The sequence below is a fragment of the Lycium ferocissimum genome, chromosome 1, assembly GCF_029784015.1.
Source record: "Lycium ferocissimum isolate CSIRO_LF1 chromosome 1, AGI_CSIRO_Lferr_CH_V1, whole genome shotgun sequence".
Lineage (NCBI taxonomy): Eukaryota > Viridiplantae > Streptophyta > Magnoliopsida > Solanales > Solanaceae > Lycium > Lycium ferocissimum.
Genome location: NC_081342.1, coordinates 13,528,566 through 13,600,654, shown reverse-complemented (window position 1 = coordinate 13,600,654; position 72,089 = coordinate 13,528,566). Strand labels below are relative to the sequence as shown.

At 35.8% G+C, this 72,089-nt stretch overlaps 2 protein-coding genes across 5 annotated transcripts; one reads left to right on the top strand and one right to left on the bottom strand.

Annotated features, from left to right (window-relative positions):
* Window positions 1-13: 13 nt before the first annotated feature.
* On the bottom strand, window positions 14-7,030 carry LOC132048986 (uncharacterized). Its single transcript, XM_059439669.1, has 11 exons — window positions 6,922-7,030; window positions 5,022-5,438; window positions 4,198-4,272; window positions 3,649-3,702; window positions 3,367-3,445; window positions 3,164-3,291; window positions 2,684-2,767; window positions 2,420-2,503; window positions 1,698-1,849; window positions 960-1,110; window positions 14-639 (listed from the first exon to the last, which is right to left on the bottom strand). The coding sequence occupies exons 2-11, from the start codon at window positions 5,364-5,366 to the stop codon at window positions 340-342; spliced, it is 1,452 nt and encodes a 483-aa protein (XP_059295652.1). The 5' UTR covers window positions 5,367-5,438; window positions 6,922-7,030; the 3' UTR covers window positions 14-339.
* An 18,809-nt stretch (window positions 7,031-25,839) lies between these two features.
* Window positions 25,840-58,925, top strand: LOC132048961 (piezo-type mechanosensitive ion channel homolog). Of its 4 annotated transcripts, none has more exons than XM_059439657.1 (21): window positions 25,840-26,201; window positions 30,583-30,663; window positions 31,087-31,243; window positions 31,383-31,540; window positions 32,433-32,589; window positions 32,946-33,132; window positions 38,071-38,186; window positions 38,709-38,793; window positions 43,441-43,656; window positions 43,748-43,925; window positions 45,244-45,372; window positions 45,492-45,665; window positions 45,913-46,041; window positions 48,986-50,527; window positions 51,304-53,783; window positions 54,165-54,557; window positions 54,925-55,083; window positions 57,326-57,829; window positions 58,054-58,195; window positions 58,276-58,420; window positions 58,515-58,925. In XM_059439657.1, the coding sequence occupies exons 1-21, from the start codon at window positions 26,153-26,155 to the stop codon at window positions 58,648-58,650; spliced, it is 7,317 nt and encodes a 2,438-aa protein (XP_059295640.1). In that variant the 5' UTR covers window positions 25,840-26,152; the 3' UTR covers window positions 58,651-58,925. The 4 variants fall into 4 exon arrangements, with proteins under 4 accessions (XP_059295640.1, XP_059295627.1, XP_059295633.1 ...); XM_059439644.1 differs by having other exon boundaries at window positions 45,808-46,041; XM_059439650.1 differs by lacking the exon at window positions 30,583-30,663 and having other exon boundaries at window positions 45,808-46,041.
* The last annotated feature ends 13,164 nt before the right edge of the window (window positions 58,926-72,089 follow it).

Here is a 72,089-nt window from a genome sequence, read left to right as displayed (position 1 = left end):
TGGTCTATCTATTATGAAAAATGAAGCTGCTTCATTTAACCAATGCCTCTCAAGCTCCCACTAAATCTTGGGAAATAGATAACACCAAAGATCAACACTAGTTCCTCTACAACTGAAGATCAACCAACCAGTCCAATCCCAGGTGCGTAACTCACTAGCCCTCCTGATAAATCTTGATAAATTTCGAGTGTCCACATGTATAAAGCCTAGAACACTTTGTAACTGCTTTTCTTCAAACTATTGCAGCCAATTTAATGGATACCAAATCAGGCGAAATTTCATGTTGAAAACAGTTCCAGATTTAGCAGTTCCACAAAAAGCTTTGCCTGGTAGTCATAATCAGATTGCAATAACACTAGGCTCTGGTTTTACCATTATCTTGACTGGTTTACCGAGCTTGGATTTATCTTCCGTTCGAGCAATTTCAAGAGCCCTCTCACAAATAGGATATCCCTGATCATCCCATGACTCCAGTATTACGCCAGAACCAATACAAGTCCTTCCATCATAAAAGGCCGCAAACTGTCCAGCTGCTAAACCCTGATCATCTTCAGATAACCGGACAACTGCAACTTCCTGGCCATGTTCATCAACTTCCATGACCAAGCTGCAGTTGTAAAAACCGGGACCATGACGAACCTACAGAATAATTGTAAATGAGCATTTGCTTGTACAAAAACACCGAATCACTCTGAAATTCTAGTGTTACCAAGCTCACAATGCGAAACCTAAAATATGACAAAGCGCTCCCAAAATAAAATAATCATGCAAGAGAACAACAAAAATCCAAGAAAGTCAACTCTTATTTCACCTGTGTCCTATGTTATGTACATCTTAACGTTTGTTCTTTACAACCTAAGCTCATGTTGGACATTCTTAGATATGTATAAAGGTGTCATTGAACTTATGCAAAAAAAAAAAAAAAAAGAGTTAAAATGAGGCGAAAAGGAAAGATTTACCTTGCATTGAAGCTCATTGATTTGTCTAGGAAGTGATCCACTGAGCCATTTGAAGGATCCAGCGCGAAATAACCGTCTTTTCTTGTCAACAGAGAAATAGTTTCTTGATACATAGACAACATTGTTTCTAATATCCTTCTCTACAACATACCTACAAAGTAACAAAATATCTATTTAGTATATTTAAAGACAAATGGAAAAGATTGACACATTTGGATTGATGACTATAATTGCTCAAGAACAGGGGCGAATTTATAGCCTTAATTATAGGGCATGTGAACCCATGGTCTCTCCGCAAAATTAGGTATTTTATTTATATATTTTCTGAAATAATCTAATATTAGATGTTAGACACCCATGTTCCAAAAAGACTGAATGGTGTACTTGGTGGAAAGCTTAGTTATTTACACAGAGAAATGGGGATCAATTCCCACTTAATGCTTTCTATTTTTCCTTTTTTAATGGTGCACCCATGTTTAAGAAATCCTAAACCCGCCTCTACTCAAGAACTCCTAAATGATAGGAAGGCCAGGACCATAAGATGACAATATGCAATCATTTTGTTATCTGTTTAGTGTGGATTATGGCAACCATCATCTGGCTGAAGATCAAGTAGCCATGCGCGATAGGGGTTTAATAACACCATAAAAAACAGTTAAATATAAGATAATCAAATTGCTTAACTATTTTGAGACCACAACTAGTACATATATTAAGAACGAGCTCGTAGCCGCATACCAGGGCCCTCCAGGAAGACGTAAACCTTGGCGTTGCCCAATAGTATAGAACCAAAAGCCACGGTGGTTTCCAAGATAATCTCCACTCTCTGCTTCCAATATAACACCTTCTGATTCTCCAATGTGTCTAGCAACAAATTCACTGAATTTTATCTGAAATTCCAAATGGAACTGACACTAAGATCTCCGGAGGTCAACTGAACTTTTAAAACAAAATAGAACAAATCTTAAGCTTTTTGGAGAAATGTGCAAAATCTAACAGAATTAAGAAAGTGTATAGCTACAAAATTAGTCTATGACTAAAACATTTGATGTGTAGACCGTCTATGCAGAAGATGAATATACTATACTTATATTACTTATACTGATGGATGGAAAATATGAACCTCCACAGCATTTATACAACATTGGCACTTGGACTGGCAGCTTGATATAAAATGGTCTTAAATATAGCAAAAACATTGTAAGTCCCACTGACTTTGCATAGACAAGTTTAGACAATTACTGTCCGCCGCAACTAATCCAGAAAGCTCATACATTGATTTTTAGCAAATGCTGCTCACAGAGCTAATTAACTGATTACAACTTACCAGCAGAATAGTTGAACGAGTTGGTAACTTATTTGAGTTACTCCATGAGAATGACATAAGATTGACAAAACAGCACCTTATACCAAAAAATAAAAAAAATCATGTAGCTGATGAATGTGCTGGTAAAACAAACCTTGCCAAGAAAACATATTCCTTGTGAATCCTTCCTGTCTTGGTTTGGTAGATTAAATGACTTAGCAAGCATGCGAACTTCATCCTGCAGATATGTGATGAAAGATTAAGAGCAATTCAGCCTCAATGAAGACTTGAACTTTTCCAAATGATCAAGTCCCAGAAGGAGGGAGGGTTAAGACAGATTCACTCTCAACGACTTAATTGATTATTATAAACATATTGTAATTAAGTGATAAGTGCAAAGACAATAGTCTCACCTCACCTTTTGGATACATCCAAGCGGGAAAATAAGTCGTTTAAGCTGAGCCTGTGAGAGATGAGAAAGGAAGTACGTTTGGTCCTTGACCTGAAACAGCACCACTGCAGACATAAGAACTATAAAGACAGTCATGAAAATGTCGGCGAAAAGATCAAAGAAATTTTTTTGGTTAAAAGCACCGGGGGTTGGGTGGGTTTTGAAGGTGTTAAATCAAACTTCTTATCCTCAACTGCTAAATGCCTATGTCTCTTCCAAAAAGAACTTCTTTTGATGGGGACCATAATGTTTAATTCCCAACCATGCATATCTGCCTAAGTCTATTCAATTTCCTATATGTTCATCCTTTTACCTACAATGAAGCAAGATTCTTTCCCACCACTCTCATCTTCGAGATTTCCCCTTCTCAAGTAAACATATCAAAACTTCACAAAAGAAAATATGGTAAGAGGCTCTAAGAAACATATATGAATATTAAATACACACCATATCTTTTGACAATTCCAAGACAGAAGGTTCGTCCAGCTGCTCAGTAGATGCGTGGACAATCTTTGCATAATGTCCCGAAGCAACAAAGTCAAATTCCATTCCACTAATGGCATCCATAAAAGCACCTGAAAATAAATTTGCCACTTTCAGGCAAACGAAACTAAAGAATAGTGGATTGCTTTTCGTATAAGATGACTGACCAAATTTTATTCTAGTATTACAAAGGACATCTGGATTTGGAGTCCTGCCACATTTGTACTCCTCAATGATATATGACACCTAAACATGGAAAACTTACTAATCAAAAAACGAACTAATATTATGACCAAGCTTTCATCAATATCCCCCTGCTTATCTTTATATAGCACCACATAAAGAAACCTTTGTATAAAAACCCAATCTACGGTAAATAAAGTTTCATTCATGAGACAAGGCTGGAAAAATGTGTAATTAAAGCAGCTGAAGAGTAACCAGAAACATACCACATTATTCCAATATTCATCAGTCAAATGGACAACTTCCAATGGTACATCAACCTGAGAAGTTCGAAAATAAGATGTTGTGGAAACTTAATTGGAAATATCAAACTAACTAATGCAAGAAAAAGAAAATCCCCTCCCTCCCTCCATAACAGGAACCATCAATGTGAAAAGAGCTTATGGAAACATAGTGGGAAATATCAAATTAGTAATGCACGACCAGGAAAAAGAACAATCACCCACAATCTGGACTATGTGCAAGTGTGTCATGTCTGAAAACACTCGATTGAATGTTAATTTAAACTATTTGGTATGGTTATCCTTTTTCCACAGCCAGGCCAGGAAGTTGTATAATCTTGTCCATTGACAATAGATTTTAATTCTTCACTGGTCTCTAATGTAATTAACAAGTTTAGCAACCAACAAATAATGCAGTAACTAGCATTTAGAAGAAAGTTACATAAATCAGTCGCAGCTATCACTACAGAGATGACACTGTGTCTACCATGTATCAAAATTCTGTTCCAAACCAATACATAAAAAGAGACTGACCTGGTCACAAACAGCCTTCGCATATTTCAAGTCATCCTCCCATGGGCATTCAGACCAAAAGTTCTCAAAGTCTTCCTACAAAAGAAAATGCAATACACTTGATAATTGTTTAATACTGCTTGAAACTGAAAAGATTAAGGGATCATTTTGTTTAAGGTATAAGGAAAACTAACACCGGTATAAAAATCACATAGTTAAAATAGTGTTGGTCTGCAACATAAAATTCTCATTACGAATTTAATCTTTCATAACTGCTACAGCGTTTGATTCTTAATTAATAATAAGTACATCATTTGATTTTTGGTATTAAATTATGTAGTATTACGGATTGACATAATTTATCTGAGAATCGAGGTACTATTTTGTTTATGAAAGGTAGTCTTAAGAAAAATCTAACACTACCGCTAACAAGATAGAGTTAATGGTCAAAAACACACCTGAACTATCACTATTTCGTGAGCTTCACACCTCAACTATCGGTTGTTCCTTTTCCTAGCTAAACTATCACCATCTATGTATTAAAACACACCTAGTTGAGTAGAGGGTGATAGTCCAGCCAGCTTCGAGGTATGTTTTAACGCATAGATGGTGATAGTTCAGGTAGAAAAAGGGAACAATTAATAGTTGGGATATGAAACTATGCAAAGGTGACAGTTCAGGTGTGTTTTTGACCATTAACTCTATAAGATGGTACTCCACTTATTTGATCTATCAAAAGGGATAGGAAAAGAGGGAACAATAGTAAACAACCAATATTCTTCAACTCTGCCTAGCAACTTAAATGAAGACTAATTAACTTGGGCTAGAAGTAGTAAAATATATACCTGAAACCAAATCTTGAGATAGAAAGCGGTGCAGGAATGTCCAGCAGCATGAAGTAGCCGAAGAGCCACGCTGCTATCGACACCGCCACTAACTAAAACCGCCACTTTGAGAGGATTCTTGTGAGGCATTGAGCAAGATAAGTATGTGGGATCGATTTTTTCATCCACATAGTTCCTAATTGGAGATGAAACTGCAAGAGGTTTCAGCGAAAACAGTCTTGCAGTAGTTGTAATCTTTCTTGGCTGAGAGAAAAACTGGATAAGGGGTTTTTGGAAGAACAAGTGCTTGAGAGAATGTGAAGATTGAAGGGGAAGAAGGATTGTTGACATGGCTGCCCTTAGCATTTCTGTCTCTGAAATTCTGGCTATGGCATGTACTACCTTCGTCCCATATTAGTAACTTCTCTTTTGTATGCCCTGAAGAAATCATAAATAAGAATTATTTACTCTTAGCTTTCTTCATGAATAAGGGTAAACTAATCTCACTGGTATTTAAACAATAACAATATCAACCAATAATCACTTGTTTAAACTCCTCAAACTTATAATTTTTATATCATGCAATCAATATTGTATATTTTCAAAAACAACTAATATTAAGGGGAAAATGTAACAAAATAATTAATTTTATCTTGATTTTGTAACTGACAAATATTCGGGGGCAACTATTTTAAATAATCTTGATTACCGCCGGCATTGGTTGGTCCAGTTCAGTTTTTAGAAATTTCGATTTGATTTAACCGGTTTTCAGTTTTTTATTTGGTGCACTAATAACCGAAGATATCACTTTTGTTTTTTTGATTTTTGCTAATTCGGTTTGTTCAGTTATCAGTTTGGTTCGGTCACTTTGGACCCTGCCATATTAGGCTTTTTATTTGGACTTTTTTTTTTTTAAAACTAAAAAGTAGGTATTTAAAAGATTAATTGATTGCAACAGCCAAGGACATAGCAGTTGGTGCAAAACCATGCAATTACCAATATGCAGCAAGTAGTAAATACTCCTACTTGACAATCAAGCTTGAAAGAACCAAAAAGGTGCATACCACAACTCCAAAGAACTCTAGCAGTAGCTAAACAAAAGAGAAGCTGCATACACAAATGTACATAAAAAGCTAAACTTTGAAAGGTTTAAAGACTATATCTTATAGCAAATGGTTCTAAATGTGAGTACTTCTAATAAATACACGACATCGACAAGCAGAAATCAATAAATACAAAGTACACAAAAACACAGAATAATAGTAATCGATAACTGAACAGAATCTCAACTCAACCATACAAAATTTTTAAATCATAGAACTTACGACATCGACAAGCAGAAATCAAATTCATAGCTTCAAGCCTTCAACAAGCAAAATATTTCAACAGATTTACAGTCTATTTAGCCAAGCTTCTAAAATCAACTTATTTTGAAAAGTGCTTTTCAAAAAAGTTCTTTTGGTTATAAGCAAATTGTATTTGACCAATTAATTAAAAAACACTTTTTAGCAGCAATTAATGTTTGGCACTTTTAAAAAGTGCTTCTAAATGTATTTTCTTAAAAGTGTTTTGGAGAAAAACTACTTTTTTTTCTTTTTTGCCAAACTTTGAAAAAGTGCTTCTAAATATATTTTCTCAAATGTGCTTTCGGAGAAAAACTACTTTTGTAGCTTCTGCAAAACAGTTTGTGCTACTCCCCCATAAACACTTATTTTCTTCCAAAAAAAACTTGTTCAAACAGGCTATTAACATGGAGTTCAAAAACTTCAAATAGAGAGAATAATAATTGAAATCACGTCTTCAACAAGCAGAAATCAAGCTTCGAACAGTCTCAATTCAATTATGGTGCGTATAGTTGAGTTCTTTCAAGAAATTTAAGATTTTTCTTTTCAAAAAAAAAAAAAACAATGGTGGGACTTACCTGACGCTTCGGTCGGTCTGTTTGGAATCTTTGTAATGTCCGGTCGACTATCTGAGGCTTCGCTCTTTTCATGTCACCTCTTTATTATCTTTATAAGATTTTCGAGAAAGTGATAAAATAATCCCTTAAGTATGCATTTAATATTTTTGGTCCCTTAAGTCTGCAAAAAGTTGACACTTTTAGTCTCCATTAAATATTTACTGAACTCTGTTTGTTAGAGACGGAACTAACAGTTAGAGGTACAATTAGTTTCTACTATTTTGATTTATTTGTAGGGTATAGTGTTACAGGTGTAGTTTCTGCAAAAAAAAATCTTTTTAGTGTATGCTGCAATTTTTTTTGTTGTTGCATATTTTAGTTTTGATATGATTTTCTTGGCAGTATGGTTAAATAAATTTTTCCCACTATTTTTGTCAAATCGAACGAACATAAATTGTTAAATATTTGACGGATACTATAAGTGTTAACTTGGTGAACTTAAGAAACCAAAATTATTAGTGCATACAAAGGGACTTTTTGAACCTATCCTCAAACATAAGGGACCATTTTTAACATTTTCTCTAAGATTTTCAATTAAATAAATTTTGATTGGAATTAAAAGAAAAAAAACAGTCTCGACTTTCTGTCTCTCAGTCTCAGTGAACAAATAAGACTACTAATTTGAACCCTATACCCCTAAAAAACACGAGTGAGATTAGGAATAATGATATATGGGGCTAGCTGGGATTAGCTTCCATGGTGGACAAGATGCGGAAAGCGAGGTTGAGATAATTCAGTATGTGAAGAGAAGAAGCACATATGCTCCAGTGAGGAGGTGCCAAAGGTTGACAATGATAGGTCTGGAAAGAGGTTAAGGTAGATCAAGAAAGAATTAGGAGAGGTGATTAGACTACATGTGTCTCTCATGTGACCACTAACACGTGCCTCTCATGTGACCGTTAATCAGGTTATGACAATGGCTTAAGTCATCCACAACCCCTTAAAGTTGTCCACAGAATCCACTTAAACACCTTAACCCAGGCTTGTACCTGTTGAACACCTTTAATTTTCGAAAGTTGATCTTATTAGACACTTTTTGCAAACATGGCGTGGTGAGTGTAATACACTTATCAGAGGCGTGTGAACGATGTTTTTTAATATAATTTTTTTCTCTTCTTGTCCGTTCTTAACCCTACCACCATCCACCGTCAACTTGTGTAACACCTCATGCTTCCGAGCTAAGCATTGACTTAGGAGACGGAGACATAATAGAACCACTATCACGAGAGAAACTGGAGAACCATAACGGGCACCTGGTCTAACTTACCGAGTACCACTGGACATGCATCTGTAACGTAATTATAAGCATAGGTGGGCCATTAGGGCCACCATAAGATAGCCCGCAGACTCATATAAGTAATAGACTGGAATAAAGCAGGTCTGAAAGGACATAACTGCATAACAAGCTGGACATACTGGACGAGCCGATAAGGCTGTCACACACATATATGAAATAGTACATAAGCCGACAAGACCATACAATATCTGACTGTACATAACTGTCTACAAGCCTCTACTGGAGTACATGACATAACGTGGTCGGGACAGAGCCCCGCTATACACATGCATATATAACCATGCTGACTCACAAGACAACTCCGGAACAAGTGGAGTGCAACAACACTGTCTGTTGAGCTGATATACTACTGGGATGGCCGTCAACCTGTATATCAAGACCTGCAAGCATGAAACGCAGCGTACCCTAGGCAAAAGGGATGTCAGTACGGACAAAGTACTGAGTATGTAAGGCATGAAAGAAACATAGTAGTGACATGAAAGTAACATAAGATAAGAGAGAGTCAACCTGTACATCTGAATGCCTCTGAGGACGTATGACATGCATGCTTTCTTTTAAAAATATATACATATATATATATATATATATATATATATATATATATATATATATATTCACACACACACGCCCCATTAAGCCACTCTTTGGGGCTATCATCATCATATCGTAGCCAACTACAGTGGTGTGCACAACTATAGCGCAATCGGTTTAGTAAAATAGATACTAGTCTCACGAGGCCCGTGCTAAGCCCGGGCCCAAACTCAAGATATAAAAATTTAAATTTTAATTAAATAGATATATAATATATAATACACCTTATTACTATCTAATAATTAAAATTTCAAATAAATATATTTTTAATATATAAAAACAAAACTTTCATTTCACTCTTTTAACACTTTTAATGAAATTATTTACTTCAAATTAGATGTGGAGCCATAATTTGAAGTTTAGTGAACTTTTAAGACAAATAAAGAATTTAATTAACCAATGCGCTACCGAATCCGATCAAACATATAGCCGACACTCTAACTCCGCCCTGTGTCAAATTATTTATCTTGAACTCATTTAAGATTTTAATAATGTATTTTTATTTTCGCTCGTATTATACAAACTCAATTTTCATCTTCTAGAATCATCTAACACAACAAATATTTTCAATAACTCTAAATTAATACTACAACATTTATAACCTTAGTTTTGAGTATATACACATATTAACCTAATGATCAGTATATACACATATTAGCCTAATGATCTTACAAAATATTAATAAACAATAATTAAAGTACATCAATAAAGTAAAGATTTTAAAATTATGCTTAGAAATAATTTGAGGACATATCTTTATAAGCACATATGAGCTCACTAAGAAGCAAAATATCGGAGGTTGAATAAAAGATATAGTAAAACCTAATAAATGTTCCAATTGTAAAAAAAAAATTTGGCTCGAAAGTTGTGTTAATTTTACCTGAATGTATAAGGGCAAATAATATATTCCTTGCGTTCCAAAATATTTCTCGTGTTTCGTTTTTTGAAAGATAATTTAATTAATCTTCTTTAGATTAATTTAATATTTTAAAATTAAAATTTAGATATTCAAAAAGTGTATGAAAAATACTATAAATTTTAATTCTCCTTCGATACAGTGAATTTTCTTGAGTAATATTGGTTAATATTTATGCAATTTGACCCTACGCGACATTCAAATGGAGGAGTAAAAATTTAGTTTAATAAAGGAGCAAAAGTAGATTCACAAAAAAATAACTACAATATCAATATAAACCAATCCAAAAGCCCACGTGGGAAGTCTTAGGAAAGAGAAATTTAAGGGGAAAAACAACAGTGAAGTATGCAACGTTAAGGTTTAATTAATCAAAAAAAAAAAAAAAAAACGTCATTCCCCTGTGGGTCCGTTTGAGCTGTGAGGACGACAAATTCTTTGAATTCTTACTTATATAATGGGCCCCACATTTTAGATAGTTGTTCTGTATTCTTTGGAGACAATAAATGACTGTTGACCTTTTCATTGCTATTCAAAGACGTCGTTGATTATCCAATAGAGAGCAACTTTACTTTAGGAAATGTCAAATATGACCACGTGAGGATGATCAAAGATTCCTTAGATGAAAGCAATAAAAGATAAATATGGGGGCAAATTTTGAAGAGGTAGCCTTTTAGTTGAGAAGGCTTAGTTGCAATGTAACCGAGGACGACAAAATAGTTGGATTTTCCCTTATTATATATAGTAATAATGCATGCATGAAAGCACAAAGAAGTGTTACGACTCTATCGGAGTGATGTAAGGTCGGTATACCTCCGATTACCATTATGAAACTAACATCATCGACACATCTCACCTTGAGGATTCAATGACCATAAGGTAAGATCAACGACCATAAGGTAAGATCAACAGCCATAAGACAAGATTGATAACATCATAAGAAGATCAAGAACATAAGCTTCTAGTATATCTAAGAGTAGAATCATTATGGAATGAATTTTGTTTACGTTTCGTTTCTTTATCATGCCAAAATGAAAGAAGAGTTAGCCTTAACATATCTCAAGTCGTTCAAGCAATCCAACAATCGATCTAATTACAACTAGCACGCCAATCCTATAACAAAGAATACATGTGCAAACGTAGATGGTGCTAATATATCACATATATCAACAATAACTTCATTCTAAAACAAAACAGGCAGCACTTCCCCTTATTCTCGAGCCACAGCAACATATACAACAACCCACAATAACAATAACAAGCTTACAAAAGTCCTTAAATACTTCTTTCACTATTCATACAAAGAATATACACCAAACAACCGAAAGTATACCAATAAACAATAACTGTCACGACCCAACCCCGTAGGCCATGACTAGTGCCCGAGCTGGGCACTCGTACGCACCTGCTTCCTACATTCGGCATACAAATAATTTGGACATGCACGAAAGTCAGACGTCGTCTCAATCTGTCACATACAAACATAAATACTGCACAGAAGCCGGCAAGGCTGTCATAATATACATAACATATCAAACATATGCACGTACGCAAATGCGAGGCGCGCGACAGGACCGCCCAAAACATAATCCATACGACATAGCCGTACGAACCAATCATGACCCATATGTATGTCTACGTACCTCTAAGAGTAATCACGTAATCATATGACGGGACGGGGGCCCGCCGTACCCCCGAATAAACATATACACATGCAACGAAAGAGTATGTACCAAAATATAGCTCGAACAACGGAGCACTCCCGATATACAGAGTAGGTGTCCTGGGCCGGCGGATCGCAGGTGGACGTGCGTACCGCAGTACGAAACACGACCCCGAAGAAAGGGGGTCGATGCGAAATATGTGCGAGTATGCAAAGCATGAAATGCAGAAATGGGATCATAATCGGAACAACGAAGTACGGAAAATAAGTACAATATGCGAGAATACCAAAATATTTGCTTTTGAAACACAAATCATGCATGGGGCTCGGGAACATGGTCGCCGCCCCGTCATCCGGCGCCATAACACATCATACTCCAGAAGATTTCATATCTCCGTAACCCGACATATCTCCATAACACATCATAACGCCATAACACATCATAACACCAAAATATAAATGGAACCCGGCCCTCTAGCGAGGAGCTCGGTGAACTGTAACACATCATATTCCGGAATATAACATAGTGCGCACGACGACATAACCGGCCCGGGACTCGGCGAAAGATGTAATCAACAGTATGCATGAGCAGAGTCGTGAGCAACTATATGCATATAAATCATTATTATAGACTCAATAGATAAGTAAGTAATCCACACTCGGGGGTTAAGACGATAGTCACATTAAGTTCTTTCAGAAAGTCGTTAGAACCAATCGTAGAAAAGTCTCGGGGGCCCACGGACAGGTATCAAACCAATCCGAGCCCGCCTATGAAAGTTGGAGATATTATTCATTGTAGAATCTCCTATGAACGTTTCGAAGCGATCCGAGCTCGTCTATGAAAGTTACGGTCGTTCGTAGTTACGGAATCTTTTAAGAACAAAATTCTTCATGTAACATTTGAAATCCAGTCATATAAAAACATAAGGACCTTAGTTCGACTACATTAAGAGAGCCAACATTAAGAAGCGAATAAGAATCGTATACAAGCTCGGATCTTAAGAATGGAGTTACCCCGAGGCTCGTATCATAGCCTACTTACCACTAAGACATGCCAAAAGAAAGAAAGGTTAGGCTTTACATATCTCGTCCGCTTCCTAAGCTAAGCCAAACTCAAGTCTTGGGCTCCCCAAGATTTACAATAACGTCATTAAATACCAAACATTAGCTATAGGTACTTAGGATTTCAATCCCAAGCTAGCACTTAATTCTACAGAAATTTGGGCAGCATTTCCCCTATAAATTCAACAACCCCGAGAATTCAACTCGGCCAAATCATCAACAACAATACCAACAACCATACTAACAACATCAACAATCAATTCGAAACGCATTCTAACGTTAGTAACTCTCTTCTACATAATTCGACAACATTCCAATTACATTCAATTCAACTATACACATTCAAGCCAACATCAACGCTCACATGTTCAAGTACTAATCCGAAACCATTCAAACAAGATTCAAGAACACTTCAAACAATCCGCACAATATTCAAAACAACCCAACCAATATACAACTTCACCCGAAACCTCCCCAAACCCGAGAACAACAACAACAACACATTCCCCTCTTCCAAATTCATGAATTACACCAACAATCCACACGTTAACAATGTCATTCTCTTAAATATAAAATCTACATTAAAATCACGTTAACTTCCAAATCAGCCCACAACGATTTCAATCCTCACTTGAATCATTAAACTTTCATTATCATCATAGAACCCATAACAATAACAACCAAAATACTACATAAAATTAATTCATTTCTTGCCATACAAGGGAGGCCCTATTCGGCCACCACCCCAACATACCAACTTCATGATTTTCATCCATTTCTACACACTACAACATGTACAAATCATCCATAACATATGAAAAAGAAGATTAAACCTTACCTTTTCTACTCAACTTCACAACTTAGCTAGGGTTTGCAAATGATAAAACGAATGGTTTGCTTGCTCCAACAATTATCTCACGTTAAAGAGGACCTTCCAATTGGTTGAATTGCTAGGAGAAAATATTTTTTTGATGAAGATTTTTGGACTTCAAGTTTTGCTAGCTATGGCCGAATGGCCCTCTTCTTTTTGTTCTCCAAGTTTCTAAGTGTGGAAGATGAAGAATATGATTTATTAGTCATCCTTGACTATATATATTATGCATCCATGTGGCCTATGGCCCACACCACATTGGCCGGCCACTTGGCCCTTTTATTTCATGAATTGTCAACTTTCCAAAATTAACTTTTAACCGCAAATTTTCCTTAATATTCCAAGCCAATAAAATCATAAGCAACTTATGCCTTAAAATAAATAAAAGTCTCTACCTCGTGTCCCGGAATAGTCTTGTCCTTAACTTATCGCAGTTAGCTCGGATTGTCCCAATGTACAAAATACGAGATATAACAATAACAATATACACTTCTGATACAGGCTGTGCGTCCATGATGTGCCCGGAAGTTATGGCACATCCAAGGCCTTTTTACGAGAAGTTTTACTTGTTTTTAAGCAAGTTAATGTGTCACGACCCAAATCTGACACTCAGGCCGTGAGCGGGCACCTGACGAGCTTCTACCCATAAGGCGAACCCTCTAAGCTAATCATGCGAAAATTAACGAATAAATGAATAATACGCAAAGTCTCATAATATAAAGAAAAGTGCGAAAGCGAAATATAAATACTGAGTCTTGCCCATAAACCCCATAAAATGTCTAAGTCATGGAACTGCTAGTCTGAATATAAAAGTACGAGACGTAGCTCGGAATACTACTAAGTCAACTAAAGAAGAAGAGGCCGCCATGATCTAATGGTGGCTCACCTCGACCGAACCGGGACCGAACGAAGCCGGAATGAATCAAATATCGGCTATCCGGTCATCGTTAACCACACTCGCACACATACAACATCAACAAGCGTGAGTCTAAAAGACCCGGAAGATCATCGACACTCTCGCCTACCCGGGGCAAGTCTTTGAAATCTCCGATAATGCATAAAAGCAATTACACAAGACAAGTATATTAAATATATACAAACACCGAAGCTAAAGCCGAAATCATGAAGCGAAAACAAGCAAAACATGAAATACTCTAAATCTGAATCTATGCTCACGGGACATAGTACGTATTTATCTATGTCTTACCCCGTCTTCCGGAGAGAGCATTATTTACCCCCATCTTACCCGGACGAGCAATACATGAAATACACTGCATCTGAATGTATGCTTATGGGACATAGTACGTATTTGTCTATGTCTTACCCCGTCTTCCGGAGAGGGCATTATTTACCCCCATCTTACCCGGACGAGCAATACATGAAATACACTGCATCTGAATGTATGCTTACGGGACATAGTACGTATTTGTCTATGTCTTACCCCGTCTTCCGAGAGGCATTATTTACCCCCATCTTACCCGACGAGCAATACGCACTACACCGAATCCGAATCTATGCTCACGGACATAGTACGTATTTGTCTATGTCTTACCCCGTCTTCCGGGAGGCATTATTTACCCCCATCTTACCCGGTTACTTAAAATTATAAAGATCTATCTCTCACCGAACATCAATGGGACTCGTAGAAGTATGCCCCTCTGAAGATATGATAAGTGGAACATACATCCATTCAATACCACTTCTAAACTTTACATTTGTGTAAATAGTATCTATTTAAGCGAAATTACGCTAAAGGACTCATACGGTCATTACTTTAGAAACTTGAAAATTATCCAATTTAGATCATGCTTGCCCACTCACACGAACTAAATGGTTTAAATGCATACATACAACACAAACCATATGCTTTTTATGAAAAGCAAGTAAACTAAGAGTTTAAGCCTCACTTGCCTTATAACCGGAACGCAACCACTCTTGAAATGCCAAATTCTCTTCAACAATCTCCAATAGCCTCAATCTATCCAATAACATAAATAAATGGTTTAAATTAGTCTAGGAAAACTAATCCTATAATTTTAGGTTTAGAACTAAATCTCAACCTTCTATACCTTGATCCATAATTCTTTTAAAAAGTAGAACTTGTATCTCCATATATACCCTTACTAAACCATTCTACAATATTTTTATATAAACCCCAACATCCCAAAATGAATACTAATATTTATAGTGTACAGAGAAAGGGTGAAAGAAGGAAAATAAACATCCCAAAATAAATTCTAATATTATAGAGTGTACAGAGAAAAGACGAAGGGAGGGAAAGAAGCCAAAAATGGGCAAAAGAAACAAAATGGGTACTACATAGTTGCACGTGAATTGCAGCAAAAGAATGGCAACTTCTGCAATTTGAAACCAACCCCCTCTACAAATCCTACCATTCTTGTTAATATCCAAAATCACTCTGCAACATGCTTTTCTTTTTAAATACTAAAATAATAACATACTATGTACCTGGATTTTTTTTTTTTTTTTGTCTTTCTTAACCGAGAGCAATCTTTCTCTGTAATGGTTCTTGAACGCAGTAGCACCAACTGCCCTATGCGGTTCTCCTTTCCTTTTTTTTTTTTTTTGTTCTTTTTAGTCTAGGAATAGAATAATGATTTTTCTGTCCCTCCACTTTCATCTAAAAACTGACCAATAGCTGAAGTAGTGGGCCTGGCCCACTAATTTACTCTTAACCAATTCACCAACTAATATTATATCATGTGAATAATATTCAACAACTAATTTATACATACATGTTATATGGGTATAATTAGTACACGCTCCGATATGAAACTCGTTAAAATTAAATACTCTACAAATAAGGAAGTAATTCTAAGCACTTGAAAATTTTCGGGTTGTTACATAATGTCTATTTAATGTGTTTTTAGTGCTTTTCGTAATGGAGCGATTTAGAATGAAAACAGCTTAAAGTGCGGTTGGTCGAACTCAATATACGGACGTATTCTCAAATACGGGCCGTATTCCATGGCGTATTTAAAGATAAGCGTAAACCGTAAGGGCATGCTGAGAAGATAGTGAAATACGAACAACTTTTACGGACCGTATTCCACTTTACGGTCCGTCTTTCAAAGTGTATTTAATCATTTAGATATTTGGCAGTAAGTTGAAGTTTGCAAAGTGAAAGACGATCATACAGAAGACGAACCGTAAATCAAAATACGGTCCGTATTTCAGGAGGTTGCAAGTGCTCATGTCTTGAAGGAAACCTGGGCGTAAACTGGTTTACGGTCTGTATTATGATATACGGACCATATTTTGTATCGACGGGGACCAAAGTGTAAATCTGTAACTTTGACGTTTTCAGAACCTATAAATAGCCATTGTAGGGTTTTAATTGTTATCAGTTGTTTTATTTTATCTCTTGACTTAGAACATCAAATACTCTCTAGTTTTTGGAGATTCAAACATCAATTCAAGTATTATCAATTTCTCTTTTCTTCCAAATTAAGCAATTAAGAATTCTTTAATTTCTTATTTTTTGTTCTTTGTCATGAGTTGCTAAATACCTTTACTAGGGTTGTGAACCCAATGATGGGTGTTTTGTGATTGGGTTTTGTGATTGATATACACATAATGGATTATTAGGATTTATTTATTCTTCATTCATAATTAATGGTTGTAAACATTGATTAAAGCCATAGACCTTGATTTATTTTGGATTCGGAAACAGCCTCCCTACCTAAGGTAGGGGTAAGGTCTGCGTACACTCTACTCTCCCCAGACCCCACGTTGTGGGATTCACTGGGTATGTTATTGTTGTTACCTTGATTTATTTAGAAAAATAATTAGGGTTGGTAAGAATAAATAACAAGGACTCAAAGCTTTAAACTTTGTTTAATAGATTCACTTAGGACTAAGACGAATTTACTTGGCACAATTAATCGTTCTTCATAGTTACTTTCTTATATTTGGGAAAATCATAGAAAGAGACAATCTTTATTTATTGGAAAATAGTAGAGATTCATATAGAGGTTAGATGCATTTATATAATGATCCATTAGAAGTATATTAAGATCAATACTCATGATCATACACCTTATCTAAAAGGGACACAACTTTGGTTTCTTTTACCATAAATTACAATCCAAAGAAATTAGTTAGTTATTAGTCATAAACAACCCACTTTTACAAATATCATCGGATTAAGACATTAGACCTAAATTAAGTATTCCACAACTTTAGTAACCTCTTCACACCATATTCCCTGTGGGATTCGACCCCAACCTAGTTGGGTTATTATATTTGACATCGTCCGCTTTACGCTAATTAAAGGTGTAATTTGAGCGTATCAGTCTACCGAACACAATATATGAGGGACCTGGTTGAGTATCAGTTCCCTTATGCAACACAGTAAGTACAGAAGGCAAGATATTACCGTGAAAAACTCCTTGCTCAGGGGATTGAAAATCACGACCTACCCAAGTAGGATTTCAACTCTACTACACCAAGCAACTTCAGGTTACAACTCTATCGTAAGCTAGGAACTAACTCACATAATCCTTCACCCTTACAATAACGCTTATGTAGCCTAGGAACTAACTTCTATAGTCCCTCAACCCTTGCAATACTCCGATTGTAAGCAACTCCACTTAGCTAACTCTACCTAAGGACACTAATACACTTAGACTAATCCTAGCCTAATGTACCACTTAACAGCTTGAGGAAACACACTTCCAACAAGCACCCTTTGAGACTTTTGATCTACCTACAAACAACTTCCTTTAAAAAGAAGAGTATGTTTACAATTTAAGCACAAACGAACAAAGACTCACAATAATATAAAGAACTTAGAATAAATCTTGTGTCTAGATCAGGTTCTTCAACTTGTAGGTGACTTTGTTCTCGGGAGATCTTGAGAACTTGTCTCGGCAGCTTTGCACGATTTAAATTAGGTTTTCAAGTCTACCAAATATGTTGTCATCTTGTTGTATATATAATGAGAGCATGTAGGGCTAAAAGAGACCACTTTTTAATTTTGACCTAAAGCATGGGCCAACTCACTGTTGTACTTGTGTGCGGTAAGTGGCACAGCTTTACAGCTATCTCTGCCGATAGTGCAAGGTGCAAAGAGCGCAGATCACAGATCAGGTCTTCAGTTTGACAATTATCAAAACACGAATGCACTTGAAACTATTAATTTTCCCTTTTTTGATGATGACAAACTCATAGACAATGTTCCTCCTGAGAACTAGATTTCCACTTATTCCCCCTTCGAAGTAGACCATCATTTTTAAGGCACCTGCAACATGTTAGCAACATACGCAACACATTTCTCTGCGAACTGGAGATCCTTTCAATTTTAGTACAACATATCTTCTCCCTTTTGGCATTATCAAAAAGATTTCAGTGATGCCCTCTCATAAAAGAAGCCCAGGCGCATTATCCCAGTGCCAAAATGACAACACATTCTAAGCAAGAGATAAAACAAGCAGAGGATTAGCTCCTTTAATTTGAGAAAATGCCAGAGTGAGCCATTGTTAATGATAGTTTAAAGCAACATAAATTGTAGTTTTCCAGATACAACATATGATAATTAAAACACTAGAGAGAGCCTGTGTCAATTAAGAATATCACAAAAGGAAACTTTAAGATATTGAGTCAGCAGGAGAAAGATGTAAGCATGGAGATTTAGAGATCATGGAATTAATAGGGCTAAGAGGCAGAGGCTTTGATAAGATTCTCCAATCGTAAGCTGGCTGCCCGCTGATCACTGACTAGCTGATCTTTGATCTGATCAATCTGTTGTTTCAACTGTTCATTTTCAGCCTTCAGCCTTATGTTTGCAGCTTGTTGTTTAACGCAGTGATCAGGTTCCTTAAGCAACTGAGTCTTCAAGAGAACATTTTCAGCTCATAGCCTAGCAATTTCAGCAATTGCTTTTTCTTGAGCATCAATTAGACTTAAAATAGTCGAAGTAGTTCCAACCCTACCCCTCTTGGGTATACACTCGCAATCCTCTACTATGGTTATTGTGACCATCTGCTTCTGGGTTCCCTTTCTAGCCTTTCCAGTTGCCACTCTAAAGTGTTCAAAGATCTTTGTTAAGAAGAAACCATAAAGAAGACCATGTCTACCCTTGTTGGTATGTACGACCTTAATCATGTGCTCGATCATTAGAGTCGGCAAGCTAACAGATTGATAATTTGCTAGGGCTTCAAGAAGATACAGGTCGGTGATGAAAGCTTTAGTTCTCCCCTCAGTTATTGGCAGCAACACTTTGTTAACAAGCTCGAACATAAGCTAATATTCAGGCTTGAGTTGTTTTTTGAAGAGCCATTCTCCAGTGGTTGTTCCTTCGAGCTTGACAGTCAAGTCCTTGAAAGCTTGAGTGGTTTTTCCCTCTACAGACTTCATTCCGTCGGTAGGTACATCGAGGATATTACTCAGCCTGAATTCATCCAATTCAATCTCAGATCCATTCACATTAGATATCAAGGTGGTGTAGTCATCAGAATAGCAGATGTTTGCATAAAATTCCCTTACTTCTCTGCCAAACACTTTTGGTCGCGGAGCAACAAAAAGATGACTCCACTGTTGGAACTCGATGATCTCAACTAATTCATTCATCCCATTATACTCAGTGATCTTTTCATCAAATACTCTCCCAAGTAGCATTTTTTGCTTCCTCGGATTTTCTTGCCTATGCAGTTCTAATTCTCTGAGCCCTCGTCTTTTTGCAGAGTAATCAGTTACTCCTTTTGAACTGACTTTCCCTTTTATAGAAGATGAGGATCTCCCATTTTCTTTTGATTGTGTATCCTCCTCCCTTTCATCCTCCTCAACTGCCTTGATTTCCTTATCCTCATATGCTTTCTTTTTTTCATTTCTTCTTTCCTTGGAATTTCTTTTCCCTTGAGTAGGATTTTTCTCTTTCTTTCTCTCGACTTCAGAAACCATGATATTCTTCAGTAGATCAATTCCCTCGTCAATAAGCCTTTTTCTCAGCAGCCTTGTTCTCTTCTTCCCTCTAGTCTCCTTTGCCTTCCTTGAGTAGAGAGACCAGATTCCTTTGTAGGTTTCCCTCTTGACAATTTTTCTTTCTAACTTCCACCGTTGCCTTTTTCCACCAGTGGACATCATCACAACACATCCCACTCTCTATTCCCTTCTCCACAACATTAGCTATGGTTTTACCCTGTTTGAAGGAACTAACTTCCAAGATTGTGGAGGATTTCTCCACTATTCTCAGAGATTTCATTTCTATCAGCAGAGATATATTCCTTTGCACTGACTTGATCCTCAGTGTCCTTAACTTTTTCTTCATTTTCTTCGAAGTCCTTGATGTATTGAAGAGCTTCCACGATAGTCATAGTAGGTTTAGAAGGGGAATTTTTAGAAGAGGATACAATTTTTTTGGGAATCTGATTCTTGCAAGTCCTACAGGAGTCTAGAATTTTGGGTTTCGAGGGAGTGATAGAAGGATCTTGATTCGACGAAATAAGGATTTTTTAGGGAGAGGATTGAGGTTCTGGGTCTGATAGGATTGAGCTTTTAGAGGGTGAGAGAGCAATCTTTATTTCAGGCATGGTCGAAAATTCATTTTTAGACATGATTAAACCAAGAGAGAAAGAGGTGGAAGCCCAGAGTTCTTCACTATGAGTTCTAAAGAGAGGATAGTCGGAGAGTTCAAGAGAGAAAGGGAAAAGAAGCCTTTTAGTTAAGGAAAGTCAGTGACGAACCAATTATGATTGGCTGGGAGAAATTTTCTTTATCAATTGGGTTGGTTCAGATAGATGAGGCATTTTGGATCAGCAGGGTTGATATAAGGGAAAAATTTAATGACATGGCACCCTTTGGCAATTTAAAGACATATCAGTACTGAAGAACTACTAACCTGAGTCTAGGGAACCAGGTTCTTTAACAAACGAGTATCAGGCATGAACTCTGAGAAAAGCAAACTCTCCAATACTTTAATCATCCTAATATTGCCCTGTGTGTATACATTAACTTTTGTCATTTCCAATCATATAGAGGAACCTTTCGAGGGAGCACAACAAGTTTCTCATATATGGGAGAGTCTAGAGCCAGTTTTGCCACAATCCAAAAAACACACTCATTTTGGTAGGTCTTGAGTGAGAACTAAAACTTGATTTATTTTTGTTCGGAGCCGTCTAATATTTAAGCCACACTGAGAGTATCTCTTTTGACTGCCTCGTCTCACTCAAGCCTTTTGGCAGAATTATTTACCAGACTTAGGAACCGAAACTAATTTGTGTCCCCTATCATGACAAAACGATGAATCAGATCCCTCTTTTCCCATGCAAGCAACACCTTCTTCTTTATCCAGGGACCAGGTCCCTCTATTTTGAGTTTCCTTTTCTGAAGATACTGATGTCTAATTCTGAAGGCATCCTATGGCAATTTCTCCAAACATTGTATGTATTCAAACAATTTCCCCTCTTCGCATCAATTTTTAACAGGGTTGTTAGGAGTTTTATCATCCTGAACGTCAATTCTTCTTACCTTCACAATCCAATCATGAATGTAGGGAGGCCTATCATATCTATTGACTAGACCACCAAAGAGATTTGTCCAGAGAAATCCTAACCCCTTTTAGATCCTCCTGTAGTTGCCTATTTTTTTCTAGCTCAGAGGTGGACTTCACTTTGAATTTCTGAAGCTCATTTTCCAATTTAAGTTGAGCCTCACAAGCTTCTTCATTTTCTTTTGGAGTATTCATCCATTGCTTCTTTTGATTCTTTAACAGGGAGTTTTCTCTTGTTACTTAACCAATTTGATTTTCAAGAGCTGCAATGGATGCTCTCATATCATCTCTTTCAAGTTCCAAACCATTGATTTCCTCATACAGAGAACTCTTTTCTTTAACAAGACTATGAAAAGCATCGATTAGACTATTTGCCAAGGACATCAACTTTATTTGAAAGTAATTTTTTAAGTTCTTTTGAACTTCAAAAAAGTTTACCTCAAAGATCTTCATCTTCACTATCCGAGTCAGATCTGACCATGAGTGCACACGTTGATTCATTTTCAGAAGCCTCATTATCATCTATCATGAACGCTTTGCTTTGGACGTTCCCATCTTTAGATTGCCGAAGATATCCTTCCAGGCACTCTTCTTGTGAGAAGGACAAGTTCTAATAACATGGCCAGGTTTCCCACACTTGAAACAACAGCGTTGTTCTCTTGATTTTTCTGAGTTTTATTTTCGAGACTGACTATTCCTTCGAGCTTTCTTTTTGCGTCCTTGATTTAAATTTTCCAATTCAGACTCCTTCTCACTTGAGTTACTTCCAGCAACTGCTTTATGGTTCAGACTCTCTTCTTCTTTCAACTTTCTCCTTTTTGGATCTTGCACGGTTTTGTCATTTATCTTGAGAAGTTTGAACTTTGTACTGAACTTGTCAAATCCATCAGCGCACTTTTGAGCCTCCTGTGATATCCTTTCGTTGTCTTACAAAAGGCAACTAAGTTGTATTGACCTAATCCGATGCTTGGAAAAAGAATCCTTTTAGCTTTTTTATCCTTTTGCAGGGTATAGCTATCTAGTGCAAGAGTAAGAAGGCCAGCGGAGATAATGTCCCATAGCTCTGGGTCCTCAGCAGTGATGACACGACAAGAAAAAATATATTTGACAACAAAATTAATAATTTTGTTGCCATGGACTGATTATTGTTGCAAAAAGTACTTTTGGCAACAATTTTTTTTTATTGCATAGACTTTTCCCAACAGCTGTTATTGCAACAACGTGCAACAACCTTTTCTTGTTGCTAAAAAGTACTTTTTGCAACAATAATCAATACTATGGCAACAAAATTAAATTCTTTTTGGCAACAAAAATGTTCATTTGCCAATAATAAACTAAGCTGTTGCCAAATATTAAATTTTTTGTTGTCATTTTTATACTTTCTTGTAGTGTGAATTCTTCCATTTTAGCCTTCCACCAGTCATAGTGTTCTGCATTGAATCTTGGTAGTTTTGAGATACACTCACCCTTCGTTTGGTTTGACGAGCTAGCCATGAAGAGGATCTTTTTTAGCTGTTAACCTTTTAGAAAGAACTTGCTCTGATACCAATTGATGCAGGCTATGCGTCCACCAAACACAATATATGAGGGACCTGGTTGAGTACCAGTTCCCTTATGCAACACAGTAGGTACAAAAGGCAAGACGCATGTTTCAGAAGTTTCATAGACTAGGTTAGTCATGTCATGGCAGGTATGTAGTTGGGTTATCCTCGTTGGCTACATTATTATGTTCAGACTATATTTCGCATTCATGATATAACAATATTTTCAGACTTATGAATATTGAATCATATGCTTTACTAAAATCCTTTATGTTTAACTTATATTATATTTCACATTAGTACATGTCCTATGTTGATTCAGCAAGCCATGTGATTCGCTTGGTCACATGCAGCAAGGCACCGCAGTAAGGCACCGAGTGCCATGTTACACCTAGGCCATGGTTCGGGGCGTGACAACTTGGCTCCACCGCTACCACCATTACAATAGCTACAAAACACACCAATTATACTTTTAAACTCAACCCAATTCCCGTGTTTTCTCTCCTAGTAAATGAAAAAATCCGATTTGAGTACATAATATTTCTGGTGAAGTTTCATTTTTTCCGTGTTCATCCCAACGTTTATATATATGTGTAATCTAACGATAATGAATCGCATCAATTAAGTAAAATTGATTGTTAAGAAGAAAAGAAAAGTTCTCTAATAGAAAAAGAAAATCAGATATGGGACTCAAAAAATTCTGGCATAACTTCATCTTTCCAGCAAGATTGATAGGAATTCATTAGTTTTTTCAGGTGAAGCTTCATTCTTCTTCCTTGTACCAATGAAAAATGGGATGGAGAAGAAGGTTACAACTGAGAATTTGGATGAGGAACGGTAAAATGATTGTTGCAACTACGTAAAAGGGCTAAGTAGTTTCGGATCGTAAAGGAGAGGGAGGTGGGTTTGGGCGGGGTTTTTTTCGAAAATAGTTTTTTATTTTGTTTTATAACTAAAATACTTTTCTTAATTAGTTAAAGCGGTTTTTAAAAGAATTCCTTTTTTCTCTTTTTTACAATTAAATTTTTAATACTAACTTTTTGGATCCAAATGCCACGTGTCATCGTTTAATTCGTCACTTTGCCATGTCACAGCGAGTCATTTTATACTTTTGGCTTATTGTCAAAAAAGTGTCAAATAGGTATCAATATTAAGTATTAGAGGTGTTCAATCAGAAGTTCTGGTCTGTGTTGAGGTGGCGGCGGATGACTTAAGCCTCATGACAATCATTTCAGCTTAAAATTGACGTTGTCCTCAAGGTCACTAACTCACTGGTGAGACATTCAATTTTGGTAAATAGTTGAACCTTGCTCAAAGACAAGTCTGAGTTGATGTGTTTAAATGGAATCTGTGGACAAGTTTAGGTGGCGGCGGATGACTTAAGCCTTATGACAATCATTTCAGCTTAAAATTGACGTTGTCCTCAAGGTCACTAACTCACTGGTGAGACATTCAATTTTGGTGAATAGTCGAACCTTGCTTGAGTGACAAGTTGAATTAAATATCCACAAAACTGAACAATGTCAATTACAATAATAATTCCAACAAATAAGCTCTTCAACTGAAGCATTTTTTAGTTGATTGTCTGAGTATGTTGAAATTGTCTCAATAATTAAGTCAGCTAGAGAACAAAATTTGGAGAAATATTCAGCAACTCATCAAATTGACGTTTTCCCTTAGCATGCTCTTAGATTACATTGAGTATGTTATTATTGTTGTTGTCACATCTTGAAACGATGCCGTTTCATTCCACTTTCAAAACGTATTCCATTAGGAGCCTAGGCTAGACGTAAATAGCAAATTAGAACATAGAAAATGCATATTAATTAAATATTAAATTGAAGTGTAACATATAACGCTAATAGTGTCGAAAATGCAAGTTTGATCGAGGAGTTTTGTGTGTTTCTGCTTTTGTTTTTGTAAGCATGTGTGGTCCTATGGTGTGTAGAAAGGAACAACTATGAAAGGCGCTCACTTAGTTATGTTTGTGAAAATTAGTCAATGTCATAGAGTTCAATTTCATTGGTGTCTATGCGTTTGTGAAATTTAAAATTTTATGACAGTGACTATCATTTAATTACCGAAATTGAAAAATGAATATATGTGAAGTTTACCCCTCATAATCATACTATAGTGTTACTCCTTCCTACAAAGTTATTTCTAATCATTTTCAAAATATTTTCTAAAATATACACTTTCCTAGCGTCCAATTAATTACCATTTCCCATTAGTTTTTTTTTTTTTTAATTTTTTATGGACGTGTTGCTCTGCTATTTTCTTTTTCAAAAAAATTCTATTTGTTAAATACCCTTAGTGGATTTTTTAATTTTTTTTGTCATTACTTATTTATTAATTTCACCAAGTATTTTAGTTTATTTCTTACCAAAGGAAAACCACAAAAATTAATTCTCACAAAACAGAGGCAAAAGCAATTCTTTCTCATATTTATGTTTTTTTAAGGTGTAAACTGGAATTAATTATTTCAAGATCTTTTTGTTGTAGAACTCTCTCTTGTGGCTTAAACTGGAACAACCCCATTGGTCAATTTCCTACTGTTAAACCGATCCAATGGGAACTCTATAATTACATATAATTACACTACTTTATTGATAAGAGAAACCCCAAATATCTTCTTGATGGGGTTCTTCTCTAATTAATTTTTGATCTGAGGCTTTACTTCTTCACCAAGATTGAGTTTTTAATTGGGAAAAGTAATGTGGATGAATTGAGAAAAAAGAGCTGATTATGGGAAGTTTTATTCGTGGTTTTGTGCTGCCATTTCTCCTTTTATCAGGTACACAATTAAAATTTGTGTCTTTGTTGAATATTTATTCAAGATTCTGCTGTTATCAGGTAAAGAATTAGTAAAGTGTATCTCTTTATTGAATATTTATTCAAGATTCTTGGCAAAAGTACCTAAGTGATGTGTTATCTTAAAGAACACTCAATTATAGTTGGATGACGTTGACCCAACATTGGTTCATGCTTCATAGTCTTGAAATAATGTCAATATAGTGTTTTCTAAAATCATCAGTTGGAAGATGTTGACTTTTGAAGACTGTGATCTATCATCAAGTGATCTTGAATGGTATTTGAAGTACTACTGTTACGTTAGGCTTGCGAAATTCAAGTTTATCATGGTCTATGTGTTTGCTGTTTGAAGGTTAAAATTACCCGCGCAACATTAGAGCATATTGTGTAGAACTTTCAAGCTGCGTTGCTCGGACTCTTCAAAAATGCTATGGGGTGTGTGTCGGATCGTCCAAAAGTAGTGCATTTTTAGAGTATTTGACATGGGTTCGGCAACACTTTTGGAGAGTCCGAGCAACATAGGTTTCAACACAGTGTGTAATGTTTCTAAGATTTCACGCTACCTTTTGAGAACTTACAGGATATTCAAGTCATGCATCTTAGAAGTGAAGTGACTAAGGGGTTTACTGGTGCAGGGTTAGGAGAAGAATGGAGGTATACTGTAGCCTTACCAGTGCTTTCAGCAAAGAGGCTTTTCCATGCCTCAAACCCACTAAAGGAGCAAATCTTTTTTGAGAATGAAACTTTTTTTTTTGAGAATGTACTGTCTCCTTCCGTTGCTAGGAGCAAATCTTCCGTTGCTCCACAGCTCGCCCCCTTAGAAAAGAAGTTATTGAAGCTTGAACATGTTAACATTTATTGTTCAGAAGACTGAATAAGATTTACAGAAGCTGACATAGCGTTCCTGATAGAAAATGACAACTCCTTCAGAAAACAAACTTATTGAAATTCTTTTTCCCAAGAAGTCCCGCTCCAACCGCCCGACGAGTCATCTACTTAAAAGGATCCTCCCCGCAGTCCGCCCTTCCTTGAATTATTCGGTCATGCAATACTTATTGAATACAAAGAACAAAATGCATTTCGACCCCGTCTGCTCAATTAGTCACCCTAGAGCATTATAATTCTCCTAAGGCCTCAAAATCTGAACTTTTGGGCATATTGATCACACTAGATGTGTTTCTTTTTGAATGGCATTGATCACACTTGATGTATCACAAGCATAGCCCTTGTAGAGAGTAAGCAGTTCTTAGGTTGCCAAAAAAAGAGTAAGCAGTTCTTCAGTTCTCCTACTCTAAGAACTTAGCATGACCATTTGGAGTTTTGTCTTGCAACTCCAATAAGAAATTGAGGCTACTATAGCAAATTCATGATATTAATGTGTTAAAAATATTTATGAGTGACAACTTTGTTTACCCACAAGCTAGTTTTATGAATCACGAACAACATACCTAACAAACTATCATAGTAAGTGCCTCATCAGGAACATTTGTATACCCTCAAGTGCTTTAAATTGTGTAGAAGTTATCTGACGTTAGTTACTTAGATGCAATACTGTGGATATTTTTGTCAACTCAATTATTTAGAGCCTATAAGTAGAACTCTTGTGCAGTGTATAAAGTATAAACACATTGGTAGTTTCTACCCATACGATAATCTATGGTTTCAACCAATATGGTATAAGTATCTCTCGGTAGTGTGATTTTTGAAAGTCGTTGGCTTCCATTGCGGTATGGTGCAGGTACAGTGACTGCCTGATGCCTTTGTCAGGGTTCTTTAACCAAGTTTTGTCAGTGGTGGTGGCTTGAAAATATCTGGAATAGCTAAAAGAATTGCAAATACACGCCTTCACTTAATTTTATATGTGTATACGTATTCCTATGTATGTGGGTTTTCAGTGCACACAATCTCATCCTATCCGAGTTTATCATCAGTCTTGCACTTTTGGTTCATGACACCCCGTATGAATGAAAATATCCACGCCCTTTTAGTAAACCATGGGGAGCGTCAAATAGTTCTTTAGAACTTGAGTAAGGAATTATAGACCTTTCGATTTTGGGAATTTTTAGAGTTTGTTTGATATAACTTGGATTTTGCCTACCTACCAAAAACAAGTTGGATGCAAACTGTATCCATCATTTGCAATTTAGTCTCTTCCAAAAGATTGAGATTTGGAGCAAAAACCTCAATCTTTTGGAAGAGTCTAAATTGTGCCCAAAAAAAAAAAAGGAGATGGATAAAGTGCGCATCCAAGTTCTCATAATGCCCCCTTACATTTGGAATGTTTTAGTGCATAATTTAGAAAATAAATTGCATAATGAGAAAATCTGTTTGGTAAATGATGTACATTCCATGTTAAATAAAATTGGGGCTTTACACATTTTGTAATATTGAACGCACTGTCATACTGCTGTTATACCATTTATAAAGTATCATTACTTATCAAAAAAAAAAAAAAAAAAAAAAGAAGAAAAGAAAATCTATTTCTTAAAGTTTTTTTGTTTTGCTCTCTGTCTCGATGATACCTATCTTGTGCAGAATGTCGTGCCTAAAATCTTGAACGAGAAGAAGCATGTTTGCTATCTGTTGTTTCAGCCATAGGTTCGTTAAGTTTTACATGCACTTCTCCGTTAGAAATTTGCTAGAAATGATGCTGTCTCATGCGTGGACTTTTCAAGGGACTAGGGAGTATTTCTTTCTTATCCACATAGTAGTGTCTTGTTATTCTCTTGGGGTATTCGCTCCTTTCTAGATTTATAATTTAGCAGATAACTCTTATAGCACTACTGGTTGGTTTTACCTGTACCCCAAAAAATGGATATTTGTTATTGTCTAATAAAAAATTGTGGTTGGTACGTTAAGCATTAGGTGAGATGTTGGGCTCAAATCAAGAATTCTTCTCAGGCTAACCTTGATTTGGGAAAAGAAAGAAAAAGAATTTGGAATTTAAGGTTCTTTACTTATTTATTTTCTGTAGGTGTTGTTGGTTTCTATCAGAAAGTCATTTGGTTATTGAGGAAAGATTGCATTTGTCTATTTCCTTTGTCTTTGCTTCATGCAGTTCTTTCCACATCTTGAAACCTAAAAATATCCCAAGTATTTCGGTCTATGCTTGTGATGCAAACTTAGACAAATTAGACAAGATAAAAGACGATCACATGCAACAGAAGTGCAAGTAGCACAGAAAGAAGGGTTCTTGAGATGGTTTGCTCAATGTCCTGTATATAGACATCAAAATGCAGTTTGTAGGTGTGTGGTGATGATGATTGAAGCTCGTAGACGAGGTAAACCTAAAATTAGGAAGTTTTCTGAAAAGATCTCAATCTCTTGTAGTCTGTGTAGGCTTAGGGAAAAATATAACGGAATCGAAGAAAATATAGATCCATATAAGCGATACCAGCTAGTTGGGATTGTGAAATAGTCGTGATGGTATACTACCTCAGATCCATGGTTGCTACCTGCTAAGGAACCTTTTTTGTCTGTTAAATATGTATTGTCAAATATAAAACGTAGAGCTCCTCTGGTGTTAGAGAATCCCAAATTATGGAATATTGGAACGAAACTGGTCTAAATGGAGTGAAATGAATATTGAGGACTCATACTCTGACACCAACTAGTTTTGAGTTTGGGCATAGTTATTGTTGTTGTTGTTGTTGTTGTAGTAGTAGTAGTAGTAGTATCTCATTCTATGCTTGGCATTTTACAATTGTATTTTTTCCTTTGGCCTAAAAGTAATGTCAAATTACTGGTTGTGTATTCTGTGATTGAAGTTAGTAAAAAGGTAGAGGAAGTTTGGATAGCAACAAGATCATAAGATATTAAAACTTTTGAATACAAGGAGAAATTGCACATCAGATTTTCGCCCCCCAAGGATCAAGATAAGAAGGAAGAGAGATTGGGCAAGCGAATTGTCAACTATGGTCAATTACGACAAATGGTTTGAAAAGAGAGGTATCCTAAATATAGGTCAAACATAGTTTTGGGTCTGTGGGTCTTTTCAATTTCTGTTTTTCAATAATAAGCAAACTAGTTTCTTTGACAAAGGGTGGGCGAGGCCCATATAGAACAGGTACACAGCAGTCGGCTTCTTCACTGATTATTCTTGTATTGAGGACTACTGGTCCTCCCAATTGTAACACTCTACTATTCCCCCATAATGAAATTTTCTCTTTTATAAAATTACCTCATTATTGGCGTCAATTCCATAATGATAAATCTGACACAATATAGAGAAAAGTCCAATGTACAGATTGTAATATTTACAACTGTGGTTTAACGTAAGTCCCTATTGTGGGCAATCTTCTATAACTACCTGACACAGGTTCTTCTATGCCTGAACCTACCTTATTTTTTCCGTTTCCATGCAGCTGGTTTACTGAATTGGAGTTTGATTTCTCTTGTCAATTTGGTGTCTTCTCTTCTTTTGCGATTCACTGCACCAAAAAGAGGTAAACATGCTCTTGTTAGATTCACTTTTCCTAATTTTAACTTTGATCAAGGATGCATTTCAAAGATGAAATTTCCTTCTCTTCATGCTATCTCTATTTTTTGGGTTATTGTTCAGTGTATTTTGACAAAATCTAGATTAGGCTTTATGTTTCACTTTCTGTACCAGTATCTGGTCCCCTTTGAAGGATGGACCAATTAGATCATGGCACGGAAGTGTCTGACAAGTAAAACTAGTATTTCCATGTTTATTTGTTATTTGAATACATAAATAAAATCTAAGAATATGAAGTGCTCTCTCTCTCTCTCTCTCTCTCTCTTCCTGACCCCCCCCCCAACACCCACCCACGCACCCACACACTCGCTCTCTCTCCCGTTTTTATGCATATCATATGATAACTCACACGTGTTTTTAATTTCTGTAGGATTCCGTTTCAAAGGGACAGTTCTGTTGTGGTTTGTTTTCTTATTTTCAGTTCTCACTATTCTTGTGGAAGTGGTTTTTCTTATTGTATGGGCTATTTTGGGTGCGGAACGGGAGTTAGCTGATGTCTGGTGGATGAAACTTATTGGATTGATGATGTGAGAATCATCCTTTCTTATACACATCCTTTTATTTCTTCTCTAGTGTTATTAACTCGTTCTTCCTTTTGTGATGTTCATGCAACATTCTGGATAGGGATGTGATCTATTGAGTACATTGTCATATATGCTTTTGCAGACTGAAGTCATGGAGGTCCCCCGTAGTAATTTATCTCTTGGTTCTGCAACTATTAGCTGCTGGTGTTACTTTATTTGAAATCAACGGCAACAGATTTCGCTTGGCTCAGCTGCAGAATTCCCGCTGGGAGCATGTCTTATCAGTTCTGGAACATATTGGTTAGTTCAAGTCAACTATAAGTCTACCTAATTGAATGCTACTAATCTTTTCACAAGTTAAGCAAAAAAAATTAGGAAACTTTCTGCATACATTAGTAAGTTGAAAGTTGAATATATATTATTCTTTTGATGAGGTAAATTTTTCATTAACGTGAAATCTTCCGATTACCGAAGTGATAATGTGCAACATAATATGATGCCTTACGAATGACACCAAATCTTCTAGTGTACCCAAGAGGTCCTTATTTGTATAGAAGACTGGATTTCTTTTGTGGAGAACCAAATTTTGGTGTAGGTTCTCTACATTTTGGTATACGACTTGTATATGGGGCTTCCCCATCATTAATAAAATTATATACCTTATTAAAAAAGATTATGCACGCTTAGGATTATGATTTCTCACTGCAAGCATCTTGAAGACAATTATGCAACAAATAAAAAACTGACGGAGCTGATCTTTTTCCTATCTTAAGTTTTATTAGCTACTCATTTTGTGAACAAATGAACAAATTTATTTTAAGGAGGTCCTGTTGTATGTAAAAGAGTGTGTATATTTCTTTAGTGATATAATCCTTGTGTATTTTTGTTAATTATATAGAATCTCTTCATCATAGTGTGGCTGATTTTGCTATCAGCCTGTTGCTTACTTTGTGTTTTTTTTTTTTTTTTTTGGGGTAGGGGGTTGGGGTTTAAACAGGATTTCCTATCTGTTTTTTTTTTTTTTTCGGCAATTTATTTTTTTCCCCGTTTTTGTTTTGAAATGCTGCTGTTGTGTTTGCTTTGATTAATAGCTTTTTCTGTATGTTGGGCTTCAATTATTTTGCAATTACTGAAAGATGAAATATGCTCTCCTTCAAAATTGACTTTATTCATCTTATGTTTGGCATGGAAGGTTCCCGTCTTAGAGTGAGTTCTTGCTTATTTCTGCCTGCTGTTCAGTTGATTGTCGGGATTAGCTACCCCTCTTGGCTTTCTCTACCCTTTTTCATTTGTAGCTGTGTGGGCCTGGTTGATTTGTCTTTAACAAGCAACTTTTTAGGTCTATTCAGGTAATTGTATTGATGATCCTTTTTATATTCATATGTATTACTCCCTCTGTTTCAATTTGTTTGTCTTAGTTTGACTTGACACGGAGTTTAAGAAAGTAAAGAAGACTTTTGAATCTTGTGGTCTTAAATTAAAGATATGAATAATGTACGAAAATACCCTTTAATCTTGTGGTCTTAAACATGCCATGTGGAATGTTGAAATTAAATAGTTGCCAAATTAGGAAAGAGACATTCCTTTTGAAACAAGCTAAAAAGGAAGGTTAGACAAACAAATTGAAACAGAGGGAGTAACATCTTTTGTCCTTTTGCTTCTAAATCCTAAGGGTTTTATTTTTCTTCTTTTGATGAATTTGTAGGGGGTGGAAGCTACTCTGGCTATATTCTGGTTTCAACATTTGCCTGCTTTATTTTTATCAGCTCCGTATTCCATTTCCACAGATGTTCTATGTAGTAGCTGATTATATTGGTCTCTACAAAATATCAGCGAACTCTGATTGGCAAAGAATTTGTTCTGGCCTTTCTCTTTTGGCATACTACTACTTGGTACTCACATCTTCAACACTAAAAGTCTGTTATACAATTGGCTAATGCTACTTTCATGATTGCATATTCTCTTTGTACTTCCTGTGACTTCGGAGTAACTTATGATATTGAAGCATTGAGTTCCTTTTTATGTGCATTCCTATTGGTTATATAATTGGCTAATGCTACTTTCGTGATTGCATATTCTTTTTGTGCTTCCTCTGACTTCGGATTAACTTATGATATTGAGGCATTGAGTTCCTTTTTGTGTGCATTCCTATTGCTATATGCATGAAGAGGAGCTTGACTGACCTTAGCCACATCTGTTGTAATCTTTAGCATGTTTCATTTCTTTAATGTGCTTTATTCCTTGTATAACCAAATAGAAAGAGTGCATTTCTGATTTTTTTGAGAGAAACGAGGCTCTTGCTGAGTTGTAATAGTTACAAGGAACTGAAGATGCTATGATTTTATTTTCAAGAACTTGTATGTTTTTATGGTGAAAGGAAGAGTTCAAAGGCCCAAACTGTAGTATTTGTCATAGAGTACTACAAGTTACATTACTGTTACAAGACACTTGATGAAATAGAGTATTAAATCTGACCAGCCTAAGCAAATATAGATTATCCATTGGTGTAACCATTTTATTGCTCTTCAAAATCTTTACTTTATCATGGATCAGATTTTAAGATACAGTAGGCTAGCCAATGTTTGTTACATGGGGAATTCTCAACCTTATCCTTACCCCTTCTGCCACTTCACTTACCAACGCCTATACGTATTTCATGGGCTTTCAGAACTGTCTTCTTCCACCTTTGGGTTTGGCATATTATAGAATCTGTCTTCTTCTCTTTTCTTCTGTTAAAAAATATGACATTCAACTTCCTTCTCTTTCTCGTTCAAAGTTCTTTATTATCATCACCATTTTACTCTATTAGCTTGTATATAGATGAACCTTCCAGTAAAACTACTTATCTCCAACTATTGTGATAACAGCTGGATGGAACCTCTTCTGCACTTGAGAAGGGACCTTTTGACTCAATATCTCTTGCACCCACTTTGCACATTTTGTAAACAATTGACAGTTATGGGATTTCTGTCATCAATTTCAAGTCGCAAATCATTGCAGAGGACCCTCTCTTGATTAGAGTACTCTCATCTCTTGCATGTTTCAGCAGAAGGTGAAAGTTTCGCTTGAGATAGTTTACTCATATCCTACGCCGGCCTCTAGATGTACCGGTCCTTGGGTGTGTAACCATGTTCTATAGTTGTTAAAAGGGGACAGGACAGACGTGAAATCACATGGAAGGAATCTTAGAAGACCTACAATCTCTTAGGCATCCATGCAAACTTAGTAAAAAGTACAGCTATATGGAAGAAAAAGATCCTTCTTATCAATTATTTTGGAGTAAGTTTTAATCATGTTGGTACTTTTACTCGAGGACCAATTTAAGCTAAGATTTTTAGTCTTGATAGAGATTTATATGCCCATAAAAATAATAGAAAACTTCTAGTGTTAGACAACCTATTTTTTTGAAACTTTTTTTTTATGAAACTGGACAACCTATTTTTAAAACATTGGAGTTGAACGGGTTTAAATGGAAATATAGCCGATCCCAATTAGATTGGATTTTTGGGGTATTTGTTGTTGTGAATCTCGTATATTTCAATATAAGCCTTCACTATCTATTTTTTAGCTTTCTTCCTCTGCCTTCTCCAAATTTCGTGAAGACCTTGACAAAGGCCTTCCACAAACTAGGAGCAACTAGTTTCCTGGAGGTCTTTATTTTCCTGGAGCAGAATCCTTAGGGTGGTTGCATTTTCTCACTTTCTCTAAAGGAAGATATGGTGTAGCTATCATAGCCTAGCCTCAAGTTCAATAGCTTATGTATATTTTGATTAGCCTTTGACATTGTGACGAGGTTATTAAGAGAAATTCTGTTTCAATTATCGTGGTTTGAGGTGCGGTTCCCAAGCTGATTAAAGTAGACAAGCAGTTTATAGAGAGCTATTCTTATGCCATTTATTGAAATATGTGGACAACATCATCTAAAAGTTAAAGCATTAGAGAAAGGGGCACTGTACAACAACAACAACAACATACCTAGTGAAATCCCACAAAGTGGGGTCTGGGGAGGGTAGAGTGTACGTAGACCTTACCCCTACCTTGGTAGGTAGAGAGGCCGTTTTGGTAGACCCTCGGCACAAGGACAAACAGTTCAAAGCAGTATAAAAAGCCATGGCAAAATACTATAAAAAGCATGAAGAAAGGGGCACTTTCATTACCTTAATACAAATACTGTCATCTGCAGTTCAGATTCTTTTCCTTAGCCCAAGCACTTTACAAACTTTTGATGGGCTAAGGCAGCGACACTCGGGCCCAGGGTTTTGCCTACTATAGTTCCATAGTTGGTTGTGTGTACCATCTTATTGAAAATTTTAAACTATTGGAGAGGACGTTATAAAGGGAAAAGAACTATTTGGGATGGGACATTTTATGAATTTCATGAGATCTCAGCACAACTTAGGATCTAATCTGCAAACGTTTACAGAGACCTGAAGCTGAATCAGTAGCTTGTAATATTTTCATTAAGTCTCTACCATAATACCTCATGCAGATTCTAACTTGTTTGTCCAGCTTTGTGTGTCCCAGGGACAATCTTGTTCTTGTGCTGGAGGTCATATAAACTAACTTCGTAGGAGTTAGAGAATCTATGTTTGAAGAAGAGTCTCTGTTGAAATATAGGGAGAGAGGGAGACTACTGAATCATGTGAATGTGCTGGCTAATATCATGGGCTGCAAAGGTGAAAAGTTTCCTACCAGTTACTTGGGATTACCTTTAGGTGCAAAATTCAAAGACAAATCCGTATGGATGGAGTGATAGAGAAGTGTAAAAAGAAGTTGGCTCTTTGGAAGCAAGCATACTTATCTTTTGGGGGCAGATTGACATTGGTAAATAGTGTCCTTGATGGCATCCCAACATATCTAATGTCTCTGATTCCTATTCCAGCCAGTGTTGAGAAGAAAGTTGATAAAATCAGAAGGCAATTTTTGTGGCAAGGCAATGCAGAAAGGAGGAAATTTCATCTAGTAAAGTGGAGCATCGTGACAAAACATAAAAAGGAAGGGGGTCTGGGAATTAGAAATCTCAGAGCTCACAATCAAAGTTTGTTATGTAAATGGCTATGGAGGTTAAATGATGGGATAAAAGTTCCCTGGAAAGAAGTGGTAGAGGTGATTTATGGACAAGAGGGTTTTTGGGCACCTAAAGCAGTAAAGACTCCATATGGAGTTGCTGATTGGAGATATATTTGTAATCTCTGGGAGGAATTCAACACGTACGTTGTTTTAAGGATCGGGAATGGAAAAATGATTAGACTTTGGGAAGATAATTGGGGTAGTTGTGGTTTGCTAAAAAATCAATTTCCCAATTTGTACAGATTGGCCTATAATCCAGAAGTCCTCTTAGCGGATATATTTACTAATTCAGGATGGAACTTCGAGTTCAGAAGGAATCTCTTTGACAGAGAAATGCAAGAAGTTGATTTATTTATTCAGAAGATGCAATCAGTTGGGTTAGTTCCAAATAGAGAAGATAGCCTAAGCTGGGAAGCGGGTTAAAAAGGTTCTTTTACTGTTAGCTCTTTCTATAAAATTCTAAATTCCTTTCAGCCAGTGCACAGGCAAAATTGGCCTTGGAGGATGATCTGGAAGACCACAGTCCCAACAAAAGTTGCCTTCTTTGGTTGGCTTGCACCTCATGAAGCATGCCTAACACTAGAAAATCTGAAGAGAAGGGGTTGGAAAATGTGCAGCAGATGCTACTTGTGTGAGAAAGCTTGCGAATCGGTGAATCATATTTTTGTGCATTGTGAATTTACCTGGCAGGTGGGGTCCATGTTCATTGATAACTTTGGCATTCATTGGACAAGTCTGTTGGGAAGCTGCATGCCCAGATGCATCCCTAAAGAAGATATGGAGTGCCATTCCTCTTAGCATAGCTTGGACTATATGGATACAAAGGAATAAGAGGTGTTTCGAAGGAAAAAAGGAGCAGTTGCAGTCCGTGAAATATAGTTGTATGCACAACGTGTACTATTGGAAAGATGGAAATGTTCTGATGAATTTAGATGACATGCTAGACTACTTAGGTTTCTAATGTAATCTAGCCTGCATTTTCTTTGTACTTCTCGCAGTATCATCTTGATACTGCTTTTTAATAAAACTTTACCTTAAAAAAAAAAAAACGGAGACTACTGAATCAGTTGGCTCAGCTCTAAATCTGTGATAACCTAAGCTTTCTAACTCTCGCTGCTTCCTCTCCTCTCTAGTCTAAACATTCTCCTAGTTTACTGAGAATTTTACTGATGAAGGTCTGCAGAAATATGAACTTTTTTCATAATTTTGCTAACCATCTGGAGCCTTTTAAAATACCTGAAGTTCTCGTAAATTATCTTCTGAAACGGTACTCGGCAGCAAGGCCAAAGTTGAATAAATCTGCAGAGAGCGAGAGCTTATTTTCTGGCGCCATGCTCTATGATTCTTCTCCTTCATCTTCTCGTATTCCATATCCAATTAGTTGTTTTCTTCCTATTTTATTCAAGCCTATCCTCTATTTCCTTTGGTGGATCATCTGGACATTCTTAAGGGACTATTCTTCCAGGCGTTCTAATTACATGGAACTATCTAGGACTTTGACACTGGACTAGTTTCTTTTGGAAGATTGAGAGGGAGGAATTTTTGAGTTGGCCTAACCTCTGAATGATCCAGCTGTGACAAGTTTGCATTAGAATAGTTTTTTGATTTCCCTTTTCATCTGATGTTATTTATTTAGACTAATTGTAATCTCACTTACTTTTTTTTTTTTTTTTCCTTAAAACAAGTGCACCTTCTCATTCATTATCAACAGTCCAGGTAGTTGGAGTGGATAACAACCTGAGTTTATTTATCATATGCAGATCTCTTTCATTGAAGGTGATTTGGAGGAAATGTATCTCATCATGACCATGAGGGAAGGAAACTTGACTGAGCGGCTTCTTCCCTCAAGGCATTCCTTTTTCGTGCGTGAACACAGGTGACTGCTGCAGCGTTTATATTTATCTATCTAATCTGTGAGCACTTGTTTATCTTATTTTCAGTAACTTTGCTACACCAATTGGCGCACACAATTACCTTAAAGTGCCATTTGCCTTTCTTTTTTTTTTTTTTTTTTGGGGTGTTTGGGAAACAATGTTGTTGTACAAGATGATCCTATGTTATATATGTCACATGAGAAAGTTCTTGAGTTGCAACAAGGTCAGTGTCAAAATTGATCGAGTAAGCAGTAGTCCTACCAAAGTTTTTTAATTCCTTATACGTATAGCATCCGTGCTATGGCTAGTGATGGAATAGAAATCTTGTTTTCCCTTCCTAGAAATTTTTGGAAGATCATATTTTGACAGCATTGACTACATTTCCTCCTTTTAGTTGTGAATCCTTGCTGATGATTAAAGGGAGAGTTTCTTTCACCTTTATAGGTTTCCCATTGTTTGAATTTCTTGATGGATACATTATGTGAAGTCTTGCTCAAAACTTATATATTCTAATGTGATTGCAGATCTGGTGTGAGGCATACTAACGTTTTGTTGAAGAGGACAGTTTTCCGAATTTTCACCATCAACTTTTTCACGTACGGCTTCCCGGTACATGTTCTTAAACGACTATGAATTGTGGTCTGTCTTTCCTTTTTCCTCTTTGATCTCCCAAAATGCCTCCAAGTAGTTGCAACTTATATGCTCCATAATCGATTGCAACATAAATGATATTCTGATGACTTTCAGTCCAGATAACATGAAAATGGTTCCCTTGAAATCCGAGCTGATTAGATGAGTGCGTGAAACCTGATTTCTTCCCTCACCAAGAGCTTGTAATTAGCATTTCTTCCAATCCCATCTCCGTGAATCCTAGCTAGCATGTGATGTACTTTGTTTGTAAAGCATTTTAATCGTGCCTTTGAATTCAGCTACTTTCTAGTTCTTAACGTTCCTCCTAGCCCCGATGTCCCAAAGAACGTCCCCTCTTATAAATGCTGGATCTATTATTATACTCCTCTCTTTTTGGCTTTAGATACTGTAAATGTTCGAGACATTTGAGTTTCAACTTCTCTTGTCCACATCACCTGACTCCTAAGCTGATTTAGCTTCCCCCTCATCTTGAAGGTTATGTTGCAGGTAAAGTCATCGTATCCTTTTATAAAATTCCTCAAAAGTTCACCCCCAATTGGAAGTGCGATATTTTTAGTTCTCTACCCTTTTGCACAACTCCTTATCTTCTATCACTTCCCTCCATAGAGCGTGCTCCTTAACTGTGAGTCGCCATAACCATTTTCCATATAGTGCCTTGCTGACAACTCAAAGATTTTTCATCCCAAGATTCTCTATTTCGTTGGAGATATAACGTCCTTCGAATTGATGTAATGGAATTTTCTATAACCCCATTTGGTGAATTCCGTAGGAAGTTTCTTTAGAGTCTTTTCAATTACCTATGACACTGGCCGATGCATGAAGCAATAACATAAAGTACGTAGGGATGCTCAACAGAATGCTCTTAATACATACTTCATTCTCCCTTTCAATAGGTATCTCTTTTTCCTTCTTATTAGTCTTTTCTCAACTCTTTATAAATATTGGGCTCTAGGCTACTTGGTCCTTATTGAAAGCGCCCAACTGTAAAGCGAGATAACTAGTTGAGAGAGCTCTAACCCAGCAGTTGAGCGCATGCGTTAAATTAATATTGTCCACTTCACTCAGTGGTATGATAACTAGTTGAGAGAGCTCTAACCCAGCAATTGAGCGCATGCGCTAAATTAATATTGTCCACTTCATTCAGTGGTATGATCTTCCTGAAGTTGATTTTAAGGCTAGGCACTGCCTGGAACCAGAAAATGTCTAAGATAATTTTGGTGGTAGCTATCTACGTCATCAAAAACTCAACATGTCCAATTGCTGACCTGACACAACTCCATCATTGTAATTAACGCTTCTATTTCAGTGGTAAAAAACAAGTGTATCCAGTATCTGTACTATTGGTGTAAGGAGGGCTTGTTAGAGGATATGGATCAATATCTTGATTTCCTAGAGTTGTTAGGGAGAAGCATGTAATGGTTGATTGGTCTGAGTTTGATAAGATTCAACCTAAGGAAACTCTAAGAATTCAAAACAACAAAAGAAAATGAAAGGAACTTGGAAAATTGGAAAAGAAGAGATAGAAGGATAGATACTAGACCCAAAGGATAGTAAATCTATGGGCAAAATTGGGTATATCAAACCCAATCCCTCCCAATTTGATTCAACCCTAAGAACCTAAGTAATTTGAATTCAAGAAAAAGGACTCAAATGAATTCCACAAATGAGCAACCTAATATGAATTCAATGGAACTTGCAATTCAATGCACAACTAAGAAATTACACTTAGTCAATAATCAACCAAACAAACTATCTATTAACTAAATCTCTCAAAATATAAATTCTCACAATATCCAAGCTAAGTCTTCCAAATGGATGACAAGAACTATTTATACTAATGCCTATTACACCAAAAGGCCCTAAAGTGGCTCTTTTGCAAAAATACCCACATGGGTCTTCAATTGCATAGCCTCATATCTTGCAATTATGACCTCCAATTGCCATTCTAACCCCATAACTTGCAGGTATGACCTCCAATTGCAATCTTAGCCCCATAGTTGCACTTTTAGCCATTTTGCGCTTCTAGCCACTTTGCAACTCTTCCAATGCCAACTCCTAAACGTTGTAAATCCGCGAAGTCTTCTCTCCAATCTCCTCCAAGGCATCCTTTTTCATGAACAAGGCTTGCAACTCTTGAAGTTCTCTTGCTTGACTTCGAGTGAAAGGCCTTGTGCTTGTTGGGTTCATATCAGAGTTCCTCTTTCTGTTGTAATTTCTGTACCAACTTGGTACTTCATTAATAAAATTTAACCTACCTTTATCAAAAAATAAAATAAAATTAACGCTTCCATTGCTAGGATGAATAGCATAAAGATAACAGGTACTGTCTCAAGCCCCTCGAGCTACCAAAGAAATTGCACGGGCTACCACTTACTAGGATTGAGAGTCTGACCATTGGTATGCAGAACTTGATCCACTTTCGCCACTCATCCCCGAATCCCATCTTCAACATTACAGAGTCTAGCTAATTTTAGTTTAAATGATCACAGGCCTTCCCAAAGTTTAGTTTGAGCAAGATCCTTAGGTACTCCCTGCTTCCCTCTGAAGTTAACTTCTTTGCTTTTTTTTTACCCAAAGCAGCATAATGATTTCTCTTCCTTCCAAAAACGCATTCATAGAAGGAAGTTTCCCGGGGAAGTCTACAATTGAGTTTTAGACCGTAAAGGTGGTAAGGAGCAGTATATGGTTTTTCCTAGAGGAGATAGGGGGTTTGTAGTTGCCCTGTTATGGCAGGGGTTGTTTTTGTTGTAATCCTGTACCATCTTGGTACCTTCTAATAAAATTTACCTTAAAAAAGATGGTACCTTGGAGAACCATCTGGAGAAATAAGGAACCTTTGAAGGTCGATTGTTTTTTGTGGCTGGTGGCACGGAGCAGTTTTAACTCATGACAATCTTCAGAAAAGAGGGATTGCAATCTGCAGCAGATGTCTATAGTGTGAGAAGGAAGGGGAGAAGGAAGGGGAGAGTGTCAGCCACCTTTTCTTACATTGCCCCTACACCTCACAAATGTGGTATCTTCTCTTAAATATTTTGGGGGTCAGTTGGGTGATGCCTAAGACTATAGTCGAGCTTCTGCAATGCTGGCATGTGAAAGGACTGGGAAAAGGCAAACTAAGAACTTGGAACACACTGCCTGCCGTCATCTGGTGGTGTATATGGAAGGAAAGAAACTCGAGAACTTTTGATAGCAAAAAGGAATCTGTAATTAGTTTGAAGCACAGATACATTTCTTTACTGTATTTTTGGTGCAACATGGCAATAGCTAATGGTGCAGAAGCCATGGTGGACTTTTTGAGTTCATTACACAACTTGTAATGAGACTTTCTCTGTAAATTCTTGCCAGCAGTTGTGCTGCTTATCAATACAAAATACCCTTTACCAATCTAAAAGTAAAAAAAAAAATAAAAAAAATAAATGGTACTTTGATTGGAGCATCCCATTAGACATTTGCTTTGCTTTTGTCTCTAAGGAGCCGTTTGGACAACTTCCAGAAAATAAGTTTGTGCAGGTTTTTGAATAATCGTAAATCTTTTGAAGATTTGTGAGTGAATGAAGAATTTTCTTTTGAAAAGAACCCTCAAATTACCTCTTCATGTTAAGAATTGAGTTTGAGCCTAATCAACTCCAAAAGCTAGCTCATGAGGTGAGGATTGTCCAAGACCAATAAGGACATAACATGCCATTTCTTCAACGAATGTGGGACACTTGAGCGTCGACAACATAAAACGGGGCCCCAACATTATGTAAACCAAGAGTAGAGATGGGTCTAGCTCTGATACAACCTCAAAGACAACTCATGAGGTGAGATGGGGCAGTCTTAACACTTCAAAAAGCCAGGTTCTTCTAAAAAACTTTTTGTATAAACAATTGAAACAACTTAAACAAACATGTTTGTGTAAATTACTTTGCAAGACGTCAAAATATGTTTTACCATTTCAAAAAAAAAAAAGAAAGAGACGTCAAAACATGTTCCAAACAAATGCTAGGTCTTATTTTACCTTATCAAGAAAGAAACCCAGACAAATAAACCAACGCCACCTGTAGTGAAGCTCGTGTTTTCAACAAATTCAGGTTGTAATCAATCTTTTCCTTCAGAAAAGTAACCCTTGGATTCATTCTAAAGTGCGAGGCGCCACTAGATCCAAATTAGTACGACTCGTTCTGTTAGATGTTAATCTTTAAGTAACATATCATGCCGTGACTTAGTGGGTAATTTCAGTTGCAAAATTTAAATGCTATATTAGCACTTAGTTTTATTTGTAATGCCACATTATTCATCCAGAATTGATTTTTTTTCCTCCCGAAAATGTAATGAAAACATTCCAATTGAAAGTTATTATCCTCATATCCCATCAACGATACGAGAATTATTAGTGATACAAGATGTATTGTCCATATTGAAACCTTAGTTGTATTCTTTTGGGGTCCCAATGAGGACGGAAATGGTCTTTTTCTAACCCTTTCTTTGGTAGGACACACTTTTCACTTTTTCAAATTTTGATATGTATCGTGTTATATTCTCATTTAAGTATTAAACAGAGTTTAACGAGTATTATTCACCATGTTTGTTTATATGTTAAACTTCTGATGGCGAATGTGACAGGTCTCCTTGTTTGCCCTTTCTTTTTGGAGCTTCCATTTTGCAAGTATATGTGCGTTTGGACTGCTAGCATATGTTGGCTACATTTTGTATGCTTTTCCATCCTTGTTTCGTCTTCATCGACTGAATGGGTTGCTTCTAGTCTTCATTCTATTGTGGGCAGTCAGCACATATATATTTAATGTGGCCTTTGTTTTCCTCAACTGGAGGCTTGGGAAGGTATCCTTCTACTTTGCTGTTAGATTCCAGAGTCATGTCATATCGGTTAATTCTTGCAAGTTAATGAGGTCAGCGGATTGTGAACTTTTAGGACATGGAGATCTGGGAGATGGTTGGATTGTGGCGTTATCCTATTCCTGGCTTCTTCCTGCTCGCACAGTTTTTCCTCGGAATCCTTGTTGCAGTTGGTAATCTTGTAAATAACTCTGTTTTCCTGTGCTTGTCAGATGAAGAGAACCAATCATCAAATGACAGCTTCAGTGAGGAAGGTACCAATGGCTACTTTAATCTCAATCAGAAAATAGAACTGTGTCCTCATATTAACTCAGTCATTCATCGATATTCTGCCCTAAACTGGTTGAGTTAGCTAACACTACCTTAGTATTTTTACAGTAACTTGTCGTTGCTGTATATATGCAATTTATGGTAAGAGTAGAGGAAAGGTTGGGGCTTCCTTAATACAAAAATTTGAAATATTGACTGTCCAGAAAGAATATCCTTTATATTTCTTATATATAATGCTTTATTGATTGAACAGAGAGAACGTGACAGTTCCAAATTATGGATAATAATTCAGCCTTCATGTACAATCAATTGGAAGATGACTTCCATTTGCTGGGTTGACTCACCTGTCATTTATGGCCCTAATCTTGTGATGTTGAAATAACTTGCTTATGCACCTTAGAAAAAAGTGGCATGAGCTTTTGTACTGCTAGGATTATGGCAAATATTGATATGCATATGGATAAGTGTGAGTGTATATGTAGTCTTCATATTAGCAAATGTTGGCAGAATGCTAAAGTAGAGTTTTAGCTGGTTTTGGGTCGTGATATAGGATTAACAGATCATAAGTAAAACCTTCAATATTAGCTCACTATTTCTCTGTGTCCAAAATCAGATGTAACACACCGACCATGCAGGGCTATAGTGCCTTTTGATTGGCTAAAAGCAAATTTTAGCCTTGCTACAATTATTATACTACTATCATTGCTGGAGTAAGAATTTTATTGATTCACCGTCCTAATGGGTAAATCATGGTAGCTTGTTTGCTCCTGTTATTTCAGTGAACATTGAATGAAAATGAGCTTCGTTGTTTTCTATACGTTAATCATCCGGAAGAGTCACATCAATTGAGTGTGCCATATATCTGGCTAGTTTGGCTACTGATTGGTTAGCTACGCACTTAATTTGTGGTTTGAAACCTTCTGTAAGGCCAACTACTTTAGTCGAACAACACCTAAATTTTTGTTCCTATCCCTTACCCTTTCTGTCAGTATTGCCAATTCCCGGAATACTGATCTCTTCATCTAGAAGATGCAGAAGTTGTTTCGAACATATCATTTCTTCAACTTAGGCTGCTGTTAATACTGTCGATAGCATGTAAAGGCTTCATAATTTGCTCACCTTTCCTTGATTTATTTGTGATTGGGAATTCTTTTGATTCATAAAATGGGGTGCAAGAATAGTTTGGAAGATAATTTCTGTTCCATACTATGTCTCTTAATTTTTGTGGCTTCCGCTTAGATTTTTCAGTTTTCCCCTAGCACTTCAATAGCATCACTGTGTTTTATCTTTCTGCATTTGCAGTGAAAGAAGAGACCAAAGTATTAATTGTGGCAACAGTCGCCTGGGGATTACGGAAATGTTCTCGGGCTATTATGCTAGTCCTAATATTCATTATTGCAACAAAACCTGGATTCATCCATGCTGTATATAGTAAGTAGTATCACAGTCTGGCTCGATTGTTGATTTAATGGACCCAAAAAACAAGTAGTTTGAATTATGTAGTGCATGATCTGGTGCAAGGTCTTAACTGATTGTTTCTATTGTTTCAGTGATATTCTTTTTTGTTTATCTTCTGAGCCATGACATCAATGAAAAGATGCGCCAGTCGCTAATCCTTCTATGCGAGGCTCATTTTGCGGTCCTTTATATTCTTCAGCTTAATCTAATCTCTAAAACACTGGAGCATGAAAGCTCATTGAGTATGGTGATCCTGTCTCAGTTGGGTATGTTTTCTTTTGATTTGTCGTCTTGATTTCATCTAAAGAATGAATAATTAGCTCATTTCTCTCTGCTCTTGCGCATTTTCTTTCTCTACCGCATTTGTTTTTCTTTCATGGTTTGATGCATCCTTCCGGACTCCTGCAGGTCTACTCCAAAGCGATAGCTATTATGATTTCCTCGAGATAGCTGTGCTTGCGTGCTTCTGTGCAGTTCATAACCATGGCTTTGATATGTTATTCTCGTTTTCAGCCATCGTGCAGCATACACCTTGTCCTCCTGTGGGGTTTAGCATTTTGAAAGCTGGGTTAAACAAATCAGTCCTGTTGTCAGTTTATGCCTCTTCCACCAATAGAGACCATGATCCTGATCATTCACATGGTATGAATTTTCTCTCAGCCAATTCGTGATGGTTGCATGTTTTCTAATGGGCAAAGAAGAAATTGAAGTCATCAGTCACTGAATATTCACTTTAGCTTATAATTTAGTAGTAGCTAAAACATATTTTAAAAAGAGAGATTGTTACCTAACAACATTTAACAGTGGGGTAACCACAGTCAAGCAAATTTCATCCTTACTAGAAGATGGAATACCCCACCTGTGGGATTACAGTGGGTATGTCGTTGTTGTTGTTGTACTAGAAGATGGAATAGAACCTTATGTAAGGACAGGCAGGTATTACCAGGAGAAGCCTTTACTGTCCAACATAGGTTGGTCATTGGTTGATGTAAAGTGTAAGGGTAGAGTGAGATAGGAGAAAACTTTTGGGCATTAAAGGACACTAACCAGCTATCATTTCAAGAAAAGACTGCAGGAGGAAGGAGAATGGGACCTAGAGAGGGATGCAAAAATTTTGTGGAAGGAATGTTAGGCTGGATTAAAAGAGTAGCAAGCTAAATATGAGGTATGTCTAAAGGTGTAGGACCTCAACCACAAGAATTCTGATGGTGGAATGAGGAGGTGCAAAGAGTTATTAGAGCTAAAAGAAAGTGTTATAGGTAGTTACCAAAAGTAGAAGATGAGAAGTCTTTGAAGAGTATAACAGTGGTGAGACGGAAGCTAAGAAAGCTATGAAAAAGCTGGAGGAGAAGTCATGGATGGATTGTAGCAAAAACTAGGGACACCAGAAGGGGAGAAAGAAATATTTAAATAGCAGGACGGAGAGAGAAGAGAAGTAAGGACTTTTTGTTTGGTTAAACTAAAACTTACTATTTAGCCAAATAGGCAAATATGTACAAACTAGCTCATTGGACTCTGGAGCTAGATCTTACAAGAAATAACCACTGAAAACTTCAAGGCTGTTAAACTCTAGGGTAGCGAGAACTTAAATTAGGTAAGTTGTAATAAAGGCGATTCCCCATAAGTGTTGACAGCGATAATGAGATAAAGGAGAGATGTCGAGGTTATTTTGATCAATTGTTCAACTCATAATGGCATTCTAGATCTCCAAACATCTGTGCGTGATAGAAACTTTAGCTACACTCATAGAAGTAGGCTGGCAGAGGTATATGATGCCATGAAAAGTATGAGGATTAGAAAACCTGCAGTCTAGATGGTACACCGTAGAGGTTTGAAAGTGTCTTGTAGAGATTGGAGTAGGATGACTTACCGAAAATTTAATGTTATACTGGGAAGTGGTAGGATACCCGATGAGTGGAGAAACCCTGATTCCATTTTATAAAATCAAAGGAGACATCCAAAGTTGTGTTAACTATTATGGACAACTTATGAGTTTATGATGAAACTCTAATAGTGTTAGAATGTAGACTTAGCGATACTACAAGAGCGACAGAGAAACCGTTTAGATTTTTCATTTATGCTGGTAGATCTACAACATAGGCTATATTTTTGCCAAGGAGTTTGATGGAAGTTTATCGCGAGAGGAAAAAAAGATCTACGCATGATGTTTATTGACCTAGAGAAAGCATATGATAGACTGATGAAAAGTCCTTTGGTAGGTGTTAGAAAATAAATGAATTCATATTAAATATATGAATGCCATAAAAGACATGTATGAAGGAGTCATCAATAGCGTGACAATAATAATAGGAAATACAAGGAGTTCTCCATGACTATGGGTTTACACCAAAGATCGACATTGAGCTCGTACCTTTTTACCATTGTTATGGAGGAGCAAACCAACATCATGCAAGATGAGGTCTCATGATGTATGCTATTTGCTGATGCTATTGTGCTAATTGATGAAACCAGCGGAAGTGTCAACCAAAAGCTTGAACTATGGAGAAACACTCTAGGAAGTATGAGTTTTAGGATAAGAAGTAAGACTGGATATATGCACTGCAAGTCTAGTCAACATAAGAGCAAAATCAAAGTGATATTAGATGTGATTGCGGTGCCTAAATGCAAACAATTCGGATATCTATGCTTGTTGTTCTAAGAGAATGGAATGATAGATGAAGATGTTACACATAAAATCATAATCGGATGGTTTGAAGGATGCCTATCAAAGTGAAAGGTAAGTTCTATAAAACATGTACAAGATCAACATTGTTATATAGGAGTGAATGTTGGGCCTCTAATAAGTCCTAACATATCCACAAGATAAGTATCGCAGATATGCATATGCTAAGATGGATGCGCGATCATACAATACTAGACATGATTAGAAATGACCATATTCGCGAGAAGGTTCAAGTAGCATATATCGAGGATAAAATGAAAGAAGGTCGCTTGAGATGGTTTGGTCACTCCTAGTATTGTCTACCAAATGCACTGGTCCCTAGATGTAAACCATGGTAAGTGAAGGTGGGACTAGGTTGACCTAAAATCACTTGGAAGAAAGTTGTCTCGAGGACCTACAATCTCTTGGATCCTGCGACTTAGGAAAACATCGGGCACAATGGAAGAAAAAGATCGATATAGACGATAGTTATTAGTTTAGATTGTGTATTAGTCATTTTAGTACTTTTATTTTTCATCCTATGTTTTTATTTTTATTTTTAGTATTCTTGTTTTCAATAATATTGTACCAAGATGAGTTTAAAAGGAGTGACATGGTGTGTGAGGTTACATATAGCCTAGGACTTGGGGTTAGTAGTAGTTGTTGTAGTTACTGGATATTCGATCCAGATGTGCTTTCTCAGGTCTTACCTTCTGACAGACTGTGGCATGCAACATGTGGATGTCCTTGGAAGACGAGTTGACTGATTTTCTTTTGTAACTTAATGTAATGGCAATTGGTACTTGTCAAGTTTTCGTGGTTAATGTTGGGATATTGGCTCATACAAATTCTGATGTATTACAACTGTCCTTTTAATTTATCCCGTTTTACCACCTTATCCTAATGGTGTTGATTGCCTTGCAGAAAAAAGGATAGCGTCATATCTCAGTGCTATAGGGAAGAGATTTTTGTCTGTATATAGATCATTTGGAACCTATATAGCTTTTGTGACCATTCTTATCACGGTGTATTTGGTGACACCCAACTATGTGTCTTTCGGATACATCTTCCTTCTTCTGCTGTGGATCATTGGAAGACAACTAGTTGAGAAGACGAAGAGGCGCCTATGGTATCCACTAAAGCTCTATGCAATTTTAGTGTTTGTTCTCATCTATAGTTTGAGCATTTTTCCCACTTTTGAGGCCTGGATGTCCAGAAACCTTGATATTAAGGTATACCTTGGCTATGACCATGGAGCATCACTATTGGAAAATGTATGGCAGTCTCTTGCAATCGTAATTGTGATGCAAATGTATAGCTATGAAAGGCGACAAAGCAAATACATCCATTCAGAAGATCATGGTCCATCGCAGTTTGGGATATTCGGTTTCATCAGACGGTTTCTCATTTGGCACAGTCATAAAATTTTGTTCATAGCACTGTTTTATGCATCATTATCTCCAATAAGTGCATTTGGGCTTTTCTATCTTCTGGGGCTTGTCCTCTGTACAACCCTGCCAAAAGCTTCCCGAATACCATCCAAGTTTTTCTTGATTTACACTGGACTCATAGTGGCCACGGAATATCTGTTTCAGATGTGGGGTAAACAGGCTGGGATGTTTCCTGGACAAAAGCATTATGCTTTATCTGTTATCTTGGGCCTCGAGGTGTATAGACCAAACTTTTGGGGCCTTGAAGCAGGTTTGAGGGCGAAAGTGCTTGTCATTGCCGCATGTACACTTCAGTATAATGTTTTCCATTGGTTGGAAAATATGCCAACTTCTCTTTTGAATGGCAATAGATCTGAGGAACCTTGTCCACTATTTGTCTCAGAAGAAGATGTACTACCTTTAGATCCTGACGGGGAAAGCAAGCCGGTAACAGACTCCAGTGAATTGTCTACGCAAGGGATGCGGCCATCAAGCAAGTCATGGCCTTACTTCGGCCAGAATCTCTTTCAATCATCTGATGATGTGTCCTCCAGCAGAGGAGTCTCCGAGTATAGCAGCAGGAGTAAATATTCTTTTGGTTCTTTCTGGGGAAGCAGACAGGAGAGTCATAAGTGGAATAAGAAGCTTGTTGTTTCACTGAGAAAAGAAAGACTTGAAACGCAGAAGACTACCTTGAAAATTTATTTGAAGTTCTGGGTGGAGAATATGTTCAACCTCTTTGGGCTTGAGATTAATATGCTCGCATTGCTTCTCGCCAGCTTTGCTTTACTTAACGCTGTCTCCTTGCTCTACATTGCTTTGCTAGCTTCTTGTGTTCTTCTGAAACGGCGGATCATTCGTAAAGTTTGGCCAATTTTTGTACTCTTGTTTACTTTGATTCTTTTGCTTGAATACTTTGCCATGTGGAAGAGCTTGATGCCTTTAAATCGGAATATACCAAATCAGACCGTGCATTGTCATGATTGCTGGAGCAGCTCAGATGCATATTTTGATTATTGTAAAAAGTGTTGGCTTGGTACGACTCTTCAGTAATATTTGGCATTGTAGTTTGTTACGCCACATCTGATTTTTTTCACCTCCATGCGTTTCCCTATTTTTCAATGTTCCTTTTTTGTTTTTGTTTTTGTTTTGTTTGTTTGTTTGTTTGTTTTTTGTAAGGTAATATGAATTTTATTAATGATGGGAACAAAGCCTGTATCATAGCGGTATACCAAAAAGTAGAAAACCTACAAAAAAAGTAGTGATTCTCTACAAAAAGACGCCCATTAAATCTTCTATACAAATAGGAAGCTCATGCGTGCAAAAAAAACGAAAAATCTAGGAAAATTAACATTTTCTCTCCCTTCTGCCTTCAAAGTAGTGCTTTTCCATCTATCCCTTTATTTTTTCCTAGTATGGTATCCATTTTTATATTCAGAAGCATTAGCTTATTCATTTGCAGAACCCATTCCTTTTTGGATTTGAATTTCACTAACTGGGAGAAAACCCAATTTTCCAAATCCCATCCCCCCCCCCCCCCCCCCCCCCAACAAGTTAGCTCAAATAAGCTGTTATTTGAAATTGTCATCTTCACTGAAACAAAATATTTAGATGAACAATTAGTAGCTAAAAGAGTAATGGATTGATGCCTTTTTTTTTTTTTTTCCCTCTTAAAATTTGGGAGCAGCTTCTTTTGCGAATTGTTTTAAATATCTGATTCTAGATTTAACACCAGTGACTTGTGTTGCAGATGTTTTGCTGAAACCTTTTTGTTATACTTTCTGAACTGTTTTTGGCTTTTCCTTCTGACAGGGTTTACTGTTGATGACCCTCGAATGCTGATCAGTTATTATGTTGTCTTCATGCTTGCATGTTTCAAGCTCCGTGCTGATCGCACATCCAGTTTATCAGGGTCATTTACGTATCGTCAGATGCTCTCACAGCGCAAGAATTCTTTCGTGTGGCGAGATCTTTCATTTGAAACCAAAAGCATGTGGACCTTTCTTGACTACTTGAGACTCTACTGCTATTGTCATCTTCTAGACCTCGTGCTTGCTTTGATACTGATAACGGGGACCCTCGAGTATGATGTTCTACATCTTGGATATCTTGGCTTTGCTCTGATCTTCTTCCGAATGAGGCTTTCGATTTTGAAAAAGAAAAATAAGATATTCAAGTATCTTCGCATGTACAATTTTACTGTCATAGTTCTCTCTCTGGCCTATCAGTCTCCATTTATTGGTGATTTTAATGCGGGAAAATGTGAAACTATAGATTACATTTATGAAGTGATTGGATTCTATAAATATGACTATGGCTTTCGCATTACCTCGAGATCAGCTTTGGTCGAGATCATAATTTTTGTGCTTGTCTCACTGCAATCGTATATGTTCTCTTCCCCAGAATTTGAATATGTGTTCCGTTATCTTGAGGCGGAACAAATTGGTGCTGTTGTACGTGAGCAAGAGAAGAAAGCTGCCTGGAAGACTGCACAGTTACAGCACATTAGAGAATCTGAGGAGAAGAAACGCCAGCGAAATTTGCAAGTGGAGAAGATGAAGTCTGAGATGCTCAACCTACAAATACAGCTTCATAGTACAGATACAAATTCTGCTGCCACCCGTGGTGACACTTCTCCTGCTAGTGAGGGTATAAGGAGGAGGAAGAATTTTTCAGCTCCGAATTTAGAGGAAAGAAGACCAGATAAACTGGAGATAAATGTTAATTCAGACTCTATTTTTTCTCATGATTTCCCTGAATCTCCAAATAGTACCAGGGCAGGAAGCCCATTGGCAACAGAACTTCTGAAGCACCCTATTGAAACTCCTCTATGTGAAATAAGTGAAGTTGAAGAAGATGCAGGTGATAATGCTTTGAACCTGGACAAAGAAAACAAAATAAGAGGCCAATCTAAGGATAATCCGTTAGTTTCTGCAGTACAGTTGATCGGTGATGGTGTTTCTCAAGTACAGTCCATTGGGAATCAGGCTGTAAACAATATTGTGAGCTTTCTGAACATTCCACCAGATGAGTCTGATTCTAATGAGACCTCAACTGCTGGGGAGGGAATATCTCATGAGAGAGATGGTGAGAATACCACGTATACTCGTCTGGACCGTTCTTCTTCTCTGCAATCTGATAGGAGTAGAACGTCTGAAGCAGCAAGTCTGCAAATTGGGAGAATCTTCTGTCACATATGGTCCCAGATGCGTTCAAATAATGATGTTGTGTGCTATTGTGGCTTTCTTCTTGTCTTTCTTTGGAATTTCAGTTTGCTTTCTATGGTGTACCTGGCAGCTCTCTTTCTATACGCGCTTTGTGTGAACACTGGGCCAAGTTACATTTTTTGGGTCACCATGCTAATCTACACAGAAATATACATTTTGGTCCAGTATCTTTATCAAATAATTATTCAGCACTGTGGTTTTAGCATTCTGTCCACTACTCTTCAACAGTTGGGTTTTCCCACAAAAAGGATAACATCAGCTTTTGTCATAAGTTCACTGCCATTATTTCTGGTGTACTTGTTCACCCTCATACAGAGCTCTATAACTGCAAAAGATGGTAAATGGTTTTCTCTGGGATACAGTACTTGGAAAAGTAGACTTTTGGACCCAAAGGAGGACCTAGTGGCATCTGGGTGGAGTGAGAAGGCGAAGAAACTCTTCCTTCCATTCAAGAATATGGTGAAATTGGCGATCAGAGGCTGTAGTAGATATTGGAAATCACTAACACAGGAGGCAGAATCGCCACCATACTTTGTGCAGTTGTCCATGGATGTTCACATGTGGCCAGAGGATGGAATCCAACCAGAGAGGATTGAATCTGGAATAAATCAGTTGCTAAGGCTTATGCATGATGGTAGATGCAAAAACCAAAACCCCAGCGATTGTTCTTGTTCTAGTAGGGTCCAAATTCAAAGCATCGAAAAGAGTAGTGAAAATCCAAACATCGCATTGGCTGTTTTTGAAGTGGTTTATGCCTGCCCATTGACAGAATGTACACCTGAACAGTTCAAATCACTCACTCCAGCTGCTGACATAGCAAACGAGATTCGTGAAGCACAAAGCATAGGTGCTGTTGAAGAAGTTGGATTTCCATACCCTATACTCTCCATCATAGGCGGGGGTAGAAGGGAAGTTGATCTTTATGCTTACATTTTTGGTGCTGATTTGAGTGTGTTCTTCTTGGTTGCTATATTCTACCAATCTGTTAAAAAGAACAAAAGTGAGTTCTTGGATGTTTCCCAACTTGAGGATCAGTTTCCCAAGGACTATGTATTTATATTGATGGTAAGCATGTTTACATTGTCTATATCATGCTTTGCAAGATTTTTTTTATTGAAGATATTGGTCACTGTTGTGGGGAAAACCACAAATGAACAGCCTTTTCCTTGGGGAAAAAAGTTGTTTTGGCTCTACTGATCAAAGCTTCCAGTACTGACCAACTAATAAAGAATGTCGAACAGCTGTCGTCTATCTTTTTTGCAGTATTGACATGTTTAGGTTTTATTCATATGTCGGCAGAATTGCAATTCTGAAGGAATATGCCAGTGATTCTTGTTTTTCGATTAGCAGGATACTGTGTAGAAAGCTCCTATAACCCGGCTGAAATAGTAATACCTGCAGCATGATAATATGTGGTCTCTGATTCTCTTCTATGTTTTTCTGCAGGCAATATTCTTCTTGATTGTGGTTGACCGCATCATATACCTCTGTTCGTTTGCCACAGGAAAAGTGATCTTTTACATTTCAAATCTCATTCTTTTCACATATGTCGTCACGGAATATGCTTGGAATATAGATGCACAGCAAAGTGCTGCTGGATTAGCCCTCCGTGCAATATATCTGACAAAAGCAATATCTCTGGTATTGCAAGCCATACAAATCCGCTATGGTGTTCCTCACAAGAGCACATTGTATCGCCAATTCCTCACCAGCAAAGTTGCTCAAATAAATTATCTAGGTTACCGGCTATATCGTGCTCTTCCTTTCCTGTATGAATTACGGTGTGTACTGGACTGGTCTTGCACAAAGACTTCATTGACAATGTATGACTGGCTGAAGGTGAGATCAAATTACCAAATTCCTATCTCCCTCCCTCCCCCCCCCCCCCCCCCACCACCACCACCACCACCACCACACACACACACACACCCCCCACTCAAAAAAAAGAAAGATTAAGAAAAAGCTGGAGAGAATTAGCAAGTTTGGTCTACAATGAGCCGTAATTGCATAACTATCTATCTTGACTCAGCGTAAAGATGTCCAGCTCATTTCTGTTTTTTAGCACCTAGCAGGAATTAATTTTAAAAGAAGTCCCTTTTCCCTGATTTGGTTCTCAAGTTAGAAGGGGTGAGCATATCTTCTTAAAATAAACAGTGAGAAGGTAAGTATTTTCTTCATGAGACTGATGTTTTGGTACTTTTTCTAGTTGGAAGACATAAATGCGAGCTTGTACCTTGTCAAATGTGATGCTGTTCTAAACAGAGCTACACACAGACCAGGGGAGCAGCAGACCAAGATGACCAAATTCTGTAACGGAATATGTTTGTTCTTTATCTTAATCTGTGTAATCTGGGCTCCCATGCTGGTAAGTGGTTTGTGAACTGATCCTCAGATCTATGTGCTATACAATTGGCAACTCAAGATTTTCATTCAGATAAAAGGATCAAGTATATAGTAGTTATTTCGTTCAGATAAACAGATAGAATCTTTTGGAGCACATTATGTATTTATGAAATCATTTTAATGAATCACTGAAATGGAATAAGGAAAATATGTAATCATCGATTCTGCATCAGTGCTTGCATGCCCTGACAGTTTGAGAGTATTATCTATATCTACGAATCCCTTCATTTCACCGAACAACTTGTAGAATTTGTCTTACTCAAAGAAATGAATCTTCATCACATCTCTTTTCATTTTTTTCTCCTTCGTGCTGACACTGGAGAAGTTCCTGTATATGTTTCACATCCATCCTATGCAACGAACATTTTGTCTCACTACATTGCGAAGTTCCGCTACTGCTCTACTTCTTGAATCTCTTTTTTGTTTAGAAAATCAGGAGATTTCCTAATATTGTATGGAACACTATATGATTTTATCATAATAATTAGGTATCTTAATTATCAGGAATTTTCTCTTTTTGCATATTAATAACCAATTTTTATATGAGTTCTCTCTCTTCTTTTCTCATTCTCCTTTCACATGGTATCAGAGCCTTTAAATCTTGGTAAAGCAAGAGAGTGAATAACGAATGATCCTTCAAACTCAAAAAGTGATTGAGTCCGACTCAAGCGAGTGAGTGAAAGTTTTCAGATGAGATGGACCCCCAAGCGATAAGCGAGAACCCCAATTGCTTAGGGGTCGCACTCTGTCCCGCTTGGTGGACAAAATCTTCTCTCCTTTTAGAATTCTTTCTCCTACACACCTTTTTTGCCCTCTTTCACCGCGGAGGAAAGAATAATTTGTAGCTTCCACCTATGACTGGCCAAAATCTTTTTTCTTTTCTATTTTTACCATCTGCACCTCTTTTTGAGTGATTGTTGTGGCAATACTATGCCTCTTTCTAGTGATTATTTTGGAGGCATTATGCCTCTACCATTCTGGTGTCATTAAGCCTCTTTCGAATGTCCATCTCAGGATTGCCTCTTCTGGCCATTCCTCTGAAGACTTCTCCAGCAATTTTTTTCTGTCACCATTGTGGCATTTTTCTGTTTACTCCTCTTTGTCCTTTTCCACATTTTCTGTTTCATCTTCAGCGCCACTCAAGCTAAGCCGATGAGGTGATGATACCCTGGAGATTTGCATAACTGTTCCTCTTTCTAGTGATAAAGAATAGTTCCTTCTGTGTGCTTTTACTAAATTCATTGTCCATTTACCAGTGAAATTCAGGAGAACATAATTCCAGTATTTCTTTTTCACTGTTTCGGAAACACTGTTCAGGCGACTGTATTTTCTAACTTCTTAGAATTTCTTCCTTTGCAATTAATAAAACTCTTATTGTTTCACCACCTTAAGCTTGACGGTGTGTGTTGAAAATTAAGAGAATCGTAAAATTATTGTGTGTAATGTGCTTAATGATTATGTTATTGGTGAAAGTAAAAAAAGAATCATTAAGAATATTATGTGGAATGATGTTAATTATTATGTCATAGTACGTAGAAATCTCAGTAATTAGGAAACTTTCCTTATTTCATATAACTCCCTAGTTGCCCTCTCCCCAACATTGCTAAGAATCAAAATAAAATAAAATAATATAAGTTTGGCTTCAACTGATAGTGGATCACCTTTTGCTTTAAAAGGTCCCCTCACCTCATATATATGATAAAGGAATCGGATTATCTTAGTCTAAATTTTTACTTGATCAAAAAAATATGATAAAGGAATCAAGCAGTTTTAACTTTTTTTTTTTTTCTGGAAATATAACTTGAGATGTATGACACATGCTCATCCATTAGGGGAGGAGCATCTCGTGTGTTGGTTTTAGTCATACAGTTCCTTTCTGAGGTGCCAATTTGTGAGTTCCATGAATAAGTATTCTTAAGAGACTGAAAATTTTAATGTAAATGATAAGCAATGTTTTGTGTTACTATATACCTGCATTAACATATATGTAAAGAAGGAAAACAAAGGGGTAAGAACTAAGAACGATATATGAAAGATGATATTTATTTATTAGCAGTGTGGCCATATAGACGTGAGATTTGAAAATTATTATCAGGCAGCCCCAGCTTATTCAAATTTTCCTTTCTATAACTTCTAATTGTTTCTTGGAAGTTCGTGTTGTGATCTTTTAAATTGGGAGATATTGAAGCTGTTCTTCGGTGCAGATGTACAGCAGTGGCAATCCAACTAACATAGCAAATCCTGTAAATGATGTGAGGGTTCAGCTTGATATCAAAGAAATAGGTGGAGGAAGGTTAACCCTTTACCAGACTACTCTTTGTGAAATGATTCCATTTAATCAGCTCCATGATGATTTGAATCTTGATCCCAACGGCTATCTTAATGCATACAATATAAATGATATCCAACTTATCTGCTGCCAACCTGATGCAAATACTCTGTGGCTGGTTCCGGATGTGGTTCAGCGAAGATTCATTCTGTCTCTGAAAGATATGGAAGTTAAATTTTCTTGGGTTCTTACAAGGGACAGGCCTAAGGGCAAGGAGGTTGTGAAATATGAAAGAACTCTTGATCCTGCGGATTGTCCAAAGCCATTGGAAGTTAGGAAAGTTTTGAATGGTTCCATCAATAGCTTCCGCGCGTATAATATATATCCTAGATATTTTCGCGTGACTGGCTCTGGGGAAGTTAGGACTATTGAAGAGGCGGTAAGGACCTTACTAAACACTAAAGCTGAATGTTTATATGTTATTTGAATTTTCTTGCCACCAGAAGGTAGATAAATTTTGGGATATTTTTCAACATATTAACTTTGATATATTCCCTATTAAGAAAAGAAGTTGGCTAAAGCTACTATCAGATTAATTTTTGCATTTCATCTTCTATTTTGTAGCTAACTAAAGATATTTGTCTGCATAACTGATTTTTATAGGCAAATGGTGTTAGCGCGGATATCATTTTAAATCGGGGAGTCTCTGAGTGGTGGTCCTTCCATGATATCAATTCACTGAATGTAAAAGGCTGTGGAGGGTTGAGAGGGCCTATAGCCATAGTTGTATCAGAGGAAACACCGCGTAAGTAATGGATTATCTTTCATATAGCATGAGAAAGTAAGTGAAGTGTGTTGATCACTAACAATTTGTATGTGTTTTAGAGGGTTTGCTAGGTGAAACTCTCAGCAAGTTCAGTATATGGGGTCTCTACATCACATTTGTTTTAGCAGTTGGTCGCTTCATCAGACTGCAGTGCTCCGACTTGCGAATGAGAATCCCATATGAAAATCTTCCTTCATGTGACAGGTAATAAGTCATTGTCTGATTATTAACATTGTTGTAAAGAAAATCGAGTACAGTTCTACTTAAAGCAAAAATGTACGATTTTGGTGCCATGCAGATTGATTGCCATCTGTGAGGATATATATGCTGCAAGAGCAGAGGGTGAGCTTGGAGTGGAGGAAATCCTGTACTGGACGCTAGTGAAGATATATAGATCTCCGCATATGTTGCTCGAGTATACTAAGCCTGATTAGTCCATAAGAGTTTACTCTCAACTGCAGAGTTTGACAACGGATATTAGTCCTAACGCCTATGTAGAAGAGAAATACTAACCAATAACATTAAACTTCCCAATGTCTTTTCTTGGCTTGAAGTTGGGAAGGATCGTATGTATTGATTCCTCATGCTGAAGCCTCCAAAGTAGATGATAGAAACATCTGTAAATATAGGGCAGAGTGCAAATATAGCAACAAATTTGTGTATAACATAAAAACTTTTTTTGGCAATGGAAAGGTTCTTATCCATCTAATTTGTGTCCATTTCCTTTGCGAGTGATGTTTACTGATCCCACTTCTGGTATAACATACTTGTACCATTTAGTCTGGATTACTTTTATGTTTGTCAATACACACTTTGCACAGGTTGTCTTGCCCTTTCACCAAATGTTGCTGCAGTTTATTGAACTTTTATTTCCCTGTTTCCTTAAAACCCTTTCAGAGTTGGGATTTAGCACTATAGCACGAAACAGTTTTTAGTTTTCGGGTTGAATGTAGATAACACTTATCAGGTTTTTCTCTCTTGCCAATTTTCTGTGACATTAAATTAAAGGAATACATATATAAATTTCATTTTCTCTTCCAACCAGTAGCACTCAGTAGTGCAATCCTTCTTTGTGGTGTATCCGGATAGTCTCATCTATAATCTTTGAGAAAGGTGTTCAGTATCTCACAATATCTGAGTTGGAAGTAGAATTTGAAGTTAAAATTAATTATTGATCCAAAAAGAATGTGAAAGTTGAAGTTGTGCTTGGATATGAACCGCAATCTGCACTAGAAAACAAAGTACATGAAACTTGAATATTTGTGAGTGGAAATCGATATTCAATGATATACACCTTCAATTCAATTATTTTTTACTTGACAAAAATTTGCAACTAGTTCTGATCTGATCAAATATCCAAGAGAGTACAAGGAAACATATAAAACATGTTGGTGAGAATACCACAAATTACAGTTGAAAAATAAAATGAAAAATAAATAAATATTTTTTAAGCTGAGGTGCGGATATCTCACTCTCTTTAAGGAGATTCAAAATCACTGCGGTATAATCTTCACCGGTCCAACAATAATACTCTTTTACTTGTCTCCTCCCGGATAAAATAGCCTGACAATGTCATGTGACTCAACTAACTCCGGACTAGTTGAAGAGTCCAAAGCTCCACCAATAAGAACACTCCTTCAACATAAAATAACTCTCTTTTGTAGTGAATAAGTTGGAGACTTAGATAATTTTATTTGGCTTAATGCATATGCGACCCCTTAATCTTGCCCCTTTTTCCATTTTGTCACCTCAACTAAGTGTTATTTCTATTGAACCCTTGAACTTGGCCCAAACGTGTCTATTAAACACAATCCAACTTACATAGCATATATGGTGATTTTTTTTTTGGCTTTGCGCATGAACGTAAATCGCATCCTACGTGGAAAATTCAACCAAAATACCCCACCCATTCTAATTATATGCATCAGATAGTAAAAAGTGTGCTACTGTGTTATACCATTTTTTTGCGCGGACTGCCCTTCTTTTGGGGTGGTCTTTAAATTTTGCCCCTCAAATTTGTGGTCTTTAAATTTTGCCCCTCATATTTGTGGTCTTTAAGTTGTGCCCTTCGCTTGAAAAGGTGGGCAAATACATAAAGTTCGGGTTCGAACCCCCGCTCAAGCATAAAATAAAAAAATAATTTCGCAAGGCAGATCGGGAGAGTATGCCGATCCGGCATACAATCTTTAAGGAAAAGCTAAAGTTATGCCGGATCCGCATAACTAAAAGTCCGCCCCATAAGGCGAATTTTTCCTAAGACATAGTTTAGTTATGCCTTATGGGGCGTAATTTTAGTTAAGGCATAACAAAATTATGCCCCATAAGGCAAGAACTTTTCCTTAATGCATAGACTTTGCCTTATAAGGCAAAGTTTAAGTTATGCCTTAAGAAAACTTTCGCATTATGGGCATACTTTTAGTTATGTCTTTGGGGCATACTTTTTAGTTAAGGCATAACTAAAAGTTTACCTTGAAAAGTAAATATATATATATATATATATATATATATATATAGGCAAAGTCCGCTTTAACTCGTACTTTTACTTAAACACAACTAAAAGTCCGCCCCTCCGTACTTTTTTACTTAAACACAACTAAAAGTCCGCCCTCCCGTACTTTTACTTAAACACAACTAAAAAAAAAGTCGCCCCTCCCGCCGACTTTTAGTTGAACACAACTAAAAGTCCGGAGAAAGGGGACTTTCCTCAAGCATATATATTATTTTTTTTTAACTTTTCAAGGGAAACTTTTAGTAATGCCTTAGCTAAAAGTGTTTAAAGTCCCATAAAACATAACTAAAAGTATGCCCCATAAGGCGTAAGTTTTCCTTAAGGTATAACAAAAAGTTTGCCTTATAAGGCAAAATTTAATGGGCAAACTTTTGTTTTTACCCAAGCATAACTTTGTGAAGGAATTATCAAAGTTATACGGACCCTGATACTTATGCCAAGTCCGCCCATAAGGCATAAGATACGGTCCCAAGATAACTTTGGTAATTCCTTCACAAGCGTATGCTGTCATAGCTAAATTTAACTCGCCTTGCGAATTTTTTTCAAATTTTTGATCGCGTGTGGGTTCGAACCTGGAACCTATGGGTTTTAGCCGAAGGGCAAAATTTAAAAATTTCAAATATGAGGGGCAAAATTTAAAGACCACCCCAAACGAAGGGCAATTCTGCGAATTGCCCATACAAGTGAAGAACCGCCACTTAAACCAATCAAATAACAAAACTGGAAAATAAGAAATTAAAATTGGAAACTACTGAAAACTAAAACTAAAAAATAAGAGACCAAAACGGAAAGCCAATACTGGAAAATAAAAACTAGAAAATCAAAAACTGAAAAATAAGAAACCATAACTGGAAAACTAAAAAGCCAAAACCAAACTTAATATCTGATGTGTATAATTAAAATGGGTGGGGTATTTTAATTGGTCGAATTTTCCACGTAGGATGCGATTGACATTCACGCGCAAGGCCAAAAAAAATTTGAAACTCATCATATATGTTAGGTAAGTCGAATTGTGTTTGATAAACACACTTGAAGCTAAGTTCAGGGGTTCAATAGGAACAATACTTAGTTGAGGTGGCAAAATGGAAAAAAGGGATAAGTTTAGGAGGCCGCATATGCATTAAGCCATTTTATTTTGTCTCAACTATCTCTTTTTACTATACTAACCACAAAATATAAACACAAATTAAAATTTCTCATCCATTCCTCATGAGTTAATTCCTTGGATGATCACCCAAATTTAGGAAATTTTCTACAAAAATCATTTTTATTTCATTTAGGACGATAAAGTCTCTCAAGTATCACAATTTTCCTTAAAAAAATACCTAGACACCTCAAAAGCTTCCTTCTCTCCTAGTTGGCATGCCATATCATTAGAGCCTCATATTTTTTTAATACTAGACATATTAAACTCATAAAACTCATTTAATCAAATTCATATTTTATATCCAATCAAATTTTGACCCGGTTAAAAAGAAGCAAAGGAACAAACTAGCATGTAATCTAAATGAATTAGAATAAAAGGTGAACTTTTTAAATCTATAGATAAGTTTTAAAAATTAAAATTAAAATTAAAATATAAAAATTTGAATTTGAGTTACATTTGCTTTGGTTTAATCTATTGCTAGATATTAACATGACAAGTTGGAATACCTATATCTTAACATGAAATAAGTTATATATTTCATATAAGACTAATAACAGAATAGTTCAAAATAAAAAATAAGAGTAATCATATAATATTTTAAAATAAGTATTATAGTAATGAAAATTATATACCTTTTGCATGAGAAATAAAAAGACCTCGATGATATGGAAATAAAAATAGCAAAATTACACACTACATATTTAAGGATAAATAAGTAAAAATATAGAGGAAAAATTTACACTAAATTTATTTTTTAAAATACACTATTCAATTAGATTTTTAAGAAGTTAAACCGATATGAATACAATCTTTGTGTTATTTGTGTAATTCTATTTTAATGTGAAAAGAATATATTGTTTAGTGTGGAAAAAAAATTTGCTATTTAAAAAAAATTGAATTTGAATAGAAAGATTAAATTAATTGAATTTTAATTTAAGTTGAAATATAATATATTTGATTGAGATTAAAAAAAAAACTTAGATTTGAAAAAGTGGATTAATAGAAAATATGGTTTGATTCCTTTGCTGCTTTTTATTAATCAGGTCATATTTGATTGGGTATAAAATATGAATTTGGTTAAATGAGTTTGAGTCTACTATTAAAAAAGATGGAGTTTTAATGGCATCATTTCAATTAGGAGAGAAGGAGACTTTGAGGTATTTAAATACTTTTTGAGGAAAATAGTGATATTTGAGTGACTTTATTGTTCTAAATGAAACAAAAGTAATTTTTATAGGAAATTCTCTAAACTTGGGTGGCCACCGTCCAAGATATTAACTCCAACCCGCATCTACCCAACACAAGGAAGAAAACATCCTTTATATAAATGCATGAGTTCTTCCACAGGTCAATGTAAAGAAAGTGGATAGTAATTGAAAGTTTAGCGAAGTAATTAGTATGAGATAATGGCATGAGCTACACCACCATTTTCTTGTCAATTTATGGCAATTAACATAAATTAGTATAATACCAGCGCGTTGTGCAAAAAGTGTTAGAGAAAAAAATATAATTAATTATTATTTTATTTGACTTGGTCATATGAAATATTTTATGATTTTATCAAATGTGATATTTAAATCATTTGATCCGCGGCCGTTTATCAAAAGGCCAGCAATGAAGGAAAATTATGTCCTCCATCTTAAATTGCCGCAAGATTTTGTGTATGTGCAGTAAGATTTAGACTCCGTATGATTCCATAAAATCACTTAACAGGATAGGAAAAAAAGTTCATTCGAATTGTTGAATAGATAGATTCTGATATAATATAATTTGCTTGAACATTTTTCTACAATTGTCGTCTTACTTTTTTACACAATATACCCCATATGAAAAATTCATAATATTAATATATTAGCTAATCATATGATCATTGAATAGCTTTTGGATGAGTACTTGATTCATTTAGGTAAATTAAAATGAAATACATGTAAATGTCCCCAAAGACTCAGGTTTTGCCTCACTCAAGAAGTCTTCCAACCTCGTCTCAGACTAACCCAAGTCCCTTTATTTTTTTTTATATTTTTTTTCGTGCATTGCCACATTACCACAATCTAGCTGACTTTATGAATCTTAATGACATGAATTCTATTTACATAAGGCAACACCATAAAAAACGTAAAGCTAAATAAAATATTCTCTTACCAGAAGTATATATTGCATCTAGCTTGCGTAGATAATTCATTTCAATATATATTCTATGCTTTGTCAGTATAATGTGAGAAGTACACGTTTGGCTCTTGGTAGTTTGTTATACACATTGATGACTATGTGAAGAAGAATTTCTAGAAAGAGAGGTGCACCCCCATGTTTGTTCCATATTTCGATATTTGGTCAGAAGACACAAATTCAACAATGTGATGTATGAGAGATAAAAGCCAATCAATTTTGTTTCATCAATTGGGTTTTATCTCTGGTTGCATGTATGGACGGACACTAATCTCTTGTGTCTTTTAAATGCAGAAGTTGCTCTTTCTGAAACGAAACAAAAAATATGACAAAACAAAGAAGCATATAATGAAACCATCCAAAAACAATAGAACTTATCTCGTTGCAATTACTACAGATAATATACAACAATTTTTCATTCGGAATAACCCCTCAGAAAGGACGTAACTCTGTAGGGCATTAAAACAAAACGGGCTTGACTAAATTATATTATAGCCAAGTATCAGTAAAATTTGAATGCTAAGCATTAAATAAAATCATAATGCAAAATCACATAAATAAACTTGAGTTGACTGGATAATTCAATCTTAAATAGTAAAATAATATAGGTTTTTCGATAAAAGATCCATATGCCAACTCAAATTTAAATTACAAATAAGTTGGATAATGATAAAGAATTAGAAGATATTCATCTTCAATTTAACTTCATATAAGATCAATTTCTCAACTCAAATTCAAATTAAAGATAAGTGCGATAAGGATTAAAAATTTAAAACATAGTATATGTTTTTGTTCAATTAAATTCAAATTTAAGATAAGTTATGCAAAAGAATTACAAAATATATCCATTTTTAAATCAAATTTATTGAAAAAAATTATTTTACTGTTTAAATTCGAATTGCGGATAATCTTTTAGATTTTGGCAGTGTTTCATACAAAACTTTTGTTGTGTATCGTGTGTTCATTTGCTGCATAAAGAACGTATCCTACTTATTCTTCATTTTATAAGTTAACGTGCATTTTTATTTACTTAATGGCTCAAAAGTTGTGATGCTGCGCCAATATTGGCTTAATAGTATTAAATATTTTCTCATGAACAATTCTCCTAAAAGAAGGACAAGGAGAATACAGATAGATACGATGATTGTTTTACAAATCTGCTCATGAGAAAGTTATGGTTTGAAATCCTTATCCAATCAAATGATTCTGAAGGATAATCACTGATTAATTTAAAAATAATAGTCATCGTTCATTCAAATTCAATTTAAAAACTTCATTTGTCTTATAGAAGATATGCAAAAGAACATTTAATACAGGTATTTCCTGTGTTTTTCCCTAGGTTCTGATGCATTTTTTGTTTTTGTTTTTAGTCTAACGTAATTGCTTTCATGGTATCTGCAATACAAAAAAACACACACAGAAAATTCAAATTATGATTGTATGGATTGTAGAAGACGAAATCTAACTAATTCAAAAAAAAGAGCACGAAAACTGCACCTAATCAATGTTCATCATCCCCGTACCCCAAAACACAAGGCAAGATCAAGAAGAATACAGAAATAAAAAACACCCGTTTGCTTCATGGATCCTCTTTATACTGCTATAATTATACTGTTAATTACAATAGACCTTTGCCTTTATTCCTTCTTTGATATGCTCTCCAAATTAGAGAACACAAAAGACAATAATGGTTTACTATCTTTTTTTTTCGAAAGCATGCTTATTTTTTGCCATAATAAGCAATAATACCAACTTTTGTTTTTTTCCTCTCTAACTGCATACCCTTAGAAAAATTGTACATGCTCTTCTGCATCGAATAATAAAGGAAATCAACAATACATATTTCAGCGTACCTCCTCGGCACGCAAGGTCCAGTATTGATCATTTATGTTCTCAATTCTTTCATTAAGCGCAAAAATCTGCAAAGAAAATATAGAAAATGTTGAATTTAATTTCACTCTGACATATACATAACGCATGCACAAATCTCATAGAGAGTGTTAATACTGAAGAAGAAGACAAAATCAAACGCACCAACAAATAAAGTAATAAAAAATCTGAAGCTAATCATGGTGGCTTTGTCTTAACTCTTCCAAAGCCACATCCAAAGGAGGAGAAAATGTGAACCGTAAAGAGGCAGTCTGATTTTTAAATAGATAGAGCTTAAAAAAGCACTCTTTAACACTTTCGAAGACAACTGTTCCCTAATTCTTTTGCTTTATATATACTACAGTTAGATTTTGTATTTCACTGCCTTTATCTAAATATTTTGAATAATTTATTTGTTTTACTTTATCTATATATCTACTCTATGGGGAACGTGGGTGAGGCCGGTGAGCGCTTGGGGTTGGTTTACCTATAAGAAGTTATTTTTTAATTTTAAAAACTGAATGTTAAAAATATGTAAATTTTTAAATGATTATTCCTTATATCACGAAAGTTATTTATTTTTGATGTCTGAGATATAGATCTTTGAATTTGAGAAGTCCGAAAATGATGATTAGATAAAGTTGAAAAGTTCTAACGATCTTCAGCTTCTAATTTATGAATTCAAATGTCTGTAATTTACAATTTCCAATAAAATAGGCTTAGGCGATAGTAAGAGTACATTTCAGCCGTGAGTTTAAGTTTCTTTAATCTTATCACTACCCCTTAGTTGTGAAATAATAAACGTGATCAGTTATAATGCATATATGTAGAATTTTCAACTTTTCGTTTTATATATTTGTTGCAGTTAAGTTTTGGGGTGGTAGTTACCTTTTTGATAAAGTCTCCTCGTTTAAAAAGTTATTGAACGGGAGTGTATCTATATAGTTCCACAAAAATTCTTTTGTTATGTTACCGTGTGTTGTGGGATAAATATAATTATTAATTTTTTCCCTTTTTTCAAAGAATTTTCTAGTTCATATTTTATTGCAAACGTGAGTTTTCTTTGTTTTACTTTTTATCTGATTTGCGTAGTTTTTTTTTTTTTTTTTTTTCATTTAAGCAGTTTTTTCACTCAGTTTCATCATATTTTCGCTGTCAAACTTAAAATTAAAGCAACTGTCAAAATTTGACGTTTTTTTTTTTTAAATGTAAAAATTAAAGATTTACAGATTGTCCTATTTCAGTAAATTTCCCAATTTTTAACAATCTATATAATATAAAATAAAAGCATAGCGAGGTGATGTACGACTCTACATGGCCAAAGATTGTCATTTACTTTTTTCCGGTTTCTTTGAGCTTTTATTCCTCATTCTTTCAATTAAATATAATATGTAATTCGATCTAATGTGTATTCATTGTTAAAGAAAAAATTGCTTCCCTCTGTTGAAACTGTTCTGAATTCATTACTCAATTAAAGAGATTAGAAATTAAAAACAATGAATGATGAAATAATCAGTTCAGTTTCAAAAACCTCTCATTTTCAACACCTTTTCATTATAGTTTCGTCACAGCTACTTAAAGAAACTGTTGTTATAATTCTTTGTTGGAAAACTCAAAAGTCTCATTAACTTGGTTTATTCTGATGTTTAAAATGATGGTTCCCGTCATCCATTCTTCATCTTATAGTCTGAAAATGTTATGTTCAAAATGAATTTTGTTGACGGGAATTTGATTGTCGTCTTGCCTTGGCACATGATGTATCATTTTGCAACTCTTTTTGATGCTGCTATTCAGGTATTATTGTTTTGGCTTAAGATATGTTTCAGCTGTAAACATTTTTTTATCTTATGTTAGGTAATTCATCGAATATATATTAGTCCTTCCTTTTTCCCATCCGAGTTTCCTTTCATTCTTTTTTCGACTTGTAGGAAAACTATTTACGTGATAAATGAGCGTTAGCTTCTCGATTGTGTCCATTATTTCATGGAAAGCTTACAAAGGTCGTCTGATATAAATTATGTCCCGATAAAGATATGAAAAAGACTCCGTGTATTTTTTAGTCTCGTATAGCAGTTCTATAAGTTAAATTTACATCACTTCTTTTTAATGGAGTAAAAGAAAATTTAACAATCTTGTGTTCTGTGTTCCAGAATTTTAACTCGGAAGGACACGGACAATAGCACTGTGTTGGGAAAAGAGGCTGGTTATGTGCTTAGTTGTATGGTTCTCCCTTATAATTGAGTACCACCAATACAACCAGACACAAATGATTTAATTGCCTGCTCTATTATATGGTTAATTCTTGCACGCGGTAAGTGTATTTGTCTTCCTAACCTATCCTTCAATTCTTGCATTTTATTCGGCTAATTTACGACCATTTGATATAATTAATAGAAGTAGAGTTTTTAAAAAATTATATGGCTGCTTACGGAAACCTAAGATCTTCCTTCCATGACTATGAGGATTTGTGAGGGAGTTGAAATGTGAAGCAGAAGAAGTTAGAGATATATTTTAAGTCAAGCGATTACATTTGTTTCTCAGTTAGGAGTTTTAGGCGGTTGGAATTAGATTAAGAGAAAAGAATTAGGATGAAAATATACAAAAGAAAGAAAGAAAAAGAAAATAAAAGGAAAGTATTCGAAACTACGAAATTTACCGGACTTTTCATTTCTTTTCTCTTTTTATTTCAGTTTCCATTTCCATTTCTTTAATTTTATATCATCATTATATGAAACATAAGTTCAATAAGTCATAATAAAAACAAGGCCTTAGAATAAGACAAAAAACGGTTAACATTGAATGAATTTTAAATAAGATGTTAAAAGAATTATGAAAAGATGTTTAATTAAAGAAATTAATTTTCTTTTATCAACATTAAATTCTATTATATTTTTTTAATACTGCGCTATCAAGTACACTAGTTAATAAATAATGTTAAGCTTATCTTTTGAATAAATTGTGTTAAATACTTATACTTGATTCGTGTAATTCAAATTCAGCCTCAATGTTTCAAGGAAGAGTCATTGAGACAAATGATTAATCATTTTGTTCTCTAAAGTTTTAAGCTCCCGCCAAAGTTTATTCATTTTGTTCTCTACAATTTTAAGCTCCCGCCAAAGTTTATTCATTTTGTTCTCTACAATTTTAAGCTCCTTTAATTTAAAAGTATTTTTCAGAAACTCTTTTGTGGAAATCTGCACCCAAAAACTGCTTGTATATTCAAATTTTAAAATATTTTTTCCCACTTTTCTTTTCATAAACTTCTAATATTTAATTAGTTGTTAGTTAATTACTTAATAAGTAACATGTGGCTTTCTCTGGTGATGCCACTTGGCTGAATGTGATGCTTCTTCCTCTGCTTTTAATAATATATAGATAATGCCCCTTAATAATATTGAAATGCATATAAACTGAACAAAATATATGCTGGCCCTTGACAAGAATCATGAAGTGGTACGAAAATTGTAAAGTTTGAAGTTCATGGGACTGTCTTTCACCATTTTCGAGGTAGGTGAAACCTCGTATTTATTTCAGATTTCAAACCCATTCAATTTGCCTAAGTTTGTTACAGAGGGATAATATCACATATTTCAATTCATTTACTGTATTTAGTCAGATATAACAAAACTCAAAATAGAATTTATTGCGACTTAAAAAGTACAAAATTTTGATTATTCTTTTAAGTTGTTCATACTATGCAAACTAAAAGGTACACCTGTCATTAGAAGTGAAATAATGAAAAGTCTTTTTTTGTTGAAATTTCATCTAAGGCACCATCTCTTTGTAAAATAAGCCGAAAATTTCAACCATATTTGTTTGAATCATTTTGAGATAAAAAAGTAAGAATTTGTGTACTTTTTTCTGGGTGTCCAAATTCGGAAAGGATTCATTTATGCGGGTAAAAATAAGCGAGTTAATAAATGTTTGAGTTGTTGAGTGTTGCAAGTATACGCGGTCGTACAAGTAATATAGAAACGATCCCACATAGACTTATTTCAATTCATTTACTGTATTTAGTCAGATATAACAAAACTCAAAATAGAATTTGTTGTGACTTAAAAAGTACAAAATTTTGATTATTCTTTTAAGTTGTTCATACTTCATGCAAACTAAAAGGTACACGTGTCATTAGAAGTGAAATAATGACTATCAAGTATCAACAACTTGTTTTGTTGGGATTCTAGCTCTTCATCCAAGGCACCATCTCTTTGTACTAATTCCAACGCCAAACGACAAAAGGTTGAACCATATTTGTTTGACAACCCTAGAAGTAAGGTTTTGAGATGACAAAAAGAAGGAATAACCTAGGATAAAAAAGAAGAAGAAATTTGAAACCTAGAGAAAAATGAGAATTTTTTACAAATCTTAATAGTCCTCCCGTGTCAAATGTCTATATATAGGGTCTAGGGGTAATAATTAAGGAATCCAAATCCTAGTCTAATCGGGAAAAAACATCGCCACATCCCCGCTTTCCTTCGCATCGTGGAAGGATCGCGCAAGGATAAATTTTCTCGCCTTAATCACGCGATGCGGATCGATGGCCCGATTTCGTACGCTAAGCATTGGTTGAGCTAAAATGAGTTGCGATTACTCTCTTGTTAGTTCGTGTCACCGACCTACCTCATCCAATCGATTAACTTAATCATTTCAATCACATTTTCCATCGTTTGTTTATCGTACCTATGCACATTAAATATAACGACATAAGTTCAAATGTTTACTAATGAATTAAGCGATACAAGTCATAATAAGAATCTCATTTATTATAAATATCAAAATTAACTAAAATGAGTTATGTATGCATCATAACCTGCCCACCAAATTATTACTAAGTTTTGATTGTTTATTTGTTATTTCTTAATGTTTTAAATACCTAATTATAAAATCTCTTTATGCGTCACAAGGTTTCTCATGTGTCAACTTGGGCTACATACCAGCCCAATTTTTAGATGGTTGAATTGGGCGGGGCAAAATAAGATGAGTCAACAAACATTTTTTGCCCGGATTTCCCTTTAAAGGCATTGGTCTTTAAATTTTGCCCCTCAAATTGGTGGTCTCTATTTTTGCCTTCGCCTAAAAATCCATGAGTTCCGGGTTCGAACCCCCGCTCAGTCAAAATTTTTTAAAAAAAATTCACAAGGCAAAGTTTTGGATTTCGCAAGGCAGAGTTTCATAGCAAAGTAGGCCTATTTAGGCAAAATTTTGCCTTATAAGAAAAAGGTTTGCCTTAATGCAGAATTTGTCTTAAGGCAGATTGTTTTTTTGTTTTTATTTTTTATTTTTTATTTTTTTTACTTTGCAAGCCAAACCTTTGCCTTATAAGGCAAACTTTTGCCCGACTAGGCCTACTTTGCTGTGAAACTCTATCTTTCAATTTTTATTTTATTTTTTACTGAGCCGGGATTCGAACCCAGTATCTCGAAGTAATTTACGCAAAGGGCAAATATTAAAGAACAACAATTTGAGGGGCAAAAATTAAAGACCGCCCCTGAATAAGAGCGATTGTGCAAATTTCCTGTCATCAAATAATCCCGCTCAAAAGTGAACAGATTAGACACATCAAATCTTTTTGGGCTAACTTTACCGCCCCTAATTTTATGTCTCATTATTTAGTTTCATATTTCTGGCGTTAATAGTGTAAGGTCGTGAAGGACAAGGATAAATATCATCAATTACATATATGCATCAGGTGTTTATATCCAATTAATTATTTTAATCTTAGTTAACTAAAACTAAAAATAAAAATAAAAATGAATTAATCATGATTAAGTGATAAATTTATATCTAAAAGCTACATATCTTGCATTTACTGGTTGAGCGTCAAAACCCAGTACGAATAAACTGATAAATCAATAGAACGGAAAAAAAAAAAAAAAATCCGTCTCCCCACTGAAAACGTTATTACAGATTTTGGGGGACTATGCATGACTATCACATATACCATGCGTCTCATTTAAAGTGAAAGGGTTTAAAGTATGAGGATTAAAACACCTAATTTCAATATGAAGTAGGACATAAATTTTAATGTTCAAATAACTTTTACATATATGAGAATATATTATACGTCAGAATAATAATAATCTAAAATATTTTAAAATTAAAAATTTAGATTTAATAGAAATAAATGTTTAACTTCCAAAAAAAAGTACTAGTGTCGGGTAATGAGACAAAAGGACTACATA

Excerpts from the sequence above, each read along its gene's own strand:
- LOC132048986 (XM_059439669.1), bottom strand. The coding sequence starts at position 5,366 with ATGCTAAGGGCAGCCATGTCAACAATCCTTCTTCCCCTTCAATCTTCA. Across the intron at positions 3,292-3,366 it reads TAATACTAGAATAAAATTTG|GTGCTTTTATGGATGCCATT; the intron begins GTCAGTCATCTT and ends ATTTATTTTCAG. Across the intron at positions 2,768-3,163 it reads TGGAATTGTCAAAAGATATG|GTCAAGGACCAAACGTACTT; the intron begins GTGTGTATTTAA and ends GTGCTGTTTCAG.
- LOC132048961 (XM_059439644.1), top strand. The coding sequence starts at position 26,153 with ATGGGAAGTTTTATTCGTGGTTTTGTGCTGCCATTTCTCCTTTTATCA. Across the intron at positions 55,084-57,325 it reads TAATCTGGGCTCCCATGCTG|ATGTACAGCAGTGGCAATCC; the intron begins GTAAGTGGTTTG and ends TCTTCGGTGCAG. Across the intron at positions 57,830-58,053 it reads TTAGGACTATTGAAGAGGCG|GCAAATGGTGTTAGCGCGGA; the intron begins GTAAGGACCTTA and ends TGATTTTTATAG.